We start from the raw sequence: 71848 nt of genomic DNA on the forward strand, positions 1-71848 counted from the left end.
TTTTATTGTCCTGTTGATGTTGTTGTTAATGTGATGTTTTGGGAGAACTGGATTAGCCAGTCTCTCCAATTTTGTGTTGTTCCTGTTAATCATGTGTTGTTCCATCTGTTCTCTCATGTTCTCATTAGCTGAGGCTCAGATGAAGCTTTAGTGGACTGTTAGGTAGTGGAATGTTAGGTTAGAAGCCTTAGTGCACTGAATTGATTGAGCAATGGGAGAAATCAGTGCTCACTAGTGCTTGTGATTGATTGTACTGTCAAAAGACAGTCAATACTAGGAGCACATCAGTTGAGCAAGCTGATTATCTTGCTATTCCCTTTTTGTATGCTTAGGATCTTAAGTTGGCCTTAACTGTCACTTAGTTCCATTAGGGATTCAACCTAGAACTACACTATCTGGCTAGGTCACAAGGTGGATTCATAACCTAGTTGTGTTGTTTCTCTGTTTTGTATATGTAGTTTTGCTCCCCTGCCATTGCCCTTGGCCAAGGCCTTGGTTCTTTCTCTTTGCTTCATTTCCATCACTATCACTCTCCACTGTCACTGTCACCTTTTTTGTGTTTTGTATTTGTATCTGTTTTCTTGTGTTTATTGTTTTATCATCCATTGTCTCATTATTTCACTACCATCTTCATTGCTTTGTAAATATCACAGCTTCACTGCCACTATTTGCTCTTTCTTCTCATTTGTTTCTCCTGTTCTTGTTACTGCATTCATTACCTTGTTTTACAAAAGCCCAGTGTAATCTAGTTCATAGCTCAGAAGCCTAGCTAATCTAAAGGCCCAGCCAACTGAGCCCAAGGCTCAGTTCATTCCAAAAATCAAAGGTCCAGTCCACTGTGGACTTAATCAAAGCCCAAGGCCCAGTGCAATTCAAAAGACCAAAAGCCCATAAGTTCACAGTCAATCCAAAAGCCCACTGAGCCCAAAACCATTTCATTGTTACAAAAACCCACTAAGCCCAAAGCACAATTAGAAGCCCAATAGCAATTTAGAGCCCAAATAGCTAGAAAAACCAAACACCCCAGTCTCTGTGGATCGACCCGTACTTGCACGAGCTACAACTGACGACCGTGCACTTGCGGTATTACTGTAGGCCCGTTTCATTTCGCTTCAATTTTATACGCTTTCCCGGGCCCACCAAGTTTTTGGCGCCGCTGCCGGGGACTCGGGTTTGTTTCTCTAGTAGTTTTATTAGCTATTTTTGCATTTCACTGCATAGCATTTGCATCTGCATCTGCTTCACTTCATTTGCTGTTGGACCTGCTGTTCTGAACCAGTTTTTCCTATGCTGGGACGCCACCAAGGAAAAGAACCAAAGCCCAACTGGGTTTTTGCAACAATATCAGAGCAGCTGGGCTGTGCTAAAAAAGTAAACCCATTCAGAGAACCCGAATTGTGGGCTTCCAATTTTTAATTGTGGGCTTGTAATATTAAAGCCAATTTTTGGGCTTTTTATTTTCTGTTGGGTTTGTAATTAATTTTTGTGGGCTTGTTTGTTTAATTTGTGGGCTTGTATTTAATTTTTGTGAGCTTGTTTAATTTGGACTGGTATTTTGTATTCTGGGTTTTTAAACCCAGCTGAGCTTGTAACCGATCACGCTAGGTTAACTCGTTAGTGGGCCGAGTACCCAAATTCTAGGCCGAGATTTTGGACTCAGTTTCACCAAACGTTTTCAAACCAGCTGAGCCAAAGCAAACACAAAACCAAATTTTTCAAAACCAAACCCAAAAACCAATTTCCAAAACCATTTAAAAACCAAATTCTGAGCTTTGTACATTCTTTACTTAGCTTTTGAGCCAATCATGAATAGATCTTTTTCTACAGTTGGGGAGTGCAACAAATCCCTTAGAGAACTTGCATATGGACAAACTTCACGTTATGAACCTTCCACGGACCATGATGTCAATAGTCATAGGAATTATTATGGACATTTTCAAAGTCCCGAGCCGCAATACATGAACCCTAATGACTATTCATACATGCATCATTCATCGCAACGTGAAAATGAACATTCTGCTAGAGCCTCACTCACACAATCATCACTTATGGATCAATTAGAAGCTCGAATCGCAGCTTTAGAAATGCAATCACATGAGGAATCTGTCACATCTAATTTTCCTAGGCAACCTGAAATCTATGCTTGTCTCGCATGTGGTGGCTTAGACCACATTATTGCGAATTGCTATATTTTCCATGAATTTAGGCGGACTAGAGAAATTCCAAGGTTTGAAGAACCTACAGATTATTATGCTGGTAGTTATTGGGACCATAATCAACCTTTTGTAGGTTGCGATCAATCATTTATAAACCCTAACGACCATCCACCCATGTATCAATCAACACCATGGGAAGACGAACAATTTCAAACTCCCATGAGTTTTAGTGAGCAACTTCTGATGGAAGCTAAAAATCTCCTCAAACGAACCACTGCTAGTTTAGAAATGCACACATTGAATGATCATAGCAGCATTTTTCTCCCTAATGAAGTTAATTATGAAAATAGTGTTTTTAACCCTACTCATGCTAGTAACATTGAACATGAACCTAATCTAGAGGTGAATGAGTGGAATAGAAACACTATGGTTTTTAGGGAAGCACACTCTTGTTTTGTTGAGGATGATAATAATTGTGATGTTATATTAGAAGAACATGTCTATACTGATGATGTTATGGAACCCTTGGGTTCAAATACATTAGGCTTCTCTGCCCCGACCTTAATGAATGATATTTCTTCTAGTATTCCATGTTATGTTTCCACTGATTTGCCGATGCATGAGGATAAATCTGTTGATGATGTTGATGATTCTGATTGTGAACTTGCTAATTTGATTGATGATTGTGAGCATGATGTGACATGTGTAGATGATTTAGGAGATTTTGATTTGATTAATAATGATGTGCCTATCGTCCTACATAAGTCACAATCTGTTGGCCTTCCACCCAACCTAGATTTGGTTTGTACCCATATTGTCAAACCGACTTTTCTGAGAGTCCCTAATCTAGGTTTGGAACTGTGTGCTTCCCAAGTCCTCTTGGACTATTTTGCTTCTAAGTATAATACATTTGAGGAACCACAGTTGGAATTAGCATGTTTGCCCGTCCCTAGCACAGTTCACTTTGAGTTAGACCTTGTACATGATGAACCCCCAAAACTGCGAGATTTTGTTTCCAAAATTTTATCCGTTGAAAAATCCAGGTTTGGGGTAGCTCATTTTGTTTCACAGTTTCACTTGCGTTTCTTTCTTGTTATATTTGTGTGAAGCTGTTGAAACCTCTACACTTTGTCTTTTGGGTTGATCCTCAACTCTTTAGATTGTTAGTGTATGGTGAATTTTTTGTATATAATCCAGTAGATAAAATTTGAAAACCCTTTTTGTTCCTTTTGTATATATTTTGCTAATCCAATATGATCTCGGCTGACATATGTTGGATTCTTGCCTTGAATAACGGAGTTCTAATATTGCTTTCGCCAAAATCGGGTATTCTCTTTCCTTTTTCTCTACTCAACATGATCCTCTTCATATGTTGTATTATAATTTTGTTCATATTTTGAAACATTGAGGACAATGTTTAGTTTAGGTTTGGGGGTGAAAAGTAGATACTTTGATAATATGCTATAATTGAAAACGAACTCCTTCTTCTTTTGAAAAAATCGAAAAAATTCAAAAAAAAAATTAAAAAATGAAAAAACATAAAAATGGAGCTCATTTACCTTGAAATGTTGACTCTTGTGCAAATATGTAATTATTAGGAGTCTTAGTCTAGATATTTAGGCACCCTGATTCTAGCACAATTCACATAGTGATAAGAAATTTGCACGCGCACGATCTACCAATACATGTATAGCCTCGATCTTCAAGGTGTTTGATAGGAAGTCACGATTGCCAATCACTTTAGAATACTGAACGAAACTTGACTAGCTTGTTCTTTGGTTGGTTGGGATAGAAGGTGGAGGTTACATTAAGAAAAACAACCATCGAATTTAACTGGGTGCATCAAAAAGGGCTACCTCTTGCAAAGTGTCATGTAATCTTTTGTTTCCTTTTGTATATGTATCAAAAGTGTCTCCTTAAAAAAAAAAAAAAAAAAAAAAAAAAAAAAAAAAAAAAACGATGTATATATAGAAAAAATATCAGAAAAATACAAAAAAATCAAGTATTTATCAATTCCATCATCTCTTGTTCCAAAAATAAAAGAGAGTAGTCAATGTAAATAAGAGTCATGTAAAGAGTCATCTTTTGTGTTTTATTGTAATAAGCAAGGAAGGGTGTATGCCATTGATGTACAACGCGAGTAATTGTGAAATACCTCCAACTCATTCACAATTCTCGTAAAGTCCGGACAGCTAGCTAGATTTCGACCTTGGTTCTTAGCCTGAGAAACTATCTCTTGGTGATTAGTAGTCATAACTTCAGATCTTTCTTTACACATGTGTAGATACACTTTACACTCTTATCACATGTCTTTTTTTGTTATCAGTGCTAGGATTGTGCCTTTGATAGCTAGATTGACATCTCCATTTTGCTGTGAGCTTAAACTGTCTTGCACATGTCACATTTGATGGAATATGAGCTTATATTTTGACCTAGAACTTTGTAGGTACGTTCTAAGCAAACCTTCACGAGACTTAACTCGTCCACTAGGGACACTTAGTGGTTTAAAAGGCTTAGTGCATACGCTAAATGCATTCGAGAGACCAGCGACAGTGGTATAGGTAGGATTTCCTTAGTTTTGTTTTACTTGAGGACAAGTAAAATTCAGGTTTGGGGGTATTTGATGAGTGCTAAAAAGCGCATATTTCTATATATTTTTCTTGGCATTTAACTCATCTTTTGTGCATTAATTCTACATTTTATCCCATATTCTGTATTTTCATTGTTTTCAAGAATAAATATTTTTCTTAATTAATTTTGCATTTTTAGGTAATAAATAAAGTCGGATGACTTGCGGAGCAGAAAAGTGGTGAAAAGCCAGGAAGAATTACGCAAGGAAGCCGCAAAGAATGGAGCGCACGTCCAAAAAGCTAGGAATGGGCTCAAGAAGGAAGAATTGTTCTTAAAGAAGATATGGGCTTGGCATACCCAAGGCCCAAAACCCTTACCCAAACCCATTTTCTATATCCATACCCGCCTCCATTCTCAGCCGTGAGATCGGATCCATCTCATCATCCAATGGTCGCTTCTTCATCGTTCATCAAAATCTGAAGTCCCTGCAAAACACCATAGTACCTAAATTCCAAGCCTTCAGATTAGATCACATTTAGATCCTACGGTCGCTTCTTTGCCTGCTCATCAAATCTCGATACTTCCGCTTAACACTACAACACCTAACCTCGATCTTCGCCGTCAGTTTTGATGTATCTCGTCATCCAACGGTCTCCCCTCATCCATTTCCATCGCGCCGTTGGATCATTCCATCATCCTATAATCCTACGGTCCAGCTTCGCGAAACATCAAAATCCTCTACACCTGCTCAACACACTAGTATCCTATACCTATACCCTAACCAAACGCCCCCTCCTTCTTCTCCATCGACTTCTTCTCTTCCCCCCCCCCCCCTCTCTGCAACAGAACCACCTTCTCCATCATCACCACTACCCACTCCACTGCCACGCCACCACCTCTACCTGTCTCACATCATCCCTAAACTACCAACCCATCATCACCCCCTAACTATCTAGCCCTCTATTCCCTCAATCTCTCACGTTTCTTCCCTGAAACCCTAAGCGTGAGAGGTTGATGAAGTAGGTGACCTAGAGAAGAAATCAAGGTATGGGAAAGGCACCAGGAGAAGCAGAGAAGACATGGGTCGATGCTAATTGAGGAGATTTGTCACATCAAGGTAAGAAAAAAAACCCAAACCCTAATTTCAGTTAATTTGGGGATTTTCGAGTAAACTCTAATTACTGTTAGGGAGAAGCATGGAGGAGCATTATAGAAGATATGGGTCTGATTTGTACTGTCAAATTAGGTAGAAATAATTTACCTAATTTCTGTTTGATTTTAGGGATTTTTTGGGAAGAACCCTAACTTGTAATTGGGTATAAATATGACTGTGGGTGTGATGTAAAGGCTTATGCTGGAATAGCCAGTGTCCAGAACTTTGATGTTCTGTATATGTTGTTTTCTTGGTATTCACTGTGTAATGTTCATGTTCGGTTTTGTGTAATGTTCATGTGTTTAATTCCTTTCCCTGTTTTATTGTCCTGTTGATGTTGTTGTTAATGTGATGTTTTGGGAGAACTGGATTAGCCAGTCTCTCCAATTTTTGTGTTGTTCCTGTTAATCATGTGTTATTCCATCTGTTCTCTCATGTTCTCATTAGCTGAGGCTCAGATGAAGCTTTAGTGGACTGTTAGGTAGTGGAATGTTAGGTTAGAAGCCTTAGTGCACTAAATTGATTGAGCAATGGGAGAAATCAGTGCTCACTAGTGCTTGTGATTGATTGTATTGTCAAAAGACAGTCAATACTAGGAGCACATCAGTTGAGCAAGCTGATTATCTTGCTATTCCCTTTTTGTATGCTTAGGATCTTAAGTTGGCCTTAACTGTCACTTAGTTCCATTAGGGATTCAACCTAGAACTACACTATCTGGCTAGGTCACAAGGTGGATTCATAACCTAGTTGTGTTGTTTCTCTGTTTTGTATATGTAGTTTTGCTCCCCTGCCATTGCCCTTGGCCAAGGCCTTGGTTCTTTCTCTTTGCTTCATTTCCATTGCCATCTTCACTGCCATTTTCACCATTTCCTTTGCTTTTCTTCACTATCACTCTCCACTGTCACTGTCACCTGTTTTGTGTTTTGTATTTGTATCTGTTTTCTTGTGTTTATTGTTTTATCATCCATTGTCTCATTATTTCACTACCATCTTCATTGCTTTGTAAATATCACAGCTTCACTGCCACTATTTGCTCTTTCTTCTCATTTGTTTCTCCTGTTCTTGTTACTGCATTCATTACCTTGTTTTACAAAAGCCCAGTGTAATCTAGTTCATAGCTCAGAAGCCTAGCTAATCTAAAGGCCCAGCCAACTGAGCCCAAGGCTCAGTTCATTCCAAAAATCAAAGGTCCAGTCCATTGTGGACTTAATCAAAGCCCAAGGCCCAGTGCAATTCAAAAGACCAAAAGCCCATAAGTTCACAGTCAATCCAAAAGCCCACTGAGCCCAAAACCATTTCATTGTTACAAAAACCCACTAAGCCCAAAACACAATTAGAAGCCCAATAGCAATTTAGAGCCCAAATAGCTAGAAAAACCAAACACCCCCAGTCTCTGTGGATCGACCCGTACTTGCACGAGCTACAACTGATGACCGTGCACTTGCGGTATTACTGTAGGCCCGTTTCATTTCGCTTCAATTTTATACGCTTTCCCGGGCCCACCAGTAGCAGGTATACAATCATGCAACAAGAGTGAAAACATAAATGAAGAAAGCAGGGAAATTCAAGAAAAGAAAATGACTAAAAGGGAATTACTATGGTGTAATGCATTTGGTATGCAAATACTAATATCACAGGGAATAATATTCAAAATTGTATCAACAACCAACAGGTTATATATATAGTGGAATATAAGAGGTGCAGATTATAACCCAAAATTCGGCCTGCTATCTGAACCAAATAAGTAGCAAAATCAAATCACAAAGGAGGTTCAGGGTATGTTGTCAACTCACATGTGCGCAGGGGGAGCTACATGATTTCCACCAATGGAATTATAAGGTGTTGGGAAACAATAATCTTAATCCACGTATGTCATCACAAACCAACCTGCAAAAACAAGATGTTTAAGTCAGAAAATGGTAACAATGTATAGTGAAAACAATCTTAATCCACCGTCAGCACAACCATTCAATCAAATACCAAGTCTAAATAATAAAGTCATGATATCTTTTTCTAAGAGGAGCGAAATATGCAATAATGAGTTGACAGACTACTTAATATTGCATGTTTCACATATAGGGCGCATTATAGTATAATTTTATACCAATCCCAAATCGTAGCTAACAGACCACTCTAGTCTCCACAACTAATGCGCTAACCCAAGTTTATTATGATTTCAAGTCTATCACACAATCAAGGGATTCACGAGAACATAAATACAGAGGTATATGAATGAACCGTGAGAAAGTCGAGAGGACTGATAAAAACCAAATAAATTGATAATCTAAAATTTAAAATTCAGAGAGACGAGCTATCCGTAATTATTTGGAAACCACTAATGTGACATGAAGTTACGCTAAAAATACCAACATGCCATGGATTTTACACTAAACTTAGAAAACTCTCTCAAGAAAATATAAGCTATGGCATTCCTTAGAAAACTCTCTCACGAAAATATAATCTATGACATTCTATCTAGAATCACATGGTTAATAGTACATATATGTTGAGATTTCATAGGGTTAGGGGAAAGTTCATAATAAATTTAGTAACTTAGAAACGGACTGCGTGGATAACAAACCTCAAGTGATTAGTGCAGTATATGAGAGAAAGAGAGAAATAAATAGGAAATGTAGTGGGTGCTCAGTCCTAAACATATGATAGATGTGTATAGTGGATCAGTTTGCATACACCCAACATATTAACGGACACACGACCATATGGAGTCATTTAGGTTGGATTTCATGAATAAACTTGTTAATTTCCCTCCAACAAAAACTACCATAGGAACCAACATTCCCACTTAAAGTGAAATGAAAATGAGTGCATGTGTCAACAATCTAAAATTTAAAAGGTTCGACCCATTCTATCAATTATAAACTGTCTAAATTATTGTCAGTCTCAACATGCAAGTCAACATCCAAAAGTTTATTGAGAGAAGATAAAAAAGAGGAGACATGAAAAACAAATATACATATTTCTTCAATATATTGCTCATTCTTGTCAGTACAACCAAACAAAGATGGCGCTTAATGTCTCAAGTCATTAGAAAGATAATATAGTAAATTTCTATTCATCAACACCCCATTTTTACTTAGGAATTTTGTCAAACATGTTGTCGGCATGACTCTGTTGCCAAACACAAGCTCATGAGAACAGAAAAATCAAATCTACCAAAAAAAAAGGAAATGTTTCTCAGTACATGAGACAAACTAGACGTATGCAACTAACACAGGACCAAATATAAAATTTGTCGAAAGACTCAAAAATATTAATCCCTTGAATATGGAAGAATCAATGATTTCAAATGAGTTTAGAAGAGAAATGCAATTAATTGGACAGGGAAATGTTCGGAATCATTATCAACTAGAATCCATAAGTAATAGCACCTTCAACCAGTTCTTGTTAATCAAAACTGGGCCCTTAAGTATTTCAGTAACTGGTTTCTAATAACTTCATCAACAACAAATATATACCCTCATTGATCAAAGCAACAAATCGAGCAATGCATAACTCATAGAAATTAAAGTACAATAAACATAGGCATACGGGCAGATCATAGTATTTACCCTGGCTGCGTAGGGTTTTCCATCTTCAAAACCAAGCACCTGCATCAAGTAGAAAAGCAAATTAACTATTAAAATCAAGCAAACCAAGCACTTTTTCATTTAACATTCTTGAAGCAAACCGAGCACTTTTTCATTAAACATAGCATACCAACAGATCATAATATTTACCCTGGCTGTGTAGGGTCTTCTAGCTTCAAAACCAAGATCCTGCATCAAGTAGAAAAACAAATTAACTATTAAAATCAAGCAAACCAAGCACTTTTCCATTTAACATTCTTGAATCACAATTTTCCAATGAGATTCAAATTGAAATTAAAATTGAGATAAAAAAAACTTACATGTTTCTGCCATAACCCCCAAAAGTTTAATTAGCGATTCAAAATTCAAACAATCCAGAGATCAATGAAAAACAACTAAACAGGGGACATCCAATCAGTGAGATAAAAACAATTTGGAATAAAACCTCCTTGTTAGGAATCCAACATCAGACCCATAACTCCAAACACTCAATGGACATTAAAGGTAAAAAAAATTCAAAAATAAATAAAATATTTTACCAATTTTTTGTGTATAAAATCGAGGGAAAAGGAATACTTCAACTAGATATTGAATCCAACAAAGATCCTAACAACTAGATCTTCTGAGATTGTAGAAAAATTACAAATCCTAGATTATCAAAACAAGTAGAGTTGATAATCGAACCTTGATTCATTAAACCAAAATAAATCGGAAATTGTTGAGACTAATTAAGAAAAATGCCTAAATGGCTACCAATAAAAAGAAGAGACCTTGGATTAAATCACGAGAATACTCTGCATGAAAGGAACAAAAAAAATAACCTTATGAACAAACAAAAGGAACAAGAAAAAAATTGAAGAAAAATCAAAGAGTAAACCCTAATTACTAGAAGAAATTTATAGAAACAAACCCCATGATTTAATCAAACTGGGAAATGGGTGTTTCTTTTAATTTATAGAAACAAACCCAGGGTTTAAGAGCAATGATTTAATTGATTTCTTCTGGGTTTTTTTAAGTTTCGATTTGGTCGATGAAGAAGATGAATACGATACCGGGAGAGCAGATGATTTAATTGATTTCTTCTGGGTTTTCTTTTCAGTTTCGATTTGGTGGGTGAAGAAGATGGCTAAGAGATCGAGAGAGATTTAATTGATTTCTTCTGGGTTTTTTTATCAGTTTGGTGGATGAAATGGATGAAGAAGATATGGATAAGACATAAGAGGCCGAGAAAACAGAAGAAGAAAAAGAGAAAGTGAGAGATTAAAAATGGGGAGAGAGAAATAGGTATTTATATCCTCGGTCAAATAATAAAAATATTATCACATCTCAATCGGTTTTTATGGGTCGTGGGATTGGTAGCAGATTTGGGGCAAAATAGTAACATTTCAGAGACGGCTATTAATCATCTCCGAATTTTTCCGTGTTTTTATTATATCAGAGACCGCTATGTTCGGTCAAAGGTCCAACTACAGTCAATGAGGGTCTCAGATGTGAGTCCTAAAAACCCCATTTTCCACTAGTGTCACTTATAGATTGAAGCAATCAGGCGGATGTGGTATACCCGTATAAGTGACTATTTTATTTGGAGGGGATAGACAAGTAAGTTATTTTTCCTTGCGTATTTACAAGAAAGTTCCTGATTTGGAATTATAGCTATCTATGTCGATGGTACAGACATGATGGGTACTCTTGATGTAATAAGATACCTTAAAAGCTATTTGAAATACGAATTTGAGATGAAAAATATGGGGTATATTATTCCACCAGTTTGCATATGTCTAAAGTTGTCAGGAAATTTAACAAAGACATGCATCCTGATAGCACTCCAATGATTAGTTGAAGTACAGAAAAAATAAGTAAATGACCATTTCGTCTAACGAAAGATGACGAAGATGTGTTGGGATATGAAATTCCCCTATTTAATTTCAATAGACGCATTTTTGTACTTAGCATAATGTATTGGACCAAAAATTTTACATCCTCAGGAAACTTGTTAGCTAGATATAGCTCAGCGCCAATGCAACGTCATTGGAATGGTACAATGAATGTACTCATGTACTTAAAAGTAACCATTGACATGACTTTGTTTTATCCCTCCAAAGACATAAAAAGGAATGCTAAAGGAACTGCAATTCAAATGTTGTTGATTATGAAGGAACTATAATATCTTCTCCAACGAAAGTAATCATGGGGAGATATGGTAGACTATTTTCTAAGTCATTACCGATATTCATTTTCAAAAAGTACATGACTAAAGAAACTGTCTAGAATAATCTCTCAAAGTAATCAGGGGGAGATGCCGACATCAGGGGGGATCCAAGGATATGATGTCGACATATTTTACTTTGAAATTGAAGCTGTGTTGTACTCTTTTTCCCTTCGATCGAGAATAGTTTTTCCCAAAGGGTTTTGTTACTCGACAAGGTTTTAGCGAGACAACACTAAAAACATCAAGTATGTTGAACGTTGAAGACATAGAGATCGCGTTGATATTACTGAAAATATCTGAATCAGAGAAATGAAACGCGATATTCTCTTAAGCAACGTAACTTCCAGAAACAACAACGTGGTCTTGTAAACATCTAAGTCACCAAAGTAATGTGTGATAAACTCCTTTTGACCGCGTTAGACTAATGAAAATTGTCTGGCATCAGGGGAGCACCTAATGGTGTGTTGAACTCTTTTCCTTCACTGAGGTTACTTTCTCCCACAGGGTTTTGTTGCTCGCCAAGATTTTTAATGAGACAACAACAAACACCGGAAATATGATTTCCCATCTAAGGATATTGTCTTTCCCACGAGGATTTTCTTCCTTAAGAGTTGTGAAGCAACTAGTTAACTTCAATGGAGCAAAGTGATCATCTGCAACGGATCACCTTTACTTGCATCTGTCACGTTGTACTCTTTTCCCTTCGTCAAGATTTTGTCCCGCTGGGTTTTCCTTGTCAAGGTTTTAATGAGGCAACATATACACATCCAAGTATGTTCTAAGTTTTCTTAATATTGTATTCTTTTTCTTTAGTTCAGGTTTTGTCCCTATGGGTTTTCCTGACGAAGTTTTAAGGAGAAAATTAACTTAGACTTGGCGGTCCTTGAAGACCGTATTCCATGTGATGAACTACATGTAAAGTACCAGATACAACATGTGAAGTACTACATGTGAGGAGTTGTACCAAGATTTTGTCCCAATGGGCTTTTCCTTGTCAAAGTTTTAATGAGGCAATTGATTACGGCACAAGTCATCAAGGAGAGGACGACATTCGAAGCACTAAATCTGAAGCAGCATATGAAGTTCTATTGGACCACACAAGGGGGAGTGTTGTAGGGCCCACGACCCATAGACGTGCGGCCTAGGTAGATATCTAGGGTTTCCCTTCTGCATGTATATAAAGGATATTGTTCCATGTAACCCTATTATTCTGATCAATAGAAACCTATCTTTGCCTCTTTACTTTCACCATATTTCCACTACAACATAAGTAGTTTTTATTGCTATCATTTTTAGTAAAATAAGGATTATTTGGCGTTTGGTACCCACCAAATGTCCAACACCTAGTTTTTTAATAAGTAGGACAAGGGAAAAGTCTCACTATTTTCGTTTAATTGCAATTTGCATTACAATTATTTCCAGCTTTGTTGTTGTTTCTCTTTTAGTAAATGTTTGGCTTCTTATAGTTATGTGTTATTGTGGAATGGGTTTTTATAATAAAAAAACGTTATTTATGTGTTATTGTGGAATGGTTTTTTACAGTAAAAAAACGTGTAATATGGATATTCTTTTCTTTATGGATTGAGTTTCCCAGCAATGATACCATCTAAATCTGCGAAACAAAGTATCTTTAAAATCCAAGCAAAAATATAGAAATAACATATTTTCTAGATCCTATTATTTTCCAGATCTTATAAACGCGTAAGAATTGAGCCTTATAAACGCGTAAGAATTGAGCAATACATGGTACGGAATTATTTCCATAGCAAAGTGGATCTTTACTGTCACAAATCTTAATTATGGCAGCGTGTGAGAATCGAGTAATAAAATTATGACATCGTGTGAGAATCGAGTAATAATAGTACTATATATTATCAATAGCTATATTTTCGAAATCCTTTCCATGTAAACAGAGATCTTTGTTGTGGTATATACAGATTAGGGAATCATGTTATAATTAGGAGGGAAAAAATGGATATGCAGAGGGAAAAATTTCGGCCAAATTCAAGTCAATACATGGTCAAAGTCAAACACTTATTTTAGTTACACATTACCCAACCTACCCTTTACAGTTAATAAAATTATCGTTCTCAATCCTGTTTCCTAAAGATCCTTCGTACTAATGTTTTATCTTTTCCATCCAGAAAAAGATCAACCCTTCTGGTTTATCTTTTCCGTCCAAAAGCAAAAAAAAAAAACCATTCTTTATCAGGTGCTGATTACTATGATTATTGCTAATGTTTGTTTACGTCGGATGATTAAGAATGTTTATGCTGGTTCATGAAAAATCTATATGAATATAAAATGAATTTTATCGTCTTCTGATTTCGTGTTCTTGTTTGGATTAACATAACACAAAATTTGTTAGAAAGACCAAAATCAACAATTCCTGGATGAAAAAGACATGTAAAATTTGATACTGTTTAAATGGACGAGAATGTAAAAATAGGCAGGATGTAAATAGTTTCATCCAACCCATTTTCAAATACTTTTTATTATTTTTAATTTACATCAGGATGCATCCAGTTTCATCCTCACTCTTTTTTAAGTTTAAGTCAGGATGCATCCAGTTTCATTCTTGCTATTTTTTTGGTGTCCATTTCACCCATAATAATTTTTACTCGTCCATTAGAACCATGTTTTAAATTTTTTTGGACAAATGACCCATTTTCCGTTAAAATAATTAGGTTAAAATTAACAAATGTATTTAATTTAAACAGTTGTTTTTTCAGATACATTTTTCTTTTAATAGTTTTGATATATGGGACGATTAATTCTTATTTCTCAATAATCACTCCTTGCTCGGCGTCTATCTGTTTGGTCATCACGTACAGGAAATTGAGAGCTCGAACTAACAGTCGATAGAGGGAGAAGACAAAGTACTTTCAATCCAGGTATTTCATTTGGGTCTTGTTTGGTCTGTGAACCTAATTATAAATAAGGATATTATAGACATTTTGTCATCATCTTAAAAGAGTCAATCCCTCCTCAAAAGGTTTAGTTTCCTCCCCATAATTTCCCTCCTCAATAGCGACGGAGTCAGGATTTTTACTTGGGTGGGGCATTATGAAAAAAATTCCTTTAACCTAGGTTAATCATTTTTCTTTTGGTAAACAAGTTACGTCCCTTTGCATCATACACTGTAAAATAAAATAAATGACCTTTTTACCTTAAAAAAATCAATTGTTCATAGTACCAAAGTAAAAGGATTTATAATGGTAAAATGAAATTTTAAAAATCAATTGTTCATAGTAATAGTATCAATTGATATAATATACGATATTGGTTAGGTAAATTGGTACAACTACATTATAGAGACTAGAGTACTTACAGCTCTGCAAGGGAAGGCAACCGACTAAGTTCACATAAGAGAGGAGGAGATTATCGATTTGATGAAATTTCCGATGAACACTAAATAGAAATCCTATGGGCCTATGGGCTATGGCCTTATATTGACATTTGTATTGAATTTCTCCTACTCGCATATTCACGTACGAAATGACTCACTACCAAACATGTAACACTAGGTACGAGATTTTAAAATTTTAGGTGGGGCCATGGCACCATCCACCCCACTAACAGCTGCGCCTCTGCCCCTCAAATCGGTTTTCCCCCTCCTATTAACAGTACTCAAATTAGAGTTGCTCACTTTTAGTCCCTATTCTACTCCTCATGGATGTATTTAAGCTTAACAATACCAAACTATTTCTATTCTTTTGCTAAATCCTCATGTTTTGCATGAAATAATGGTACCAAAAAAAAAGATTTTTAAACAAGATACTTAGAAACCAAAAATAAGATAATTTTGGTCGCATATATATGCGAATTTTCTAAATTGCAACACAGCAGACCATTGCGTTGTCATGTGCAGTGATTGTTGGATCGTCAATTAATTATCCATTTGATAGATATTACTACTCAAGATCTCTTATTAGCCCTGGATTTCTAACAAAGCAATTTCTAACTAAGATACGACCCTTTTTTAATGTTGGATATAAAAAGAGCATTCAATATACCATAAGCAATAGATTGCACGGGTGAAAAACTAGTTTATCTAACTTATAGTCCGATTTTGCGCAAATTTCTTAACACGCCTTGTAGTAGAATTATCCATTAACTATTTAACTAATCAAGTGAATATCTTGGAATGCGTGTGCATGAAAATGGATGCTCTCCCGTTGTGATTTAGCAAACAAAATTGCTATGCCATTCTCACATCCGAGGAATAAGATGGTTTTTAACAAAAAGGATGTCTTCTCCAATCCAATTCATCTTATTTTATTAAAATCAATCCAAAATAGAAACGCAATTATTTTACACAAGGGAAACAGATAAAAAGAAATTTTATAAAGTTAAAGAATAGAAGGTTTTCTAGATTGCATTGCCATTATACATGTAGCCAGAGAATAAGGGACCAAATTTAAGGAACGTTGTCTATTTTGCGCCGCGCAATAACTTTCAAATCACTGGGATGGATTTCATTCGACATTCACAATTTTTTGACAACAATATAATTATCGGATCAAGATCCAATGCAGATTTTGATTTTAGTGGCAATTTTAAGGTCATGAGGCATATTCTGGGTTTTTTTTTTTTTTCTGATAAGCACTGCAACACATGCTGCTCGACAAGAAATTTCTAAAATATATTTTGGATCACGCAGATCACAATAGAGAATCTGGATGACGATACCAATTTTAGATAAAAATAACGTTAAAGAAATTGAGTGAATTAGACAAGTTAGAAATCTTAGTATTCAAGAAAGATTAAAAGTGAGTGAGCTGGGTGTCCTATGGATGCGAGAGCAAAGCAACATTAGCAGAACATGATGATAAAAGTCGGGTTGGGTTCCGGGCTTTTGAATAAACTTTGTAACATCAACTCAACCACGGTTTTGGTCCTTTTGGAGTCCATGAGACGGACCTAGTCCAATTGTGCGAATGAGCTTTGGAGACAGGAAAAAACCTGAATAGCCAAAGCCAAAAGCACACCAAAAAAAAAAAAAAAAGTGAACTGAAATCTAGAAGGACCAGTGGGAACGGACACCGGAACCAGTTCATAATGCCAGCATACGAGCATCATTTCTCAGGATCGTGCCAGAAATCCAACATCTTATCACTTATATACATTTACTTATGAGTATCAGGAAGCATATCAGATCTTACAATTGAAAACGAAATCCCCATACAGGTATACATATACCCCTCAATTTGATTATAGTTAAAGATGATCGCTCGAACTTTCGAAATTACAAGGTGCAATAAAAAGGGATGGGGAGAGACCTGCATCTTCACTAAGTCAGGTCTAGAATCGTTCACACTTTGAAAGAACTTGGTTGCATCTTGCCGCTAAGCAATAAATACATTGCTTTAAAGCTTCTAACCTGATGTGCCCTGCATGATTAAGCAATTTATGTCCACAGAAGTCAGAACTTGAGAACCAGCATCACATGGATTTCGAATCTGTTGTCCCAACTGGGGAGGAGTACAAGTGCACATACCTGTATGGTTCTTTGTATACCCTTGCAGCTCAGACCTTCATGGATCAGAGGAGGTTTATCTTTCACCAGGGTTTTGTTCTTTCAATTCAAACTAAACTCACAACGAGAATTCATTAATACAATAAAAGAAAAGAAAAAACAGGAGGGGACATAAAGTCAGAACCTCTTGAAAAGAGAAGCAGGCAAAAAAAAAAAAAAAAAAAAAAAAAAAAAAAAAAGCGATAACAAAGTAGAAGAAATAATACAACAATGAACTCATGTAAAGCATATTATTTCTTAAAACCACGCAGAACAGGCTGAAAACCATCTAATGAGGGAGAGCTTGATGTCACTCTATCCGGAGAATCTTCGATAACCAAACTAGAGTTTTGTTCAGACAAATTTGGGTGTTCCAGATATAACTGCATGTTTAAGGGTTCACTACTCATTGACTTGATGGGAGTTATAAGTGCAGGCTGCTGCCACTGCTTGGTGTGCGTACAAGTCCACAACTTTGCCTCTTCACTTCCTATGGCCTCTTCAGGCAGGGTTGAAAAGTATCCAACTATCTCCCACCTGCAGTCTGTTAGTTATAATCAAAAATCTATCTTCCACTCTTGTGAATGCACATGAAAGCAAAAATAACGAAATGTTCACATACAAACCAAAGAGTAGAGGAAGTAACCAAGCTAACAATAACCTAGCCAGTAATAAACATACCCATCGAGGTAACTTTAGTGAGGGGCTCAGAAGCCGACAGCTTGACAAGGAATGACCTTAGATAAGACTCCATGCTACCTTCTTCAACACTAGAGCTACAGAGATTGCTGACAGTAAACTTGAACACGAATCTCTCTGACGGGATATTATCATTGTTAAAGAAAATGACTGCCACCCTTTCGACTAAGCCCTGTTTTGGTAACAGAAAAGTATCATCTTTAGCAGCATATCAAGACAGTTCCACTGGGGAAAAAAAAAGTCACGTCATAAATTTATACTATTTGCAACTACCCAAATTTCCATCACTTCTGTTATCATACAAGTCCTGATATGTAAAGTCCATAAGTTGATGAGCAAATCAACAATGTGGATTTATCGTCTTATTATAAATGATTTCAATTTGATGACCGTAATTTTAACACTAACATTGTCCTGCATTTTTGTGCAGTTCCATCAAACATCATCACTTACCTACACCTGAATGAATAATAGAGTTTAAGAGAAATAGAGCAATCAAACTCCGAAAAATCAACTTCATCAAATAAACCAGCATCGACGACATTAACAGTCTCTGAAACACAACAAAAACCTTCTAAAGTTTTTATAAAGGCAATAGGATTACAACTGCCACATCCTCCTAAGTTTCACCTCTTCTAATACTATTTCCACTTGGGAACAGTCGATGCTCTAGTTAAACACCGATTATGAAACATGATCCCTTTATTTATTTTTTCCCCTTCTTTTTTCAGTTTCGATTTTATCAGTATGCTCAAGTAAATTCAACGCTTATGAACAAATTAACCTTACACCAAACGTAACCAAGCACTTCAAAACAGAAAAAGTGCAGAAACTGCTGATAGAATGATCACTTGATACAACCAATGTCCATACTATGACAGTCAAATGTATGAAATAATCCCTTCATACTCAGACAACAACTTAATAAAATTGATCAAAGCTCATATATTCTCGGAAATTTCAACTATTCACTAATCAAATTCAGTATCTTTCACATAATTACAGAATCAAAATGAAACAAATTGGTCTAATAATCACAATTAACTGGCTAACCTTTTGAATAAAGGGTCGAAGGTTGTGGACAGTGGAATGGATGTAATCTCTGAGTTGGGGATGCCGAGATTTCTGAACCACAACATTCATATAACGACATCTCTTGAAAGCACCTGCAAAACAATAATGATATCATCACATACAATCGAATTTTAATCTGAGTCTTGTAAGGAATAATCAAAGTTGAGAACCCTTTACCAGATGGGTAAACCCCTTTAAGGAAAACGATTGTATTAATGGCAACTTCAAGGAATTCGACTGTAATCCTTGCTGTTTCACCATCACTACTACCAGTAGCACCTACAAACAAATATTTGGCGGACTGTAAAAACAATGAAAATTAGATTAGAAGGAAGGAGGTATTCAAAGAAAGTAGAAACCTTGATTACCTCTCTGATTCATTGATTTTGTCCTCGTTTTTCACTTCTGACTTTTTGCGGATTCCATTAAGAAACTTTAGAAACCCGAAGCAGTAATTTCGGGTAGAAGTGAATTGGGCCGTGCCAGCACGAGCACAGACAGCACGACACGCTAAAATTTGAGCCAAGTCCAGGATGTGACTTAGCTTAGCACGACACAATACGTTAGTTTCGTGGGTTGGACAGGACTAGACTAATTGGCACGCGGTATGGATAAACACGTGGCACAGCACAGTACGCTGCATGGATAAGCAGTAACACAACACAGCACGTTAAGAAAGCACGTTGTAATAATAAGCATAAAACACTACATAACATGACATAGTACAGTATATTGCAAAAGAGTCTTTTTTTTGCCATTTTTGACATTTTATCGTCGTTATGTGAACTTATTTTCGCATTAACATATATAATACCTAAATAGTTTGGAAAACATTTATATTAGGAAACATAAAATAAATGTGCCCGACATAGCACAACACGTTTATTTTTCTGATATAGCACAACATGTTGTCTAGCACGGCACAGGATGGCAGGATTTAATCTCCGGCACAGCAGAAACACAACACGCTATTTAAGCACGTAACTTCGTGAGATGGGTTGTGTTGTTTTACACCTCTAGTTTCGGGTCATATATTTTAGTTAATTTAGGAGAAGAGATTACCAGTTTTGCCGAACACCCACACACTTTCAAGTACGGATAAGATGGTTTTATATTATTTCAGTATTTCATAACTCATATAAAGCTTTATCTTATCTTTAGAGTTTTATCTTATCCTCTGGGTATAACAAGCAGAGAGGATGACCTACCCCCACAAGTTAGCAGGTAATTCTGAAATGATCAACATGACATTCATCATATCCTTAACGAAAAGGTTCTTACGTTTAGATACACCATTATATTAAGGTGAACAAGGAGTTGTTGTCTCATGTATTATGCCATGTTTTAAATAAAATTCTCCAATAGGAATTTCATATTCACCGCCGTGCTCAAAATTAACGGTTCAAATGGTAGCATCCAATTAGTTTTGAACTACAAAGTTTATCCATCTTAAAGACATCCAAAACATCGTCCTTACCTCTAAGTAATAAGTATACATGATAGTACCTACTATAATCATCTATAAAAGTCACAAACCACTTTTTGGCACCACTAGATTGAACTTACTTCGTATCAATTAGCTCTGAATGAATTAATTTTAACGATTTAGAATCTTTCTGGACATTAATTCTTACTAAATGATTTCTTATCATGCTTAAATTCTACATTTATGTTCTTTATTCATACTGAAAATTTGGGTGTTCAATCTACGCTAGCCATTTACGGATTGATTTAAAATCACCAACTCTACCATGAAAAACATTCGATGATACATATATATAAGTGGAATAATCATTAATTTCATTTCAGAAAAATTTACATTAAGTTCGTATGGATCTTTAGTCTTATACTTGTTACCCACATAAAACAGAACATGAGACAAGTTTCTTGCAGAGTTCTGGAACATGAAGAACTTCATTCAATGTAAGAGTATTTTCATATGTGTGCTTCATCAAAACTTTTCCTTTCTTGCAACCTCTGATGCAGATGAGTTACACATATAGAGTTTATTATCATGCCCTACCTTTTGATAGGAGGCAAACATATCTTTGATTCCAAAAACATCCTTGGTGCCTCTAGATTCCACCCACCAGTCCCTCACATTGGATAACAGAGACACCATGCCACTGAATTCATTCTTGTCCTTGCTCTTTTCAACCAAATTAACATTCTTCATATTATTATTTAGATTGGTACTTTTTAATTGTCCACCGACCAAGAAGATGGTAACTTCTCAGTTATCGCAAATACTTGAAACGTCTCAGAAGTCACCATAACTTTAGTAAGTATCTCGTTAATGATTTTTTGAAGTTCAAAGAATTGATCCACGATAAAATTATCATTTGTCATCTTGAAATTCATGAACTTAGCTACCAAAAATTTCTTGCTCTCAGCAGTCTCAGCATGATGCTTTTCTTCTAATGAAATCCACAAAACAAAGACATTGAAGTTCTCATTAGCGTTATAAAAATCATACATTGCGTCTTCGAAACAATTCATAATGTGATTTTTTTCCATATATAGTTATATTTGTTTCATTCCGCAATTTTAGCTTCACATCCTTCTTCATTCATGTATTCATCGAAAGTACTTGATACATAAACATCTAGCTCATGATAACTTAAGAAAAATATCATGAGGTTGAAATCTTTTTCGTTGAACTTTTGTCTCTTTCAATGTCATTATTTCCCATTGTTACAAAGAACTAGAACTAAAGTAGAACTTCGATAAATTAATAAATTCGCTAAATTTATTATTGTTCTCAGGTCTTAACTAGGCTTGCATAAGCTAAATTTTTAGTCGATAAAATTAATAACTTCGCTAAAATAATAATTTTCTTCAATCCCAAGGTTTTATTATTTTATCGAAGTTTTACTATAATGTGTTAAGAATATTGTTGGAATCTTGCAACAATGAACAACAAAGTTAGATATATCAGGAGATACATAAAATACTGAAGAACTACAGTTTCAACAAGTTGTCCTTGACAAATTATTTCGTGGGTACACTCAAGAATAAGTAATAATATACCCCCCAACGACGAAGATGTATCCAAGATAAGACTACCTAATATAGCTTGTATCAGGATAACACAAGTTACCCACTCTTTGAACTTAGATACAAAGACTGGAAGGATAATAAAATAAATAAGGAATATGCAAAACAAAGATACAATAGGAAAAAAGAAGACATGATACTAGTTGCTTTCAGGATGAATTGAAAAGAGAATTTCTACTGGTACTTACAGGAGAAAAGGAACCAAAAAGGAAGCAAATTAGTGTTACAAATTTCTTATAAAGCAACTTATAGATTTCTTGTAAAATAAATCAAGATAAAAACAAATAAGGAATCCTAGCTAGTGTTACAGATTTCTTATAAAACAACTTATGGATTTCTTGTAAAACAAATCAAGATAAAAATAAAAAGGAATCCTCCCATAAATAAAGGGAAAATTGGGCGCATGCCCAAAAAAATAATATTCTCATTGTCAGACCCACAATTAATTTTTATTTCTCTGACACCCATAATTATATGAAATTATTAAAAATGTCTGCATGACGGATTATGCATCCGCATGACGGGTTATCCATCAGGGGTATAATTGGCAACACAACTTGGATATAACATATCTAAAAATCCGCGCCTTGAAATTTTACAAATTTGATATCGTTGGAAATATTTTTAAGAGAGCTACGCAACAAGTACAAACAAGAATATCAAATTTTTGTTTTTCACGAAAAGTATCGGAGGTGAGCATCATTTTAGGCAAAATTTTCGAAAACTTGATACATATCCATTACACAACCACCAAAAAAGTTGCACAACACATTTTGCAGACGCATAACGAACTACGCAACCATTTTCTCCATTGCATAACAAATTATGCATTTGGATAACAAAGTTATGCATCTATAACAAGTTATGTAACCATTGTTTTGGTTGATTTTAGTGCGTACATAAAAAAATTGATGCATAATACAGTATGCATCTATATTTACAGATGCATATCAGGTTATGCATCTATTTTCTCGATGCATAAAAGATTGTGCAACAATTTTATCGATGCATAATTCATTATGCAGTCATATTTTCGTGACAATTTTTTTTGTTGGTTTCAATACTAACGTGTTATGCAACCATTCTCTGTACTGCATAACAAGTTATGAAATTTATGCGGATATTGTTGGAGGTGCATGACAAGTAATGCAACCTTTTTTTTTGTTATGCAAAATTTGGACTGCATAACAAGTTATGCAAAAAGAAAAAAAAACTGCATAACTTGTCATCCACCTACAATAATAGCCGCATTACGTGTTATGCAATCATTTTCGGGACATCATAACAAGTTATGCAACTAATTTTATAGATGCATAATAGGTTATGCAACCTCAACAATAACACTATCTTCCCCATATCGATTCGGCGACATACATTCACTTTCTCTATCTGTTGATTTGAATCACTCAAACCCTAATCCGCAGTTTCTGAACCCAAAAACTCATAACAAACAAAAACTACACAATCCATCTTCTTGCGATTCAACTTCATACCCTAAACCCTAAGCATTCATCTATTTAGGATCTTTGTGCCTCTATCCTTGTAAGGTCTCCACTATTGATTCTCGTATAAAAGAACAGTAAAAGCAACTCTGTTAATAGAAAATAATGTGTTAACAGCATCACTTCGTTTGTAGATACAAAATCATTAACGCGACACATATACAAAATCATACCCATTAAACTAATGGAAACGTCACCTGCGTAGTGTTTAACTTCAATAAAAAAATGAGCATGTTTTTGATATGTGACAAAACACGAATACCAACAGACTCAGAGATGTTCTTAGACTTATTGAGTGGATCAGTAGATGGATTCACCATCTTTAATCCTCCAGATAAGAACAAAAAACGGTGAAACCAAAAAAGTTTCCTCAAACCCCTGAAAAACCGTGAAAACCGGAGCTACGAGGAGAACAATAAAAGAAATTCACAGTAGAGAAGAAATTGAATAAGAAATCGTGAAGAAAGATAATTTTAGAAACTATGAGTTTGGGAGGAGTTTAAACTTTTTTTGCCCGTGAGCTTCATGGTGTAGAAAATTTGGAGAATGGCCTGATGGTAGTTTTCACATAAATAAAACACTTCGAGGAAAAATCTTGGTAGACACGGACACAAGCGCAAACACAAGATATAAGCCCAAGGCATAAGCTACCACAAGTATAATCGAATTTCCCTCCCCTGTATACCCAATATGGGTATCTAGTTATAAATGAAGACGTTCATGTTTAGTCTAACCAACAAGGGACTAAAAATGACCTTTCATTTACAGTAGAACTTCGATAATTAATAGTTTTGGGACCGGAGAAAATTATTATTTTAGCGAAGTTATTAATTTATCGAGTTAAAATCTGTCTTGTAGAAACCTAGTTGGGACCGAAGAATTTTTTTATTTTAGCGAAGTAATTAATTTATCGAAGTTCTACTGTACTTAAACTAGTGAGAACACATGTGCGATGCTTTTCTGAAAAATTTCCATGTGTATTTTGAAAAATGTTAAGTTTAAAAAAAAAATAGTTTTAAAGCAATGCCTTTTCTGTAAATACGATGCACCGAGTACTTCTTGAAGAAGGGATAGAGTACTACGTACGGTCATCAATTCAGGCACCACCGGCGGGGTTTACCTTTGGATATAAATATTTTACAATCATAGATAATTACTTTCTTTCAATTCTAGGATATCTTTTATGTATGTGCCTTGATGCATGTGAAGTAACTTGATTTCACATGTGTGTACGCGCCATATTCCAACAAATACATCATTCGAACACTATTTAGATGTAGAGATAACAAATTAGGATTACATGTACTATAAGTCTTAAAAGACATGTGCCACCCCTTATAACCACCAGCAGTACCCCTGGAGCAAACTGGAAATCTATTTCAAATATAAATCAACTGAGACTTACAGACACCACTTCAGACAAACAAGATTAGCAGCAAACAAGCTGACCAACTTAGAGAGACCAACGAAACAAAGCGTGAACCAGCAAAAAAAAAGAAAAGGAAATGAAACAACAAAAGACAAAACTAAAGCCAACCGGATCCAATAAACTACCATAAATTGAATCTATAGAGAAACAAAAATAAGAAAACAAATAAACCACAAATAAATAAGATCACTTTTCCCACATCTCGTACGTCAAAGCTGAAAGCCATTTTAAGGTATTTTTCTAACTCCAACAATAAGGTAACTCCGGATCTTAAGTATGTTGGAAATCAGTGACCAGATGAAGAAGCCAGTTCCAAATATACACCATAGCCCAAGGAATATATAAAGTGATATTAATGTTGGATTCTTTAAATAGTCTGGAGTAAGGGCTATGAAAACAGATTTATAACCAAAGAGGATGCATCCCATCGATATGCACATTAGCCCAACAAGAAGCCGAACTTGAGCAACAGATGTATCATTCATAACCCCTGATATGACCAAAAGGATTATGGTCACGGAAACTAGAAATGCCACTACGTTAGTAACCATGTAAAGGATGTAATTAGTTGGATTGAAATAAGCCATTATTGGGGTTCCAGCGTAAAACATCAGATAAGGAAAAAAATCATCTCCACTACTATGATTGTAATCCGAAATAATGTTCCTGAAAGCATTCTCTTCTAAAATCACACCGGAATATGTACTGACGCTGTTGTTTCTGTATGAAGATTGTAATAGATGCCAAACAAAACGAGCACTATCAAAGGCGTTAGTTGTTGTATAATTACTTTTGGTATTATTTACCGCAGCAACGCTATTGACGGAATAACTTTTTCTTTCCCAATAAACCATGTCTTGTAGATAAGATGTCAAATCAACGGACATACGGGTGTCAAGCATGCCGCCTAGATAATAAGTAAAAGTATTAGGATCTGTACTAGAACTGACCTTAGTGTCCTGTTGCCACAAACCTCCTGGTGGATTGTTAGCAGCTTGAAATGCGATTCCTGCTATTAATGTGGCTACTACCATCAACGTATTCACCCTCTCCTTCCGCCCTTTATGATCATTTTTTGTCTTCTTATTTTCTGGGGGTGCATAATAATAAAAACAGCCAATCTCTAGTTCATTTTTAACAGTTTGAGGTAACATGTCGAAGGCTTTGAGGTTTTTATTATTCACGGCATTTATTTCAACTCTCACAATTCCGCTGTCCACCAAAAACTTTACAACCTGCAAACACAAGTTAATAAGTTTTAGGATGCATTTATTAGGCTACTATTAATTTCCCGAGAGGACTTCAAAAATGTTATGATCAGTTAATATCAATCCAAGTTATATATATATATATATATACACACCTTCATATTCCGCGTTTCTGCAGCAAGGTGCAAGATTGTATTCCCATCAACATCTTTGGAGTTGACGGAAATAAAATAATCTCGATTTACAGGTTGTTCACCGGTTAAATTCTCAACTGACAATCTAAGGGTCTCCACAGTACCATTGTTTTTAATACAAAAGTGTAGTATGGTCTCATTGCGTTCATTCCTTAAATGAATTGCTTCGGGTCTTTCTTGTAGTAACACCTTAATTGTCTTAACTCGATCATTCATAACTGCTAGATGTAGAGGGGTTCTTCCATCTTGATCTTGAGCCATACAAGCATCAGGATTGGCATTTACCAACACTTTTACCATATTGAGATGCCATCTCGCTGAAGCTTGGTGAAGAGGAGTAAATCCTTGTGAGTCTACTTTCAACGCAAGTTCTGGTTTAATTGCTAGAATCTCTTTTACCATATCAACACGACCACACATAACTGCTATGTTTAATGGAGTTCTGCAAAAACTAGTAAATACTTCGTCTAAAGTAAGAGATGGGACTTCCTCGAGTAATTTTCTTAACGAATGAACATTACCTTTCTGTGATATTTCAAGTAGCCTCTCCATTATTTAATTGTTTTCTCTGGCTTTCTAGTTCCCTCCTTTCTGTATTACACATATATATTTCAAGTAGCCTCTCCATTATTTAATTGTTTTCTCTGGCTTTCTAGTTCCCTCCTTTCTGTATTACATATATATATATTGTAATTAGAAACTTTTGGAAGACACTACCAATTAGCTATTGTAGAGCTGGGTAGCACTCATACGGACACTGTGACGCGACACTGCTACGGACACAGATATGAACAAATTCCAAAAAAAAAACAGTGATATTTCCCCCTAAAATATATATAAATAATCATTGATAGTTGATAAATACTAACAAATTTGTGTAATCATTTTAGGCGTGCCCGGGCTACATAGGTGTAGCGTATAGGGAGATGAGTTTTCTATCCACTTTGTTAAGTGAGCAAGAAGTCTTGATGTCCTCATTTGATTCCAAGCAGTTAACACATGTATTCTTCTCATCATTTTCTTTATTTCTTATTCTTTTTTCTCTTTTCTTTATTCGTTTTTTTCCCTGTCTATATTCTGAATGATCAGTCCGTCGTTATGTGTCTAATAACTCAAATCCAACTAGAAAAAAGAATTAATTCTTTACTTTAACTTTACATGGTATTACTTTCAGCTTAGGGAAGACATGTCATCTTTAATAAAATGACAAGAATGTTATATGTTCTGCTTGTCAGTTCTGGTGTATTTGTAGCTTCATAAATTTTTAGAATGAGAAAAAATCTTATGGTACACTACACCTTGTCTCAGGATCAGGGCACAGACAGTATTTCTACTTTAGCCTCTGTGCAAGATATGGCGTTTACATTTTGAGAGAATCAGACCAAAATCACGGGCGATAACTCTTTCAAAAGACTTTGGACAGCATTGATTGATTTTTAAAATCCTAATTACAATAATGGAAATGACATTTGGAGATAGGTAAAAGACTGACAGCCCGAGCCAAAATCCCACCAAAACCCGAAGTTCCCCAAAATGGCAGAACCAGAAATAGTGCAATTATCGTGCGGATCGTGATACAAATTCTCTTAAAACAAAAATAGACTTTGACTACAATCTTATTATTTATATACGTTGTATTCATGAGTATCACAAAGGATCAGTGCTTATAACAAAAATAAATAAACATAATCCTCATAATCATCGTACAAGTGTGTACATATATATATATATATACCTCTCAAGTTGATTAGAGTCTAGAGGCGAAGCCTACTTTCAAAACTCTGGACAACAAAAAGGAATTCCGGGGGATACCATCCTCACAGAAAGTCAGGTTTGGAATCGTTCACGCTTTGAAAGAATTTGGTTACATCTTGCCGCTAAACTAGAAATAACATTGCTTTAAAGCTAGCTTCTAACCTAACGTGCCCCTATATGTCCACAGACGTCAGTACGTACGAATTAGCATCATATGGATTTAGATTATGTTGTCACAGCTGGGAAAAAGTACACGTGTGCATACCTGTATGGTTCTATATATACCCTGGCAGCTCAGACACCCCTGGAGTGAAGGAGGTCCATTTTTCACGAAGGTTTTATTGACAAATTTGGGTGTTCCAGATAGAACTGCATGTTTACGGGTTCATTGCTCATTGACTTGATGGGAGTTACAAGTGCAGGCTGCTGCCACTGCTTGGTGCGCATAGAAGTCCACAACTTAGTCTCTTCATTCCTTATGGACTCTTGAGGCAGGGTCGAAAAGTAGCCAACTATCTCCCACGCGCCTGCGTGTACCAAAAAAAAAAAAAAAATCTCCCACCTGCATTCTGCTAGTTGTTATCAAAATATACCTTTACTTTTGTCAATGCACATGAAAGCAAAAATAACGAAATCTTCACCGTATTAACCAGACAAATCAATAATGATATAACAATGGTTGAAAAACAGAGGGAACTCAGGGAAGTATTCAAGCTAACAATAACCTAGCCAGTAATGAACATACCTCTCGAGATAACAATGTATGGTGTAATCCCTTAGTGCTCAGACAATCACTTAAAAAATTGATCAAAGCTCATACATTCCTGACATTTCAAATATTTACTAATCAAATTCTGCATCTTCACATAATTATAGAATCAAAATGAAAGCACAGTAATTAACAAACAGGAATAAAGGGTTGAAGTTTTTGGACTGTGGAATGGACGTAATTTCTGAGTTGGGGATGCCGTGATTTCTGAACCACAACATTCAATATAACGACAACTCACGAAAGCACCCACAAAAAGATAATACCATTACAGATAATAATCAAAGTTGAGAACCCCTTACCAGATGGGTAAACCCTTTTAAGGAAAGGGAAAATTGGGAATATGTCCTATTTTCACTAATTCGAATCCCATAACAGAAATAGTTAAGGGATATATCTCGGAGAGAGAAAAAAGCAGTTAAATTCTTAATATTCCACATATGCATTGGATCAATCATCACTTTTTTTCTTTCAGTTAAAAATAAATTTTGTCCTGTGAGATTCGATACCATTTCACCATACTACTGGTATACGATTAACATCCATGGTTTGATGGCCGCAGAAGTTCCTAGAGACGGTCGATAAAATTCAATAAAATGTTGTGCGTCGTCTGTCCAACTTATGTAATCTGAAAATCCAAATATTTTAGATTACGAAAATAGGTTTTATAAAAATCTTTTACCCTTTATTATATTCCCACTAGAAACACGGAGTTTATTGAAGTGATTACCATGCATCGTAAAGATGGTTATATCTGGAAAACCTTCATAGAAAATAGAGTTCTTCCTATCTGGTTGGTAAAAGTCTCTTCTCCCGTTCTCCGCGCCTAGGGCTGCAATGGGACGGGACGATATGGGGTTTTCTTAGCTCAGTACCTGTATCTCCTTATGACCGGTACCTGTACTTTGTACCTGCACGGTACGGTACGGGACATGTATCTATTTAACTCGGTACGGGACGGGACCGGTTATTTACCTGTAGCATATCTGCATACTGATTACTGCTTATGTAAAAAAAACAAGAAAGCAAAGCAAAAAATCTTGAAAGTTCTAAGTTTAAAAACTTTATCTATTAAGACTTAAGCGTCTTAAGACCTGAATTCATACATACTTTAAGAAAAATCTTTAAACATCTAAGTTCAACAACATCAAATGTTTAAGAGTTCAAGTTGAAAAAACAGAAAGCAAAGCAAAAAAAAACAGCATTTCGGCTTTGGAAATTGACCACTTTCATAAGTTCGGTGCGACAAAAAACAAATTCCATCTCCAAGCATCAAGCATCCAAGACATCTGACAGTTGAACCACACCCACGATGTCTGCAACAAAAATTTATATTTCAGTTTATGCATAAAAGGCATGAGTTGAAATCTAACAACAAGCACAGATAACCAGCAATCTCTGTTAAAGGACAATAATAAAAAAAATACATTGACATTCTAAGCTTTATCAGGTGTGAATGTGGGTCTTTGATTGTCAGCGAATAACATAAGGCATGGAGAGTAAGACTTAAAACCCAATGGTAATATTCTTGTTCAGAAAGAATAGGGAGTAATCAGCAAGGTATTATCGAACAAACACATGAATACCGAAATAGTAATCAAACAAAGAAAAGTTTATATTACCTTCCTCATCCTTGGAGTTATCATCTGGTACATAATCAGCTAAAAGATCAAGATCAATGGGTTTGCTTACCAGTTTGACAACAGAGCAAAGCCTCAACTGTCCTTGGAGATAAAGAACTTCTCCATGGACTAAGCACACGCTTTCCGGTGCTAAAATATGATTCAGAGGCAACCGAAGACACTGGCATGGCTAATATACCCTTTGCAATACATGAAAGTATCTTATACCTGCTACTGTTAGCCTGCCACCAAGCCACAATATCAAAACTAGACTTTCCTGTATTGTTCCCATCCGATTCAGACTCATCAAACACTTCAATTAAATACATATCCAACTTTGTTATTGTTTCCTCAGCAGCTGATTGGTTCTTCTTGTGCCTTTTCTTCCTTGACAGAAGAGTAGCAAGTCGACCACCATTTGGAGCAATAACTGAGTTCTCAACTACAACACTAGTAGATGAACTTGCCACCTCCTCATTAATTGAATGAAAAGACTTGTATTCTTCAAAGAGTATCTTAAAGCCCCTCTTGACCTGTCTCATAACTGTATTAACCCTAACAAGGTCTTGCTCATATAAACACTGAAGAGAAAATTCTAAACCCTTCTCCTTCTCTCTTGGGTCCAACAGTTGAGCGAAAAACAAGACAGAATTCATCTTTTCATAAGCACCCCAATAAAAATTGTACTTTCTAAACATAATATCAGCCGTACGAGCAATAAATGGATCATTAGTTGCATTATCTCTAAACTCAACTAACTGTTCATGGATGAGTACTACTTCCCACAAAAAAACAAGGAGTGGTAACAGTTGTGGAGGCAGAAAATCTAACAGTAGCATCAAAAAATTTCTTTAAGCACTTCAGAAGACCTCTAGCATATTTCCAATCCTCTTCATATGGAGCATGTTGACGAGGCTTTTGTTCTTGTTGTTAGTATTTTTCTTCCCCTTTTTATTACAATCATCCTCAACTTCCCCCTCATATTCAGAACTAGAGTAATCCTCAAAAACATTATCAATTTCCATGTCATAATTATCAGTATCAGGTAAAGCATCTTTCCTTGATTCTTCAAATATGTACTTCTGTCTAAAGTCCCTATCATGCTTTTCTAACCTTTTGAAAACCTTTTCATACTTTTCAGCAGCTTCTAACATTAAATAAGTACTATTCCATCTACTTTTCACATCCAAGAACAAACCTTGCTTATATTCAATCTTTTCTAATTCACAACAAATTTTAAACCTATTCAACCTAGCAGGAGATCTAGTTACATATTTGATAACTGACCTGATCCTACATATCGACTTATTGTAGAGTGTGACTTCATCTCTTGTCACAATGGCAAGAACATGAGCTGCACATCTGACCTGGTAAGAGTGAAGTGAACAAATCAGAAATGAAATGTACACATACATTGAATTAAACACATGCATTGAAAAGTTACAGAGTCACATGAAAATATTAGAATTTAGAAATGAACAAATCAGAAAAACTAACTTACGTGCAAATATTCGGCTCTAACTTGAGATGAAGTCCAACCAATCACACTTTTCTTCAAATATTCAATTGCCTTCGTATTAGCACTACCGTTGTCTAGAGTAACCCCAAACACATCCTCAAGACCCCAATCCAATAAACATCTTTCTAACATTTGGCCAATATCACTGCTTGTGTGACCTTCAATTTGACAAAACAAGATGATCCTCTTTTGTAACGTCTTGAACAATTCCGAACTTGTTTTCGTTTGTACCTCATGGTTAACTCTTTAAATCTCCCATGAGAGGCCTCCGCTATACTAGTTGCTTCATTGTCGTAGTGTCTATACCGGTTTGTCCATGCACGCACAAATTTTTCCTTGAACTTATCCAACCATTGAGTCCGAAAATACCAGACGGCAGTCGGATAAACTTCATTCCAACCGACAATAAACTTGTCCAAACTCTTTTCATACATGTACTCGGTAAGATACCAATAAACTTTCTCGCAATGTCTTAGAAATTCCAACCACTTTTTATGATTTTCCTCGTGTTCTTCGTCCACTCGCTCTTTGATCTTGCCTCTCACATCTTCTTCTTCTTCAGGTGATAGTTTGTTCTTGCGAACATCTTCCTCTAGTTGAACAATCATTCTCTTCTTGATATCCGCCTTTGTGGGTTCAAACAAGGCATGACAAGTTTTTATCACATTTTGACGTATATGGTATGTACATAGGAAATTTTGTGCATCCGGGAAGACGTCGGATACTGCGTTCGTTAATGCGTCATCTTGATCGGTTATGATGACCCTCGGAAGTTGATTTTCCCGAAAGAACCTTTTCAATTGTAGTAATGCCCAATGATAATTATAGTCCCTCTCTTTTTTCATTAAACACCAAGCCAATGTGAATGTTACCTTGTCCGATGTGTGCCCCATGATGTTGAACAACGGCATGTTGTATTTGTTTGTCTTGTAGGTACAATCTATCATAAGAACACCACAACATGTATGAGCCAATTGTGAAAGCAAAGGATGTGAAATGAATATTTGAAGGGGCTTGTTGTCCGGCCCTCTTTTAATGATACGCGTGTAGTTATGATCCCAAACTATCTTCTCAAATTCTTGCATAACGCTCCTCCCTTCCCATTCCACCCTTCTAATACTTGCTTGTGCGCTATAAGTTGTACTTAGAGAAGACACGTTCGTCTTATCCTTTTCCTTGAAGCCTCTGAGAATTTTTCTCGGTTTGAAAAATGCTTTGGTCAATCTCTTTACATCCTCCATTTCATTAGGTTTTAGCTTCGCAACTAGGGAATGACCAACAAAATCTTTCGGATCCCGGTGGTTATGACGGCCGAACGAAACCTCACAATCCCATTCATTGTTCTTGTCATTTAAATGGAATATAAGCTTAAAGGGGAAATTATCCTTCCTCGTATGAGTCTTGTATACCCTATTAGTCTTCTTTGGATATACATAATCCTTTCTCTTGTGGATGTTCTTCTCTTTGTATTTCCCACTTGTCTCGCAAACCATCTCAAAACAGCTTTTTGAACCTTGGGTATTTCTCACCAACACACACATGTTCAAGAGCAGTCTCTTTATCCCAAACAATTTCTTCCTTTGAATCTTTTATTCCCTACATAAGGACAACAATGGGAGATTATAAGGTTCGTTACAAGCAATCCATTAGTAATATTCAAGATACTAGGTGAAAATAAATCTTTGGTAACATACCGGAGGCATTTTATAGTATTCTGACGTATCCTGACCGAGCGGTTTTGCATTTTTTGGATCGAACGAAAATAAAATGTATTAGTTCCAAAAAAGAAAAATTTAATACTATGCCGGTATGCAGTTCCGGCATGCTCGATCACAGTCCCAGCATAGTCTAACTGCACCGGAACTGAAGACCAATTTTGAGATGCTTCCGGCATTCTCAATATATTAAAAGCAACTCCAGAAATAATGGTTCCGGAATGCTCTTAATCTAAGTGACCACGCCGTTAGGAGGTTCCGGCATAACACATACTTACTATACCATGCCGGTATTTGGCTTTGGAAAACACTCATTCATGTATGTTTTTTTGTAGGTACCGACATGGTGCGTTAAAAATTTTAACTGCGCCGGCATGTGTTCCGGCATTCTTGTTATCTATAGTTCCACACCGGTACAAAGTTCCGGCTTGAAACTATAGATAATTTTACATGCCGGTATTTAGCTTCGGAAGACACTACTTCCTGTATGTTTTTCATGCAGTACCGGCATGGTAACCTTAGAATTCAACCATGCCGGTAGGATATTCCGTAGAATATTCTCTGATAAGTAAAAAGTAACTTTTGTACCGGCATAGTAATTTGGTTGCGTACTATGCCGGTTTTAGTTTCAAAATGGGGGATATCAAGGTTCCGGCATGGTCGTAGTATGAATAATATGCCGGTATTTGTGGTTCCGGCATGGTATTCATACTTTGACCATGCCGGTACAGAGCTTTTACAACAGCAACAATTGTGGATTCAAAGAAAAAAATAAAATTTTCAACATGTTCGCAGCTTTACCTGAGTATTGGGAGTGCTTATATGTTGAGCTAGTTTACGCTCTTGGGTTGGTTCTTCACGAAACACTTCATGCTCATAAAATTCGTGTTCCAAAGGTGTTGGTTCCACAAAAACTTGCAATTGTGAGTTGTTGTCATTAGCTGAAGATTCAAGATAAGCTCCTTGTTGTAGTTGAGCTAAATATTCAGTAGCAACAATTTTCTCTTCACAATCATCTTCCATTTTCACCAAAAAAAAGTTCCCTCTCAAATATTTTTTCCCTCCTTCTACTCTCACCTCACTCACCTAAATTCAAATAAAAATACATACTAATCATTTAACAAATACTTAAGATTTTTCCTAGTTTTAATTGACCACTAAACCTGATTAGTGAGGGGTAGATTAGGAATTAAAAAAATAATTAGATAAGGGGTGACCCTGATTTGATATTTGGATCCAGTTTTTGACTTTTTCCTCTATTCCCAATTATTTTTTATATCCCCCAATCGCGTGTTCTTCAATAATTGTGGTGTTATAAAAATTGAGTAAATATATATTAAGAGAAAAAATAGTTGCTATAAAGGCCGTTGGAATACCACCTGTTAGGGTGTAAGGTAAGCCGCCAACGGCCAAAACCTATGTCTCTAACGTCCTTGGTTAAATTGTGCGGTCTAGGCTTTGTCACTCGCTTCTTGTGCCGCTGCCTATTATATTTCCCCGCAATGGAAAATCATGTTTTCCCATCCATCTGGAAGAACTAATTTTTCCTATTTGCACATCGACATAAGGGTTACTTTAATCCTCCAAATTTTAACTCGGTCTTTCGAGTATTTTCGAAAGATCCATAGCTCTGGGATATTTCAATTTAAACTGTGTTTAATGGGTCCTTGGCATATAAGAAATAAAATTAAGTTGAAAAGCTAAAAGTTAACTTAGAAATCAATTCCCAGTTTAAAAGAAAAAAACGATCATTTTTCTATTTCTAATTTTTTGAAAACTAATTTGACTCCAACCAAACTTTTATAGCCTGCTTGGGTATAAATCCTGAAATAACTTTTCGACTTCTAAAGTTAAAAAATAATGAATAAGTTTGGGTATAAAATTTTCAAAACAACTTCTCGAAGCAAAAATGTAAATGTCTTGTGAAGCAAAATATTTTTGTTTCCGATTCCTGTTTGTGATTTCTACTTTTAATATCCAAACGTACTGTGATACATGAATTTTCTAGGTTAAAAGAAAAAATGAAAAGCGAAAAATAGGGTATAAATTGGAAAGAATTATGAGTTGTTCCAGTTTATTACTTATCTCTCTTTTCAAATGTCAATCTCAGTGGTGAAGCAGTTGGAAAGAATTATGAGGCATTTTCTGTGGGGTTCTTCTAGTGTGAAGACTACGAGAAGTTGGGTTGGATGAAAATATGTGAGTTTGCCTAAAGAAGGTGGTGGAGTGGGTATAAAGAAGCTAAGGAAAATGAATCAGGCATTGCATGCCAAATGGATCTGGAGAGATGGGACTGAAAAGAAGGCATTGTGGAGGAAGATTGCGAACCAAAAATTTGGAGGAAACACAGAAGCATTTTATCCTAGTGACACTAATAAATTTGTGGGAAAAAGTTTATGGGTTGGTATTCTGAAAAGTAAAGCTCATGTAGAAGACAGTACAAACTTGCAGGTATTTGATAGATACATTTTTGTGTCTGATTTGTCTCGATTCTGTATATTGTTAGGGCTCATTTTTGTATTTATTATGGTGTTTTATTTATTTGTAGGTATTTTTGGCTAATAAACATTTTTGGAAAAAATTGGCTCGAGAAGTTGTCGGAAAGCACTAGGAGGACACTTGCTATTCGGATCCCCGGTTTAGATAAGGGGCACCCCCAGGACACCCCTTAAAGCAGCTACTAAAGGCACCCCTACTCTGGTTAGGGGGCATCCCTGTTCTTCCCTATTTGAACAGAAAATTAGCGGGAAATATTTGGCAGTTTTGGCAATCGTGATTTGGAGGAGTTTGAGGTCGATTAAACCTCTGATTTTCATAGGATAGACTCCTTATGGGTCTAGGAATCTGATATGGGTATTGAAATCGATTAGACTGGGCTCAATCAACGGATTTTTATCACAACAGAAAATATGGAAAGTCACGTGTGTGGCCTGTTTTAGGGAATTTTAGAGAGATTAAAGTGTTGTAAACCTTCCCAAAGATTTGTATCTATCTAAGGAAGAGTTTAGAATAAAAAGGAAAGCTCAAAAACGCGTAGAAATTCTAAAACAAGAAATTGTCGCAACTTTGCCGTGAAGAGAAGGAAAGAGATTTTGAAAGATTTGGGAGAGATTTAATCGGTATTTTTGATATAAATAGATTGCTTGGGTCATATAGAAGGGGTGTCGAGAGTTTGGGGACTGGAGGAGAGCCAGAGAAGAAGAAATCAGAGTTTTATCGAACTTTGTTTCTGCTGCTGCTGCTGCTGAAGAGGAAGAACACGAAGAACATTGACGCACAAGCAACTGTCGCAGAAAACTGTCGTTGTTCAACAACAGAAGATAAGTAACGTTTATATACAACAGTAATCATTGTTGCTCTTTGTACCAGAGATCTGTAACACTTATACACTGTTGCAAATCAGCTGCTTTACACCTTTCACTCTTTTAATCAACTTTTGAGCAACAAACATGTATTTTGAGCAAGTGATTAATATGAGGAGCTAAACCCCATTGCTGAGGCGATAGAGGAAGCTATTTTCCAACAAAAAGTGGTATATTCTTATTTATTTATTTATCGCAATTATTTTTATGATTGTTTTGCCTTGAGTGAAAATTGTTTGAATGATTCTTGTTAAGCAATTGTTATTTTTTTTGATAGAGCATGCTTGGACCTAGGTTTTTGATGTTCTATGCTTCATATTTACACTTGTTATTTTGAGAATCTACTTGTTGCAATAGTTTAGAATCAAATTGAACGAAAAAAATTGCATGAATATAAATATTGGATTAAATCACTTTGAATTTGGAAAATAGTGGAATCTTAGCCTTAGTGTTCTTTTAATATTGATATCAACTTTAATTGAGTTTGCTATAATTTTTAGTGAGTTTTCTATTTTAATATTAAAATTTAAGTCTAATTAATATCCTTCAGAAGTCTGAGAATCGAACCACTTTTACCACTATCTACAAATCACATCAGTTAACAGTGGAAATAAGATTCTTTTATGGCAGGACAAATGGGAAAATGGGTATGCTTTAAAAATTCTTTTTGCTACATTATACAAAATCAATAGGATGAAAACAACTACTATTAAGGAGTGTATCTCAGAAGATGGGGGTTGGAATTTGGGTGTTTGTAGAGTTTTGAATGATGCTGAAGTGGATGCAGTGGCACAATTGATGACAGTTTTTCCTATCATTGATTCAGAGCTTGAGGATAAAAGAGTATGGCAATATGGTGATAAATTCTCTGTTGCAGGTTATTATTCTTCACTTGAGAATGAGGGTTTAATTTCTTTCCCACATAAAAGTCTTTGGAATCCTAAGATTCCACAAAAAGTGATTTTCTTTGTTTGAAGTTTGTGCTACAATGCTGCTCCAACAATGGATACTTTGAGGAATTCTTTTCTATTGAAAGGGTGTTTGCTTTGCAAGAAGAGTGCAGAATCTAATCAACACATCTTCCTTCATTGTGAAACTACAACTGCCATATGGAATCACTTTCTGAAAGGTTATAACCTGCAATGGGTGTTCCAAGGTCAGTTATACAGACTTTATGGGAGTGGAATATGAAGAAAGGGAGTAATTTGTCAATTAGAAGGAAGGTTTGAGATTTAATCCCTTTTGTTATTTGGTGGACAGTCTGGGTGGAGAGAAATGGTAGGCATTTCGATGGTACTTATAATGATTTGCTTCTAATCATTGAGAAGGTGAAGATTCAGATTTTCAATTGGTGTGTGGGTATAAATGTTTTTGAGGGAATTTCTTTAAACCAAGTGATTAACAATTAGGAGGGGGTTTTAGGGCCTGTGTAGTGTTTTTATTTTTTACTTTTGCTTGTTTTTACAACAAGTTCTGGTACGGTGTCTCTATTCGTGAGCACACTTTGTAACCTGTAGCTTCCCAGTTCCCACCATCTTGGTGGCTAAGCTATTTTTTCTAAATACATTTGCCTTTTGAGTCAAAAAAAAAAAAAAAAAAGAAAGAAAAAAAAAAAAGGTAGTAAAAGTGAATATTCCCTTTCTCCTTAGAGCAACTGCAGTGGTGCGACCAAAACCAAAGACCAAAGACTAAAAAAAAAGATCAAAATTTGGGTTTAATCCGTCGTGTGGCGTAGAAGGAGAAGAGTAAATTTGGTCGCGCGTTGATATAAAGTTCGCCTGGACATCGAGCGTTGGTAAAGATAACGCCTGAAATGGGGCGTTTGTAAAGATTACGCCTGAAATCAGGCGTTAATAAAGATTACGCTCCGAGGAATTCAAACAGAAAATAAAAAATAAAAAATAAATAAATAAATAATGGGGCGGAGGTATAAAGCCCGCCCCATGTGATGGTGGTCTTAATTATAAGCTTGGGGCGTAATGTATATCAACGCCCACTAAAGGCGTTAAGTTTATCCCCGCCTGGTAGTCAGGCGTAATGTATATCAACGCCCAGTGGGGCGTACATTTAACCTCCGCCCGTTCCAGGCGAATTCTTTATGAACGCCCCTACATCAGGCGTTAACTTTACAAACGCTCAATGAATTGCGGACATTATATCAACGCCCGTTGTGTAGGCGGACATTATATAAACTCCCGACTATATTTGAGTTTGGTCTTGGTCGCAGACCAAATTTGGTCTGATTTTTAATCTTTGATCAAATTTTGATCGATAGTCCGTCCCACTACGCCTATACACTGGACCTAATATTTGGGTTTGGTCGTCCATTGTGGACGCTATTAGCATCTCAATTAACCCTTTATGGGAACTGGGAAAACAAGTTTGTTGCGTCACTTAAAAAGAGAACATCTGTTTGCCGACCAGACCATCACCTGCTCAGTCCAAAAACAATCCAACGCTCATAAAACCAAACCATTTCCCCTAAACACGAACACAGAAAACTCAATTTCATAGCTCGCAGCACCAGAAGAAGAAGTAGCTGCTGCACCTTCAGCACCGCCGCTTCGCCCTCGCCCTCCTCAGTGCTCTCTATTCTCGTTCTCAGTTGTTCTTGTTGACTCCTCCTAGTGGTTTCTACCTTCAGAATGTCTGGGCGGAGGAAGAAGTTTAGTAATTATAAAATCCCTAATATCAATGAAGCCACACGTATTCGTATTACTCAAGCTCTTGAAGATTTCACCCACTCTGATGATTCCCCAGGTACTATTTTTACTCACTCTAGGGTTTTTCAAATTTTTTTTATTTCTGGGAGCTTTGAAAGATTCAAAATTGAAAGAAAATGCTTAGTCTTGAACAAAAAAAAAAATCAAATTTTTTGACCTAATTTTGAGAAATTTTGGCCTTTTTTATGTGATTGCAGTACTTACATTCGATGCCGGTATGACGAATTTCGAAAGGGCGGAAGTTCATAAATTATGTAGGAAATATGGGTTAAAATCTAAAAGTTCAGGGTGAGTTGAAAGAAAAGAATGGAAATTTATCTCATTTTTGTGAATTTTTTGGTGTTCTTTTACTGATATTGAGTTGAATAGGGTTGCGGAAACTCGGCAAGTATCGGTGTATAAACCGACGGGTGGGAAGGAGGGAATGTTTAGCAAGAAGGGAAAGAAAAACATTAGCTTGGAATTTTCGGATGAGTCGAAAGCTTATTTAAGGGATTTATTTTCAAGATATCCTCCTAAAGAGGATGAATTGAACTCTGTTCAACCTATGAAGCATAATGCAAGTGCTGATAATAGATTTAGGAAGAATGACGATTCTTTGTGTAGACCGTCTATGGATAAAGCTAAATTTGAAGAGAAGGTGAAAGCAGCTTTTGAATTGAAAAACCATCCGAAACATAAGCAGGTTTGTGTAGACGGGGTTTACTTTCTGGTTTGTATAGTTTTTTGGTGATTGTGATTACTGAAATTTTGTTTTGGGTTGTGTAGATACAGGAAGCGAGGTCTAAACTTCCAATTGCGGTTTTCCAGGAGAGCATTGTGTCTACTGTAGAGTCTAACCAGGTTTATATATCTTTTGCATTGTTCTCTTCAACCTTTGTTGCGTTGCAAGTTGCTCATAAATGCTTAATTGGTTGAGATTTGCATGCGTTTAATCTCTGTGTGAATTATTCCGCAAGTGCAACAAGCATGCTTGGTATTTGCATTTTGTGATACGACTTCGTTTAGTTTTCTTAAATTTGTCTGTTTATGTTTCAAATCAGGTTGTGCTCATATCCGGTGAGACAGGGTGCGGAAAAACCACACAGGTTAGCAAGTCTTAGCTTTACTACTACAAATGCGTTGTTCTCGGTCACATGTATCTTTGGGTTGACTCTGTTCAGCATGGTTTTTATGAAGTCACTCTATTTAATAGCAGAGCCTATGGACTAGTTCTTTATCAAGTCTAGAAACATTTTGCACTATCTTGACACCTGTGCAGTTTTGGTCTTAGTGATGTGTGCAGAACCTATTTTCTAGTTTTGAATATAATGCAGTTAGCTTGCTGCAGTTCTGTATTTTCATCTTCAGGTTGTCCAACCTCTTTTTGGCAATCAGAGAAACACGTTTAAGCAATAACATTCCGAGAATGTGATTTAAAAATTGCAGCCATGCTATATACCATGTATTTGTTATGTTTCATAAGTGTATTGATTTAATGGGTTACCAATATGTTGTTATGAATTGATGTCAACTCTTGTAGCCTAGATCAGTTCATGCCTGTGGCTTACTTTTTGCCATAAGCTTATCTTGATAATTATTATTGTACAATAGATCCAAAAATATGAGACCTGGATTAGAAGCTTGGAAGTATACTGATAGAGTAGCATATCAACTTTCAAATATTTTTTCTAAATTTGTATTTGATTATGTTTCTCGATGATACTCATCCAGGTCCCACAATATTTATTGGACTACATGTGGGGTAAGGGCGAGCAGTGTAAAATTCTGTGTACTCAACCTCGACGTATATCAGCCATATCAGGTGCTAATTTGATCATTTAAGACTCATTTATGGTTCCCTTTCCTTCTCATCTTCTTTAATGTCTTATCTACTAATCTTGCGTTCTTAATTGTAGTTGCTGAGAGAATCTCTTGGGAAAGAGGGGAAAATGTAGGGGAGACTGCTGGTTACAAGGTGCCTTTTTTTTTTTCCTTTCTTTCTTGTTTAATTGATAATGGGCTTTTTCTTTGGCACTTCTTTGGCACTAGGATAGAGTGGTGCTACAACCTTCGATAGAGATCGATTCACCGTTGATGCCTTCTTAGGATCTTGGTCAATCCCTTTGTATCTGAGTTTGCTTCCTTAATTGACAAGAATGTCTTACAAGAACGGGTGGGACTCCTCCCCCGACCTTAAAGAGACGGGGCATGCAACCCGTCGTTTGGAATATTTGTGACACTCCTTTCCTGATGTCTGTCCCATGTTGTCTCTCTTTGGAGTAGGCTCATGGTACGGGGTTCTGTGGAAAATCACCAAACGCAACACATGGATTTAGTTGGATGCCCACCTGACACTTTAGTTTGCGGGTGTGATACATTCATTTCTTATTTGTACCGGTGATTTGCTACACTAACACGTCATCCTAATTTTATGTGTCAATATAGCTCTTTCTAGAAGCCTATACAAATATTTGTTACACCAGCACAATCTCCAAGCATTTAGCTTATCTGGCAGGAACACTGATATTGCTTGTGAACATGGGTGTTATTTGGCAGATATATGTACATGCCGAATCTCCTTTTTAGATGTCACTATTGAACTTTTGTGGTGTGTTTAATTCTTCTTATTGACTCCATTGTTTGTTTCATTTCAGATACGGATGGAGACTAAAGGAGGGAAGAATTCATCTGTTATGTTTTGCACAAACGGCATTCTTTTGAGGGTGCTGGTTGAGAGAGGTAATGGTACGGGAGCTAAGAATCAAAACTGGAAGAGTAGGGTTTCCGAATTTACTCACATTGTTGTGGTAATTACTCTCTTAAATGACTGTTGTGTCTTACTCTTAATGATATCCAATTTGACTAATTTTTTTGATGTAAGTGTCTTCTTTCTGTTTGCTCTTTGCTCTATATATCTTGACTTTGATGTTCTGTCTGCCGGACGGCCCCTTTGTAGGATGAAATACATGAAAGGGATCACCATTCTGATTTTATTCTGACGATTCTAAGGTACTTAGCATGTTATGTGTATAATATTTTTACCGTATTTCACTGTCATGGAATTGTATTAGGAGCTTGATGTACATTTTTGTGACTATAACCATTCTCAGTGTGTTCCCAAACTCATGAATTGCGGAACCATTAGTGATTAGTGTTTTAGCCTATAGCTTGTCTAATATTAGGCATAGATCTACGACTATATGTGTGTCTGGGAAATTTTGGTTTCTCTGTTCCAGCATCTTTTTGTTTTGTATGTCATCTCCTCCATTGATTTTAGAAGCCGACTGGGCACGTGTTTTTGGTCAATGCCTGTAGGAATTGGAAATAGGATAAGGTTAATGATTGTTAAATCTTTCATTCTGATCGTTAATTTTTGTACTTGGTTCTGGATTTCTTACTGTTTTGTCATTGTTGTCTTACTTTTCATTGCAGAGACTTGCTCCCTTCTTGTCCTCACTTGCGCCTGGTCAGTACTTATGTTACACTGTTAAACTTGCTGTTGTTTTATCTTTTAAAGTAATCTTTTTAGCACTGTCAAATCCTAATAATAGCTCCTACAATCTTTATGAGTCAACAGATACTTATGAGTGCAACTCTCGATGCTGAACGGTTTTCACAATACTTCGGGGGCTGCCCAGTTGTCAGTGTACCTGGTTTTACATATCCGGTAATAAAAAAGCACCCCTTTCTCTTGCTATTCCAGGTTTCTACTTGTGTTGTCTTTTTAATCTGTATCCTTTGTCGATTTCAGGTCAGAACTTTCTATTTGGAGGACGTTCTTTCTATAATAAAACCAGTAGAGGGGAATCATCTTGATCCAGGTTCAACTGCTGGAGGCATGCGAGATTCTGAGGTACGAGAGGATCATAAAGCTGCACTTGATGAAGCAATTGACTTGGCATGGTCTAGTGATGAGTTTGATCCTCTCCTAGAACTACTGCTTTCTACTGAGGCTACTCCGAGATTGTATAATTATCAACACACTTTGACTGGAGCCTCACCATTAATGGTTTTTGCTGGGAAAGGTAGAACTAGTGATGTTTGCACGCTCCTCTCATTTGGTGTGGATTGCAATCTACGCGCCAAAGATGGAACTACAGCTTTGGAATGGGCCGAGAGGGCAAACCAGGGGGAAGTTGCTGAAATAATCAAGCAACATATGAGTAATGTCCTTGCAAAATCAGCAGGAGAACAGGAGTTGCTTGAGAAGTATTATTCCAATATCAATCCAGATTTTGTCGACATTGTTCTTGTGCAGCGTTTGTTAAAGAAAATTTGTTCTGATTCTGAAGAAGGTGCTATCCTTGTATTTGTTCCAGGATGGGATGATATCAATAAAATTCGAGCCGACTTACTTTCTTCTCCATTTTTCAAGGATAGTTCCAAATTTATAATATTATCGCTTCACTCTATGATTCCATCTTCTGAACAGAAGAAGGTTTTCCAGCATCCACCTAAAGGTTCACGCAAGATTATTCTCTCGACCAACATTGCTGAGACTGCTATTACGATTGACGATGTAGTTTATGTTATAGACAGTGGCAGGATGAAAGAGAAAAATTATGATCCTTACAATAATGTCTCTACACTCCAGTCCTCGTGGGTTTCGAAGGCTAGTGCCAGGCAGCGGGAGGGGCGTGCAGGGCGTTGTCGTCCAGGAATTTGTTACCATCTCTACTCGAGGACTCGAGCCTCATCTTTGATAGAGTTCCAAGTTCCAGAAATCAAAAGGATGCCAATTGAGGAACTCTGTTTGAAGGTAATGACTATCTGTCTTGCGTATGGACCAGTTACTATAAGTTAATAATTCCTTAAATTTACTTTGAAGAGGAAACTTGCAGATGTTTCTTCACCGATTTTTATCGGGTTATACTTTTGAAAGTTCGTAAGGAGACCTAGATAACGATTCAATTTTTCGTATTCGCATCAAGTATTTACATTTAGTTGCTTAATGTGGAATTGGAGTTAACCAGTAGACCATAAACATGCAAGTCGGTTTATTATACCTTTTCAAGTGTTTAGAAACTTTATAGACAGCAGGAAAGACAATCTTTGTTGTTTATCAGATCTTTTTGGTATATTGGCAGGTGAAGATGATTGATCCAAATTGCAGTATATCAGACTTTTTACAAAAGACTTTGGACCCTCCAGTTTATGAGAGCGTACGCAATGCAATTGTGGCTCTTCAACAAATAGGAGCCTTGACAGCTGATGACAATCTTACCGACCTTGGGCAAAAACTCGGCTCTCTGCCAGTGCATCCAACAACGAGCAGGATGCTCTTTTTTGCCATATTGATGAGCTGCCTTGATCCAGCTCTGACTCTAGCATGTGCGACCGAGTACAGGGATCCATTTGTTCTGCCAATAGACCCTTTTGAAAAGCAAAAAGCCTTGGAAGCTAAAGCAAAGTTTTCATCTTTATATGGTGGGGTAAGTGATCACCTGATGACCGTTGCAGCATATGAGTGTTGGGAACATGCAAGAAACAAGGGTCAAGAACGTCAGTTCTGTTCTCAGTATTATATCTCCTCAAACACCATGAATATGCTGTCTAACTTGCGTAAGCAGCTTATCAAGGAGCTGATGCAGAATGGGTTTATTTCAGAGGATATATCTATATATAGCCAGAATGCGCGTGAGCCTGGTGTACTTCATGCAGTTCTTGTGGCAGCAATGTATCCTATGGTTGGAAAATTAATCCGACAAACTAGAGGTGGAACCAAAACTAGGGCGGTGACTGCAAGTGGTAATAACTTTTCATTGCTCACTCATCCTTATAATATCAAATCACTCAACAAGCAGAAGTCTCAAATATTGCTCGTATATGATGATATTACCCGTGGTGATCGAGGTATGTATGTAAGGGACTGTACTGTTGTGGGTCCATACCCATTGTTGTTACTTGGAACAGAGATGGTTGTTGCACCGTCAACAGCTGATAGTTATGAGGATGATGAGGATAGTAGTGAAGAAGAAGAGAACAGTGATGCGTCAGGAAGTGATGAGGAGACGAACGTTACAGTTGCACAAAAACGTGCTGAGCGGATCATGGCCTCCCCTGAAAATGCAGTTTCTGTTGTTATTGACCGTTGGCTTACTTTTGAGTCCACAGCTATTGATGTTGCTCAGATTTACTGCTTGAGGGAGCGACTGAAGGCAGCAATCCTTTTTAAAGTAAGTTCTTACCCTCTGTTCACGTGAGGTGTTGCCTTTTTATGGGGAGTGTTAATAATATGTAGAGATCACTGTGAAGTTAAGAGCAACTCAGAAAATTGATATTGCAGTTCACTCCTTTTTTATCAAGTCTCTTTGATCGATCTGTTAACTTATTTTGACTTTGTTTGTGGCATGATGCTATTGCTCTCCATCGTTATCACTGTTCCATCTGCTCTGTGCTGTGGTTCTACATATTTAAAGATTTTCTTCTGTGTTTTTTACAGGTGAAATACCCACAAAAAGATCTTCCTGCAGATCTCAAGTCTTCTGTTGATGCAATAGCTTCTATCCTTTCTCATGACGGCTTATCAGGGATTCCTGAATCCTTGAGAGGTCCCATAAAGTCATCTAATCCAGAGGAAGGTCAACCAGACGATAGCAGCAGTTCCTCAGACAATTATCTGAAATTTCTGTGGAACTATAGTGCTGATTCCCACAATCAAAGCCAGTTATTTCAAGGTGGTGATAGTGGTGGACGAGGTAGACAGGGTTTCTTCGCAAATAGTCGTGGACGAGGTAGAAGGGGTGGTTCCTTTGCTAATGGTCGTGGACGCGGTAGACAGGGTTTCATTGCTAATAACAAATTTGCTCTTAAACGACATGGTGGTGGTGGTGGTGATGGTGTGACTAATCAAGAAAAACGATAAAGCCACTTCAATGTGTTTTGATGCCACAGCGTAAGCAAGTTCGATGCAGCTAAGCTAAGCCAATTGTGATGTAGGCAGTTTTTTTGTTTTTTGTAAAAGGTTTAGGTTTTTATTGATCAAGAAAAAAGAAGATATTACAAATACACCTGGACCCAAAAACCAGGTAAGTTACAACAGCCTCTGTATAATTACTAGCAATCAGTTCTTCCCTGTTAGTAATTAATGTAAGATTTTGCCAGTGAACTCCACTGATAAATGAATCTTTTCACCTCGATGATGATATTCTGTTCATCCCCATATTTTTTCACTCTGTTGATTTTTTCACCCAAGGTGTGACCAGAGTACTGTTTTTGGCTGAATAGGCAAAATTTTGCTGTCTAGCTGCAAATTGGTACGAGTTTTATCTTATAGGCCCATTTTTTTTCTTGATCACTAAAGAATTTAGTGCCGTTGAGTTTCGAGCTTAGGTCACTGCTACCATCACCACCGGTTAATGACTTTACCACTGCAGTATAGATGTTTGCATTAGGCTCCCAAGTTCCATTTTTGACCAAAGCATCAGCAACCCATCGGATATACTTTTAGACTGATTCTCTTTTAGAAAAAGATCTTAATTCTATTGAAGAACAAAAGAAAATCACCTTCAATATCCTATAATTTCTGGACAACGATGACAAAATCTCAGTTCACTATTGCTAATGGGAATTAGCAAAACTTGCTTGTCCTATTTCTCACTAGACACTGTTCGATGTACATTCTCAACATATCCGCGGCCGGTGTAATATTTGAGTTGGAGTAGATATGGGTGTTTGTCGAATGGGTCACGCTTCGCATTACTTAGGTGGATGCACAATTAAGTTAATTTGGTCATTGTTTAAAGATATATATATAATAAGAGACTAATATGTCACTTGGCAAAATGGCCATACCATAAACCAAACAAACTAGTGAACTCATACGTAGAATGGTTTAGTGGATGAAGCAATATTCAAAAAGTAAAACACATGTTCCTAATTAGTCTTGTGTTGATTCATTCATACAAAATGTACATCACTATTTTGATGATTTTCCTCTATAAATAGAGATTTTTTCATTCACAAAATTCACAAATCTAGTTAAGTACATTAAACAAGTTTTGGTTGCTTTCTACCACCAAGATACAAAATGAAAAATATCATTAGTTATCTCTTTCTTAGTGAAGTTCTTGTGTTCTTGGCTTTGTTTTCTTCTTTCGTGGTGGCTTCTGATCCTGGTCCGGTCCAAGACTTCTGCGTTGCTCTCGCTAACGCTAATGATGGGGGTAAACTTCTATACTTAATTACTATTTTTTCTTAACTACTGAGGTTATTTAGTTAGTTTTCTATGTTTCGAACGTTATATATTAACAAGGATAAAAAAGTACCCACCTAATTCAATCTATGTGCACAATGCAGTTTTCGTCAATGGTCTGTTTTGCAAAGATCCCAACCTTGCTACAGCCAACGATTTCTTCCTCTCGGGATTAAACATACCAGGGTATACAGATAATCAAGTGGGGTCGAATGTTACACAAGCTAATGTAGCCCAAATTCCTGGACTTAACACCCTCGGAATTTCCATGGCTCGTATAGACTTTGCACCATACGGTCTGAACGCACCACACACACATCCAAGAGCCACAGAGATCTTGGTAGTGATGGAAGGTACACTGTATGTTGGATTTGTCACATCAAACATTGGCAATGTGAACAAACTCTTTACTAAGGTCCTTAACAAAGGTGATGTCTTTGTATTTCCCGTTGGCCTTATACACTTCCAATTCAACGTGGGGAGGACAAATGCGGTGGCATTTGCAGCTCTTAGCAGCCAAAACCCTGGTACTATCACAATCGGTAAAGCTGTTTTCGGATCAACACCCCCTATCAATGATGATGTTCTTGCCAAAGCGTTTCGAATTGACAATAGATTGGTTGATATTATCCAGTCACGATTTCAGATGCCGGGCTACTAAAAAGATTTGATACTTAATAATTCATGAAACTCGAAGGAAACAATATTAATATATGTACTTACTGTTGTTCACTAGAACCATAAATAAAAAGTAAGGAATTGATGATTTTTTTTTTTGAAGCATGATATTTATTGGACTATTATCGGACCATTACAAGAGGGTTAATACCGGAAGATTCAAAAACAAAAATTACAATAACATGATAGAGAAGCAAAATATGAGAATCAATCTCAGGATTAGGCTTGCATCGTGGATAGGTGTTGCAAATGGAGGGGTGGAGTTGGACGAGGTTGTCAAGGGTCCATAGGCCTTTGACGAATGCTTTCCACAAAAAAAAACTGTACTGTTGATGGACATGTCTGAGTCCATAGAAACTTGGATGTTGGTGATGGGTGTCGATGCAGGTGATCCGAGATAATAAACAATCTGACTTCTTGTTCTCCAACATTAGTCATATTTTCAACTTGAGTTTATAGCCGAGAATGTGCTGGAGGTAGTATTCAATCTTCTGATTCCGAGGATTTAGTAAAAGCTAATAGTTCTATTACAATTGATACTAGACTAAAACCAGAAAAAAACAGAGATACAACTAATAAGCTACTAACAAACTACTACTGCTAAGTAGTTACTAAGTTATTAAACTGAAAAAAGCAGCGAAAGGAAATACATACCCGACCTATACTTTTTTTTTTTTGGATCAAACTCGACCTAGAGTTGAACTATGATGAAAGGTAAAGTACACTTGAACTATGCTGAGAGGTAAAGTACAAAGAAACTGACAGAAAATAACAACAAAAGGTGATTGATTCATCGGCCCATTTGCATATCAAAAAATTGGGTTTGTGCTTGTTGTTGTGATATATAAAGTAGACATGGTGTTGCAATACATTCATTGGTTTTCTACTAGTTCAAAAGTTATGCACCAATACTAACAATTATCCAAACTTGAGATAAGTGAAATTGGGAGGCTGCATGCTGAAATGCCAATCTATCTAAGGATGGGAGATGGAATGCTTTGGCTGCGAATCTCGAAATAAGGTGCATAAACTGTAAAATGATGAGCATGAAAGACAATGATGCTAGATTGATGTTTCAAAGGTTGAGGTGCAACAATGTTATCCCAGAGACTAGAAAACATAAACCCCATTAAAAAACTTCCAAAGAACCTACACTAGATCAGAAAAAACACCTACCAAGAAAGGACCAATTAAAAGATACAAGGCATTGTGATTAAAACAAAATTAAATTAAAGGAAACCACCAACACAACTAATCAAGTAAGACTGAACTTAATCTGATGGTGAGACATACATGCCTTTCAACAATCAAACAAGAAAATTAGGAGAAAATAGGACACAAACAGGGTGTTTCACTAGCCCAATAAAACTAAGTAAAAATTCAAACACAAAAGCTAAGATTGATTAGAACCTAAACCAAAGGAAAAACAGGGCATTGAAAATCAAGTTTTAAAGAAATAAAAATGAGATTTTTGGTTCAGTCTGATATATGTACGCAAAGTTTAAAGAAAACATCAATAAATATCAGTTGTTTCTGGACATAACATGGCAAAACTAAAGCTTAATGATTATATATAGCATCAAGGTATGAGATTAACCGAATATGGATAGAAGCCACAATTAAATCTTGGACTTCTTTAATCAGGAGATTAAGAGGTTATGGATCTGAAAGGGTACCTCTCAAAATCAGATATGAAACCTATGCGGGGTAGGTTATTGAAGAATACTCAAGCCTTGGAATCTCCGACGAAATCTAAAACCCCTAAAACAGCAGAAAAATTAGATCTTTAAGAATGAAGGAGGTATTGCAAAATCGGCAAGCAGGCAACCCAATTGAATTCAAAGAACCGACGAATCGAGGATTTAGTCGATGGGCTAAATCCATGGCGGTTGATTTAGGGTTTTGATGGGGAAGATGAGTTATGGTTTAGGTTTTTGAATTTCTTTCTCTGATTTCTTTTCAACACAAATCTAATATATATCAAAACTAATATATGTGGATTAGTACTGGTACTGCTCAGATCTGAGAAGATCTAAGCAGTTAAGCTTGTCGGAAAAAGTTTTCTCCCCTGCCGGAAATCGCCTGTCTAGAGGAGAAAAGAAAGAGAAAAACAAAATTCTTTTGCTAGGTCTTTTGATTGTTTTGTTGATGATTTTTTTTGTTTCCGCTTCCTAATAATATACTGCATTTATATTAAAGTACCTAGTTACGAGGGAGGGTTCATGAACAATCTCATTTGGATACTACCTTACAAGCTTTGCGCCAAATTTTCCTCAAAGTCAGGCAACAATGAATTTGAAGCAAATAATTCGGTGATACATTCTTCATATGATCATGAAAATCGGCAATTCTACAAAAGATGAGCTCAATTTGATCGAAGAATTTTGTTTGTGTTTGTATAACTTGATTTTCTCATCACGTGGTGATTACTAGGTTAAATATGAATTCACCCAAAAAATAGATGCACCTAAGTGCATAATGTATATTGTAACAGAAAATATGTTTTGGCAATATATAGATACACCTGAATCTCTTTATAGTTCATCCATATAGAACCCTTTTTATCTCCATCTCCTACCTGCCAGATTATCACTTCCTTGATGATTTTTAAATCATTCCAATGTCTATTCCAGAACTAGGAGCAATTACTTTTTTGTTGAGTGATGATTAGAGAGGAAACATTTCTCAAGTATTTCATTTCTAGGATTTCAGACCACAAAGCTTTCGGGTGTTTTATCATTCTCCATGCTAGCTTGTATAACCTAGTTTGGTATTGTTTTGAATTTTACAAAAGCGCTTTTCTGTTGTGCTGTGTGCTGTGCGTTGCTGTGCTTTAAAAATAAAGTAGTCAGACGTTTGGTAAACTATACTAATATATAAAGTGTTGTGGAATCAAATTGTAAATTCTGTTTAGTAAATTATCATGTTGAAGTGCTTATGATGTGGCTAATGACGAAAACAGACATGCTTAATTTTTTAATAAATTACGTCTATTAATAATAAAATATTTTTTTTTATTTTGAATAATATTTAAATAAAGATGAAAAATAATAATAATTCTTAATCATATTTGAATTTAACTTTATTTTCAATGTTTACCTTTCAATACCTAATGAGACAAAACCCAAGACATTTTGAAATAAAAGAAGCCACCCCTTAACCTTGTATTTTCTAAATGGCTAATCGTCCTTGTTTAATTAACACTAAAAATTCTGATTAGATTAATCAATTGAGTTTAGATTAAAATTTTTAAAATGAGAATTCAGTAGATTAAACCTTTTATATGTCTTATGAGTTAGGTTTCGATCAAAAAATTTAGTTTTGAAAATATGAAAGGTCGGCAAGGTCCAGGTTTGAATAAGGTGCCGACCAAGATCCGCTGGCTTGGACGACGTTTGAATAGGATGCCGACTAAGTATAGACGGCATGGTCCTCCGATGAATAACACGCCAACCATTTTTAGGACGGAAGGGTCTTTGAATGACGAATGTGCCGACTATCTTGGGCCAGCAATCTTACGGTCGGCATGTAAATATTTCCTACCACGCCGGCTATCATATAGTCGGCATGCACATAATTTAAAACACTGTCGGTTGGCCTATAGTCGTCATGCTAATGATTTCTAACATTACTGCCCTGTAGTTTATACCCAACTGAAAACAGAATATGTGTAATTCACTTTATTCATGCAATTTTTGTTACTACATTGATTGAAACATAAAATCTAACTCCTTGTCGACGGAAAAACGAATGCACTTAGCATGTGCATCAAGCCTTTGAAACCCTAGGAGACCCTAGTGGACGAGTTATAGTCTTGTGAGGGTTTACATAGAGATCTACCCACAAAACCTACACTAAAACCATCAATCTTCATTGGAGGAATCCCATTCATCTCCGGCCTGCATGAAGTCCGGGGCATAATCCGGGATTTTGGAGACCATGAATTCATATCTTGGATCGAATGCGAATGCTTCCCCCTTTTCTTCCAAGTAGCGCGCTTTGACAACTTCATGTTACAAAAACAAAACACAAACTTACTTTGTTAATGATGTTTAGTAGGAAGACCAAACAACATGGATCACGTAAAATAAACCACAAACATACTTACAAATTGTTTAGTGGATAAATTGAAGTTCGTAGCGTTGAAAATCCGGGGTTGGAGAGCTAAAAAAGCGATTATAGCTTTTTCGATGACTAGGTTCCTATCATGGACTTGTTGAACACTTCTTCCATTAGGATTCCCAAACTTTTGCCTAAATTTGTTGTGTACCCTAGCCCAAAAGGTTAAGGCATCCAGCCTTGTGGAGGACCCGTGTCTAACCCGCGTTTCCGCGTACCACGCCTTGGTGATTGCCAAATCTTCATTTGAATCAAATGATGCCATTATTGTATGTAGAGAGCTATTGGGTGAGTTAGATGGAGTGTACGATGATATGGGCTTAGGAGAGTATATGCAAATAGTTTTGTCTTGTTTTGTAGAGAGAATTAGTGCATTTATAGGATGGTGCCCAAATTTGGCCGTTATAGTGCCTAAGTACAAGTCAATCAATGCAGTTGTACTTCCCAAAATCTGAATTTTGAATTCGCCGCCGAGGTTTTTGTTTCCCCAGTAGGCCGACTAAGTCTGGCCGGCCTGGTCGAAATTTGTTTCCATGCCGACGACCTTATGATGATTTTAGGCATCAGGAATTGATTTTCTTCTGAATAACCGTCGGAAAGGTATTTGGTTATTAGGGTGCCGGCTAAGGTAAAGTCGGAAAGGTCATATTTTATAACCATGATGACCTTATACTAATTTTAGGCATCAGGAGTTAAATTTCTTCTGTGTAACGGCCGGAATGGTATTTGGTCATTAACATGCCGGCTATTATATATTCGTCAAGATCGGAATTTTGTTACCATGCCGACCTTATGATGATTTTAGGCATCAGGAGTAGGTATTTTATGTAACACATAGTCGGCAGGGTCGATAACATAATACCCTGCCATCTTCATAGCACCCGGCTTGGTATTGATCTGCTTACCTTGCCGACCCTAGTATGCAAATAATTTCTGCTGTCAGGGCCGACAGTCTGACAGTTCACAACCTTGCCGGCCCTGGTATAGTCGGCAATGTAACTTAAAAAAAGGATGCCGGCATAAGTATTGAAACTTTACGTAGCTAAGCAAACCATTCATTCAACAACTAGAAATCCAACACTTTTTGTCCAAAATACGAAAACATGTCCCATAAACCTTAAAAAAACATTTGTCCAACCGTTAACCTTAACATTTTTCTACCACAACATAAAGAAATAAACTAGGAATGCATTCATTCACCACCACGCCCACGACCACGACCACGGCCCCGTTTAGGAACACCACCACTACTACTACCTTCACCACCACCACCACGGGAACGTCCCCTCTTTTTGTCAGCATTTATCCTGTCTTGTGCTTCCCTCCTGGATTTTTCTTCTCTCTCTTGTTCAGCATCAGCTTGCTTGAACAATTCATAGGCATCCTCATTGTCAACATTGGTAGAAAAGTCAATGTGCTTTCTTTGCTCTTTAATCGGCAAAGGATCTCCTCTTTATCTCGCGAAACACATCACCCTAACAAGGCTCTTCAAATGCTCCTTCTATTTTCAATTAAACAACAAAAAATTAATAAAATGATTCGATAATGCAATCTTAAAACTGTAAGAGAAACTCTAAAATACTTACAAAGAACTTAAGACTTGTTTCCGGGTATTTCGCTGCCATCTTCCTCTTACGAGCCAAATCTTCAGAAGTCATTTCCCTAATCACAGTAGGACGAGCCCCACCCATGTACCACAACATGTATCTCTTACTATCTTCATGACCTTTGGTCACCTCGTCCAAAAGACTCACATCGATGTTACGACCACGTCTATCGTCCCAATATTCTAGAGCTGGCGCTGGAACGTAAGCGACGACAATACTTTTTTGGGACATGATGCAGTCTTTCCTTAACACATTAAAGAACGGCCGATCTTCATCGAATTGAGGTTCTTCTTGGACATAACCCAACTGTCGCATTACCCGATGTGGATCGTACATAGAATATCCATGGGTGATCATCAAAGGACCGTAGTATAATGTAACATCATCTCTCCTTTGGATTAAACCTTGATTTATAGCATATCGATACGGATCAAATGTTACCTTATCCGCAGTCAAATTATCAATGGAGATTTGGAGTTTGGTAAGCTGTTGCGGCATTTCTTTATCTTGACCACCCTTAAAACTGTATCTCTGTCCTCTTGGCCTATTAATCGCTACATTCTCATTCACTTTTATGTAGTAGTTTGCTTTCACCAAATAAGGGAAGTGCTCATATATCCAAACCTATGCAAACACAAATTTTAGTAAGGATCTTATCTTACAATCATTTTCTGATTATAAACGATTTACACAATAAAATTACCTGGAAGAGACATATATTTCCGTTGACTTGCGCAGTGAGTGCCCTTGAAGCCTTTTTCAACTCATTGTTCAAGAAGGAGACCACCGCAGTACCCCAAGAATACTCATGCATCTCGTTTAAGGGATGCAATAGTTGAACATATCTGGCGTCGACCGAGCTTCCGGAACTGTAGGGGAAGATACATTTGCCCAGGACGTATAGCAAATAACCTGCTGGGGTAGCATTGATTCACACCAAGTCCAACCGAACAAATCTCTGGTCAATCCAAAGATGTTCTCCCAAGAAATTTTACTATCGAACCCGTCACTGACTGTTTTTCCCGCAACCTCGAGACCTAGAATTTGATGAGCATCATCGGGAGTTATCGCCATCTCACCGAATGGGAATAACATAGTATCAGTCTCTCCGTAGAACCTCTCACAAAATGCAGATATGGTAACTCTGTCATACGCAATATTCGAACTCTCCACCGCAGGCCACAAACCAAAGTTCTTGACAATCACTTGCACCTCCTCACATTCCTCGTCAAGTGACCAAGTTTTAGTCATTGGACATGAAGTTTGCCGCCTCAAGAGACGGATATCATGCTTGTGATCCTAAATACCAAAATCACAAAATGAAACGAAATTCAAACATTTAAATCAAATCTAAGATAAATACACTTACATAAAAAACAAAGACGGATTGAGATTACTTACGATGGTATTTTGGACTTCACATGCCCAGGAGTCTTTGTATCCAAAAAGAACATTTCCACCATCTTTAGAGGTTCCTTTTTTAGCCTCACTTGGTCTCAGTTTAACCTTCAAGTGAGTGGGAGGCATGTGTGAATCAACTGGTTTAGTGATGTTCCTCTTCGGTATTTCGACGAGGGCAGTTGCATCTTGGGTTTGTTCTCCACCTTCTTCTTCTTCTTCTTCTTCTTCTTCTTCTTCTTCTTCTTCTTATTCTTGTTCCTCTTCCTGTTGATGTTCCTCTTCAAAAATTTCATCTTCTCAATCCTTATCTTTATCTCCATTACCATCATCATCATCATTACCTCCTCCAACATGTGGCATGTCTTGATCACCATCATCATCCTCCACCAGCCGAAGTTATTTCAACATAATAATCATCATTACCTCTTCTACCAGATGGAATTGATTTGTCTTCATCTGGAGTCTGGTATGAATCAGCGAGTTCCGATGATGGTTCAGAATCATTCGGTACACGGATCTTGAGCGATACCGGCACAACGTATGCCCCTCGATGTGTTGAAGTCAAGAGTTTTTCACCAACACAAGGAGGTCTTGAAGGAGGACTAAGAGCTTTCAGAGCTTTCTTCTTTGCCTTTTGCAACCTGAACAAGAACAATTACGAAAAAAAAAATTGGCAGGGTCGACATATAAAACTTATCCGACGGACAAAGGTCGTAAGGGTCGATATCAAACAATATGCCGGCTAAATCATGTCCGTAAGGGTTTTATTCCAATAACCTGCTGGATTTTAACAACTATGAAGACAGGTTTTCAACATCAATAGTTGGCAGGCTCTATAATAAAAACAACATCGGGCTAACATAACGCCGACAAGGTGATATTTACATACCATTCCGACTTTAAAAGTTTAAGGCATCCGGAGAACAAAAAATTTTCAACTACAGCCGGCATGGTATTTGAATTATAACACACCGACAAAAAAAAAACCTACCGCCGACAAGCTCTTATGTTGAATAACTCGCCGACCCCGTAAAATCAGTTACAAATACTAAACAGCCGGCAAGATCTTCAACCTAAGAGCTTTCCGGCGGAACCCTAAACATGAAAGGTCGGCAAATTCGTGGAACAAACACCTTGCCAGCTAAATAACTGCAAATTCAAACATTCGATTTTTCTGACGTAATTTGACATGCAAACATGAAATTGAAGTACTGGAGTGAGTTTAAGTAGGCCCTTACTTTCTTAATAGCACCGTTTCTCCTTTTTCAGTGGCTACGAATTCATCTTCTTCAACCGTTTTTTCTTCTCTTTTTGTTGAACTAATTTTGCAAATTCAGGGTTGTATTCATTGGGTTTTCTATTAGATTCTTTTCTACGAGTTACCTTCCGCCGTGGTGGTTCTATTATTGAAGATTAATCGGCATTTTTGAATGAAGGAGTTTTGATGGTGGTGGTGGGGGAGGTTGGTATGGTTGTGGTGGAGAAGAAGACGAGAAGAAGGAAGATGAAATGAAAATAAAAAAACTGATTAAGGTAATAGAATTATAAAGGGAAAGGGTAGTATCGTAACTTTTCCCATTAGGACTCCCCCTTAGCTCTTAAAAAGAGTCTACTTAAAATTGGGTATACCCCAATTAATCTGGGTATACCCCAATCAAGCCAGAATTATTATTGTAGTTCTAATTATTATTTTATAACAAAAATTAATAAAATTTGATTAGTGAAATAATTGTACATAAATAAATAAATATTTAAGGGTAGATTTTGTCTTTTTAATATAATAACAAGGTTAAAATAGAGAATCAATCAAATAAAATTGAGTGAGTCTACAACTTCTGCTTTTACTGCTTTTAAAAGCTACTCCTAGGTAGCTTTTAAAAGTTGGCCTAAAACAGAAGTGCTTTTGGAGAAAAGCGCTTTGAAAAAGTTTACCAAACATTATTTTCCTAAAAGGTTTGTCACAAGTTGGTTACAAAGTGCTTTTGTAGAAAAAAAATAGCAATCCCAAACGCGGCTATAGCCTGACTGAACTGTTCGTATTTCTTGAAACCAAGCCCACCATTGATAGTGGGCTTACAAATACCACCCCATGCCATAGGATACCAGCCACGGTTACTGTCCTAAGCATGAGTAACCAGGGTTCCATATGAACCGTTTTTTGGGACTACTCAAAAAAGGTGGGGGACTACTTTGTGATAGAAATGTCCACCCTACATTATAAGGGGTGTCCTAAAATATTAGGGAAGACTAATCTGCCCTCACTCTAATTAAAGTTATAACTAATCTTAATAACCCCCTAATCTAACCCACTACCCACTAATCTAACCCACTAATTAAAACCTAAATTAAAACTTAAAAGAAGTTTTAAAACTGATTATTTTTTTTTTCTTCTTCTTCATCTTCTTCATCTTCTGTTCTTTTCCTTTTCTTCTTCTTCGTAGACATCGACGTTAATCGTCGATTCGAAAAAAATTGATCATCGACTAATCAATCTTTATAAACAATGCGTTCTAAGAATACATCAAGAGTTCTAGGATTGAGTCATGGACTTGCAAGTATAGAGAATCTCCCAATTGATAAACAACTTCAAGCAAACTTGAGAGACCAAATCAAGCATCCAACAGGAAAAAGAAATCCGATTCGAGTGAAATGCAAATCCGCGGGTAATTTCCTTCATACCCATTCTTTTTAATTCGTTATTTGTTGAAGAAATCGATTAGAAAACATGAAAACTCATTGAAAATGATAGTTACAGTTGACAGTCCGGCTAGGAGAATTTTTGTCAAACCCTAGATTTTCTAACCGAACTTCCAAAAATAAGAACAGTTCGTTTCGGTGTGCTCGCAAAAAAAACTTCCGTAACCGAACCAAGTTTTTCATTTGAAAGAATGGGTTCGGTTTTGTCGATAAATTTTTTGGCTAACCGAACTTTTGAAATAAGTAGTTCGGTTACTTCTCTATTTTTATCAGGTTACCGATCTTGTGAAATATGTAGTTCGGTTACCTCGCAATTTTTATCCGATAACCGAACTATACTCTGTTAATTCCAAATGTTGTATTTACTTCATTCTTTAGTTCTATTTGATTTGATAACACAATATTCTATTATGTGTAGCTAATACTTTGGTTTTTGTTCTTTAGGAACAAAGGAAAAAGATTGAAACTACACCTAGATATTAATCATTACACTACACTTTAGCTAATCCTATTAATAACTCACTAATAACTCACTAATCAGTTATTAATCATTACACTAACACTAATTAATCATCACACTAACTAAACTAATCATTAAGGGTAAAGTAGGTATTTTAAAAAAATCAGATAAGGGGTGACCGAAAATTATTACCAATATCCACCCCAAAAACTTTTGAGTAATCCCCTGTTTTTTGAGTAGTCCCCAAAAAAGAATTCTTTCATATCTAGGTTAATCATTGTGGCAGTGGTTAACTGGTTATAGTCACAAAAATTATTAACATATTTAACCATGCTATAGTTACTGTGTCAACAACTTTTAAACTGCTTTCTAAAGAAACTATAACGTTAGTATTAGTTGCCCAGCAAAGTTTCTCTGTTCCCATAAAGCTCAGGTAGCTCTATAGGACCAACGCAATCTCTTTTCAGTTTTTTTTCCTAGCTACCTGGGCTTGTAGATAGTAAATCTCTTTAAGGTTTAAACTTTAATATAATCTTTGGGCTTTAAATCCAATTTTAAAAAAAAAAACCACTTGATCTATTAGTTTGATAACCCTCAAATAATTTGATACCACCTGTAGCAGTGATGCATAACTAGGCAATGTAAAAGAAATAGTTAGAACGAAAAGCAGACGACTCCTTATGATCAAAGTTTGAAATCCGTTGGTATTATTACACACTGATGAAGAAAATTAGTTATCGTCCTTGGAAGTAGTGGGTTGAAGATAAAAAGGGGCAAAAATTACGACAACAACAAACATGAACCATTTGTTGTCTTCTTTCTTGTGTGTGTCATCTTGGTTAAGTGGCTCAAAATTCATAATAAGTGCTTCTTGTAGATAAATGTTAATATTTCTAGTGCATTTTAAGTGGGAAATCCCGATTTATCGCCCATTTAAATAAAAAGAAATTAAGTTGGATTAGGTTAGATAGACCACAGTTGTTTGTTTCATAGTATGCGAAAGAAAAAAGTATCAGAAAAAGAAAAAAAAACTAGTTAATGAGTACATGCACTTGTAATAAATATATATTGAACAAAGATAACATATGACAAAACGAAAGCAAGTGGATTGATTACTTACATTGCATATTCTAGAAATACATATGTTGTTGATATATTGGTCATTGTTTATAAGTATTTGACATATATACCACCATTATCACTTTCTAGAGTAAGTAAGATAAGCATCAAAATAAAACAAAGTAATCTCATTGGAAGAGTTATAGTAGTGGGTATAGAAACAATTAATTTTTAGTAACCTTAGATAGGCGATATTTATTACCTGGTCTTGCATTGATTTGGTTTTCAATTTGGGGAGAAAAATTCAGTCGAACATGGTGAAAGCTTCAGTCAAGTTTTGATTCAGTCAGACACTAATCAATTGTCAACCAACTCTTAACTGCTGCGAGAAAGAAAGAGCTACGTGTACAACTTTTACTGTTGTCTTTCGTTGAAAATATTTATGACAGCATTGAATTCTGTGGAATTTTCTGAGATTTTTTTTTTTTTTGATGGGGAGCACTTTTTGATGGGTGCGTGAGGGATGAATAGGAAGACGTCATCTATCTTAAATCTGTCGATGGAATTCAACTGCTGAGTATTTAAAGGAAGGGTACTTTTGGTGTTTATCTACATCTGCTTCTCTTGATCTTCCCCATTTTCATTTGTGGTTATCAGATTAAATCCTCAAATTCTAACACATGTTACTGACCGGGGCAATTTTTGATGTTGATTCACCACTCAACTCTCACCATTCAAGTCTTGTCCTATTTTAAACGGTTAGAAATCTAAAATGACCTAATAATACAATCTCAACTGTGGATAGAAATGCAGCAGCGCATTTAAATCAAAATTTATTAGGATCATTAATTTTTAGAGTTTTGATTTGTGAAGCATGTTTGCTGTTTATGTGATCAATCGATCGTGAACCAACTTTGCAAAAAAGAATATTCATGGGTTTTGGATTTCAGGTGAAGACTTGATTGATGTAGGTTAATTAATGTTGTTGTTCCAATTCTTTTAGGTTAGAATCTGTAATGGGGTTGAGTTTAAATGAAATTTTGATCCCTGATTTAATGTAAGAATCTGTGTTTATTTTTAGCAGTAAAAAACTATCAAGTAATCTTTTGTTTTGGGGAGGAACTGCAAAACCGATGGCTAAAACATGGTTTTTGAGTGAATTATGGTGTTTTTGAATTACTGATCAAAGATCTCATCTTGTTTGGTTGGTATTGATACCATTTGTCTTAAACCCTAGTATTTGAACACCCGAAATACCCTTTTCTTTTAAAAATCGGAAGTTGATTCACTTTGCAAACTGCTAATTTTTTAACACAAATGACGCCTCCCTATTCGTCCCTCAGGCCCTCATCCAAAAGTGTTCCCATCAAAAAATTTCTCGAATTTTTAAGACATATTTTTTTGAAGGGGAAAGGGCTCAAAAGAGCCCAACTTTTATTGAACTACCTCAAAATTGAGGTTTGATGAGATACAATGAGGTGGAGAATTAATATTCCACAAATTATTTACATTATTATTAAAAGCATGCTTGCCTAAATCGTGTGCCAGATGATTTGCACTCTTGCGAACATGCTCAAATTTGATATCCTCAAATAAATCTGCATAGTCTTTGATTTTTAGGACCTCATAGAGGATTGACCAAGGGATATCTCTAGACTCTCCAAGGACTGCATTAGTCACATTAATTGCATCTTGCTCAATGATGACCTTTAGAAAATTATATCTCAAACCTAGTTCCAAACCCAGCCTACATGCTATTGTTTCAGCCAACAAAGAAGATGTTCAACCAAAAGTTATCGTCACACAATCTAAGAATCTTCCATTGCAATCCTGAGCTATAGCCCTTTCCGTTCCATTGTTTGGGATGAATGCAGCATCTACGTTGATCTTAATAAATGGCTGACTTGGAGGAGACCACGTCTGCAGTGCAGTTTCCTGAGAACCATAATCTTCTTTGAAATTTTCCAAACATAGATTGAAATCTTTGTTTATATTCTTCAATGTATGGACAATCGAAAAGTTTCCCTGAGAAAAAGAGACATCATTCCTAGTTTTCCAGATATTCCACAAAGTACACATTCTTTTCACACAATCTTCCATTGAATTTCCTTCAATCCAAATCTTGACTATTTCCAAAAAAGTATTATCTTGATCTGATAAATTATAATCTAGACCTGCAGCATCAAAAAACAGTCTTGCTCTTGCACAGAAAAACAATAAATGAGATACAGATTCATCATCTTGGCCTCGTAATGTACATGCTGTATCGGTGTTAGGAACAAATCTGGCTATATTTTCTTTCACAGCTATACCGTTGTTCAGGATCTTCCATATGAAAATTAATATCTTGGGTAAGATGAAACCAAACGACCATAGTTTCTTCCACGGAAAAGCCCTAAACTCAGAAGAAATAGGTATATTTCGCATAAGTTGCTTGTAACAAGAGTTTGTTGAGAATTTACCTGAGGGGGTACATCTCCAAACCAAAATATCCTTAGAATTATCATCAATACTGAGATAGATAGAGGTTATGTTTCCGACCATCTCCGGAGAAAAGATATTCTCTAATAACTCCATGTTCCATTCTCCAGTACTGGATAAGATTAAATCAGATACCTTCTGGATATCAACCGAAATATCTGCAGGTTTAGAAACAATATGATCCCTTATTTGAGGAACCCAAGGGTTATCCCAAATTTGAACACCCATCCCATTTGAGATCTGCCAAATTACATTATCCAGTAAATACTCCATAACTTCCAATAAACTGCTCCATATTGATGAACAATTATTTGGTTCTGACGTTGTCCAAAAAGACTCATCATGAATGTATTTCACATCCATCAACTTCACCCACATTGCATCTTCATTCTCCAAAAATCTCCAGGCTAATTTGCACACTAAGGCTATATTCATCAATTCCATGTTTCGAATTCCCAATCCACCGTCTTCTTTACTTAAGAAAACTTTCGCCCAATTGAAGAAATGTAATTTCTTTTCATCAGTGCTATGCCCCCACCAAAAACATCTCATTATCTTATCAATTTCCTGTGTAACACATTTGGGAAGAAGGCAAATACCCATGCAGTATATAGGAATCGATGATAGACTAGTTTTTAACAACACGGTTCTGCCTGCCATATTTGTAAAAGGAAACCTCCATCCTGGCAACCTTGTATTGAATTTATCCACAAGATAATCGAAGCTTGCAATTCTATAATCTGATGTTAAAGGATAAATGCCAAGATAATTATCATCAGAAACCATCTCTCTCACACCCAAATCTTGACTTGTCGTTTGTCTTCTTAAGTCGGATATTCCTTTACTGAAGTATATTGCAGATTTGTTGTAGTTTGTCATTTGACCAGACAATGAAGCATAACGATCCAACAATTTCTTCAGATTAAGTACATTAATTTTGGAATGCTCACCAAAGAAAAACAAATCGTCAGCGAACATGAGATGTGTAATTGTAGGTGCCCATCTATTGATTTTATAACCCTGATAAAGTCCCTTGCGATTCAAACTGATTCATCAGAATAGAGAGACCCTGAGAGAAGATAATGAATAAGGTTGGTGATAAGGGACATCCTTGTCGTATTCCTCTTTCACTTTTGAAAAATCCTCGAGGAGAGTCGTTGATGTTGATCGAGAAGGAAGTAGTTACCACACAGGCCATGATTAAGGAATGATCTTTTCCAATAACTCCCATAATATGTAACATATCACCAAGAAATCCCCAGTTTACACAATCATATGCCTCAACTATATCTACTTTTAGTGCAAAGTGTCCATTGAGTGCTCTTGAATTATTCATGGAATGAAGTAATTCCTTTGCAATAAGGATGTTATCCAATATCTGACGACCAGGGACAAAAGCACTTTGCGACCAAGATATAAATTCATCCAAATAATGCTTGATTTTATTTGACAGAATTTTGGCCACAATCTTGTATAATACATTGCACAGAGATATTGAGCCATAATCTGACGGAGTTGCTGGATTCTTGATCTTAGGAATTAATGTAATATTAGTGTGATTCAATAATTCAGGGAAAACAACATACTGAAATATTTCTTTTACTAATTTGAAAACATCATTACATACTGTACCCCAACATTTTTTGTAGAATACTGGTGAGTATCCATCTTCCCCTGGAGATGTATAAGATCCCATTTTTGAAACTACAGACCATATTTCTTCCATTGTTGGTATTCTACATATTGCATAGTTATCCAAATTAGATACTGCCTGACCTTGGATGCTGACTTGAGGAGGATCCACCATAGTTTGCTCTTGAAATATGGACTTGAAGTGTTGTATTAATTCACGAGAAATTTCACTTTGATATTAACTCCATGTTTGATCATTTTTCAATAAATGACTTATAGTATTCTTCCTCCATCTCTGTTGAACTGAAAGATGAAAGTGTCTCGTGTTCCTATCACCACTTTTCGCCCATTGTTGTTTTATCCTTTGATCCCAGTATGTAGCTTCCATGATTAAGTATTCATTAAGATGGGCCATCACCAATTTTTCCTTTTGAATGTTAGCAGCAGAAGGACGCCAAGATTGAATACGAAGAATCTTTGTTTTTAGAACTGCTATCTTGTGTTTAATGCAGCCAATTCTTCTGCCACTCCATTCAGTAAGAAAAGAACCAAGCTTTCTTAATTTAGATTGAATATCTTCCGACATGTATTTAATAAAATTGGAGCGTGATCACTTGCAATTCTAGGGAGAAGCTTTGTCCACGTATATGCAGGACCCTTATAACCAAGATCGATCAAATGGTTCATTTGAATGAAATCATTAAAGGAAGAGATATTTGAATTCAAAACCGGTAGACCACCAAATTTTTCTTCATTTGAAACAGATGCATTGAAATCGCTTATGAAGCATTTTGGACCATCGAATTGTTGCGCATATGTAGTCATATTTTGCCAGAAAACAGATCTTTGATAAGCAATCGGAGGTCAGTAAGTACAAACAAATGCCATGAACCCCTTCCATCTGCACCTTGAACAGTGGCATGAATAAGATTAGAAGACTGAGAAACAATTGTAATGTTTACATCATCCTTCCAAAGTAGCCAAAGTCCTCCGTTTCTGCCTATCGATGCAACAATCAATGATTTTGAAAGCCAAATTGGGGTATACGCTGTAATGTCACTTGCTTAGCCATCTTTGTTTCGGATAAAAATAAATTGATGAATCAGTACCTCTGAGGAATGTTTTCGGAGCTCTTATTGTTGGGGGATACCCTTTTAATTTTTAAGACATTACAAATTAAAAAGTTACATGGCTTGATTGGGATATACCCAAATTAATTGGTGTATACCAAATGAGACAAAATAAAGTCATTTTGATGTAAAACAGAAAACCCTTATCCACATACTTATAAAAATGACTAATTTACCCTTGATTAATTAAATAAAATTAGGTGTTTCCACGCACAACATTTTGCAAATTGCTGTCTACACAAAGAAATATTTAAAATATGTGTTTGCCCACTTTTCAGGATAATATCGGTATTTAATACTAAAATACAGGGTATTTAAGGTATTTTTCATTATTTAATCTTCCAATTTTTCCCTTTCTCACGTTTTCATTAATAATTATGATTAATTTAAATGATTTCTGTTTTGTAGGCAACCCAGTCAGGATTCTTCCTACTATTAAGGGTTTAACAACAAATAGATACCAACTCTTATCATTTATATTTATCATTTATATATTGCAGTTTTATCATTTTGATATGAGGATCACATAAAGAAACAAATGTACTGCTTCGTTCTTAGTTTTGCTTCCGTTTCTTCGCAAACGTGGTATTTTACCGTGATACTACTCAAACTCTTTCCATACATCCACTTTTTTTCGCCAGTAGCAAAAACTCCTTCTACATCGTCTGTTCTTTCCTCCTCACCTCCACCTTTACGAGATTATAATTTCACCGATCCATATTATTACAGACCTCAACAACAACACCACCGTAGCCATTAACTTCACGACCTCAACCACCATCGACACTTTGAACCTTCTCCATTCAATTTATTAGCGTAAAGTTAAGAGTCAATACAAAAACACGAAAGATCTAGCCATTCTACTGATCTAAAATTACTGGTTTAATTTAAATTTTAAAACGAGACGGATTAAGGAGTTCAATTACAAAAACAACAAGGTTTGACTGAAAAGTCCTCGATTTTTAACTCATTAGATGACCTTCTTGGAACAATTCATACTCCAACGTAATCTTAAGTCATTAATTATAAAAACATGAATTTCAGAATAATTCTTAATTCTGACATATGTTTATGCAAAAAAAAGATAAAAAATGACTCACAAATATGTTTATGTTTTAATATAAAGATAACCTGATATTTTTCCATTGCTGAAGCAAATCCGTGTATGCGGGAACAAAATAAATTACAAATACAAAATAAATTGCAAATACAATTTCGTTTTTGCATAAAGAAAACAAACCACAAAAGTAAATCTGTGTTCGCATATAGACCACAAGCCACAAAAGTGAATTCGTTTTTTCCTTAATACAAAGAAAAAGCCGCAACTATTCACCTAGATTTCAACCACCTTTATCCAAACTTCCCGGGAAAACTAGGTCAAATTGAATACCTAAAACAAATAACCTAGAAAAACCTAGTGGCATATTTTCATTAAAATAACCTAGTGGCATATTTTCATTAACTAGGTATTTTTTGGAAATAAATATTTTGGAAAATTCGGCTAGAAAAGTTGATTTTGGCACCCGGAGGACAAGTGTTATTCGGACTCTCGTTTTTGGATAAGGGGTAACCTAATTGCTAAGGGGCACCTCCAGGTCACCCCAAGACAGCTGCTATTCGCACCCCAGTTCAGGATAGGGGGACACCCTTTCTTCTTCGTTTGAAAACTGAAAATTGGCGGGAAACGAAGAACAGTTCTGCATGATTTTTGATCGAGAAAATGAAGAAGTTGGAATGCGGTTCAATCGCTGAAAATTGGCATAAAGATGTGATATGACATAGGGAAGACATTTTGGGCATCGAATTTGATCGACATTGGCTGGAAAGCTCGTTTTAATTCACGAGCTCAAAACAGAGCAACGTGAACTGAACACGAGCTCAATCGTGTTTCTGCTATGCATGGAGTGATGTAGAGGCGCGGGAAATCTTCTGAGGTGTGGAGAAGCTGATTAGGAGCGTACAGGGAGTGAGTTAACGTGTGGAGAATCTAAATTTGGTAATTATTCCTATTTCTGGGAAGCGAGCAATTAGAGGATTAATGGGAAATTATACGCATTGATGTTAGTATTTTTGGGATCCAAAACACTATAAATACTAGCCTAATTCGTCGAAAAGAGGTTAGCAAGTCATTGGGAGAGAGTTAGAGCCGAGAGAATCGAAAGAAGAGGTCGACATCAAAAGAAGTTCTGTTGCTGCTCATCCAAGAACACGAAGAACATTTACAGTCCAGGAAAGTCGTTGATTAGTGTCGCATATTTGCGACAATTCTCAGTTCCTTTCCCGCGTCTTCACAACAGTGCTTACAACACTTCAGTTGTGCCGTTCTTCCTTGACGCTTCTTGTGTGTCGCAACGGACGGTCTTAAAATCGGTTTTCCTATTATTTCATCATTTGTAATCAACTTGTGAGCATCAATAAAATCTTTTGAGTATTTTTCCAACATGATGAGAGGCTAAATTCTTGGTGACTGAGGCAATGGAGGATCTATTCACTCATGTTTGATTGGTAATATTTTTATTTATAATCTCGTTAATTATTTATCTTGTTTAATTCACTTGGATAAATATATAAAAAAAGATAAAATGGTTTTCCTTATTATTTGTGAATCAGTTTGATGTTTTATGCTTAGAATAATCCTTTGATAAATCATGCTTAAGGATTACAACTTAATATTTGGACACCTTTTAAATCAAAAAGTGATTTAATAAGAAAAAGAGTTTAATAATAATTTCTGAAATATTATTTATAACCAATCAACTTGAAGTGGTAGTGAATCCTGAGCCTTAATCCTTCTAAAATCTTGACATTACTATTAAAATAAATTAATTTCCTTCATTTATTTATTTATTTAAATCTAAAAAAAAGTTACCTTCACAAGTTCGAAAAGAACCCCTTTTACCACTATCTACAACAACTTTTGAAAATACATCAAATTTTTGGCGCCGCCGACGCGGACCTGTGCTTAGGTAGAATTGTTTTAGGTTTATTATTTTTTTTTTCCTTTTTACGTTTCTTTTTGTCTTTGATTTGCAGGTTCGAAGTGGAGTACTAAGGACCTTGGAAGGAAAAGCTTAAAGCGAAAGGAGCGAAAGAGGAATTTTTTTTTGTTTTATATATAGAAAAGAGAAAAAAAAAAGAGAGATTTTTATATATATATATATATTTTTTTTAGGTTATTTTTCTTTTTCTTTTGCACTTTACTTTATTTGGACTTTGGACTGGACTCTTGGACTTTATTATTTTTTTTTAAACCCCACGGAAGGGTAGTTAAATACAAACTGTGTGCAGGGAAGGACAGTGATTACAATATCACCTCGGCCCCTCGGGTTCGCACACGGCATAGGAGTCGTGGCCCGAGTCGACGACAACGGTTCATCCCCCGTCTGGTACGGGAGGTAAGTCCAACCGAAACACTCGCGAATCTCCTGTAAGCGAGTTACTGTATTCCTTAAGGTGATCATTGATTGAGGACGAATTTGGACTGTCTTTATTTTCCTAGTAAAGGGAAAGGCCTGGCCTAAACAAGATAAGGGTTCGGATTTCATCACCGCTCCCTTCTTGCCCGCTTTAGGAGAACAAAACCTAACGCGAACCCAAGCTTTAAAATCTGATTAGAAAGAGACCTATATGGTATCGAGCTTGTTAGGAAAAAATTTCGAAGGATATTGGTTATTCTTTTAGCATACTTCGAAGTTCATGTTCTGTGAGTTGAATGCGTGACTGCGCCGCCTTGTACTGCGGTGAGGCCTTGGGTATCAAAGCTCCACTAAGCTTTCCTCGCCTCGATTCAACTTACTTTTACTCGGATTGATTCCATAGGGGTTTGCTTAAATTGTAACGAATTCCCCTTCGAGAGATAGAAGTTGGTCTAGAAACAATCTAAGTGAGCCATCATGCTTGTTGTTTGCTAGAAATCTCTAGGTTTGCTGTGGTAAAGTCGAGTCAGCCTGCTGTGTGATTGCTAGAACCTTCCTTTTAGGATTTTTTTTTCTTTTTGATTTTTTTAGTGTATGCCCGATTTTGTTAATAGGGCTTGGAAAAGAGATACTCTAGGTCGATTGATTAGCGAAAAACCTAGTAGTTCTTCTGATTTCAGCAGGGAGCTCGAAGATTGTTCTTTTGAGAGCCCTGTTTTTGGAAACTTCAGTTTTGAGAATCTGTCTCTTCGTGAAAATCTCATAACCCCTAGTACTTCTGTTGTTCCAGCGATGGCAACTTTGAAAGATTACATGTTCCCAACTAGGACCAACCGAGCTTCGTGCATCAAATTGCCAGCCACTACGACTAATTTCGATATAAAACCTATTATTCTTCAGATGATCCCTATATTCTTAGGAAAATATGATGAGAACCCTTATTTCCATATTAGGGACTTTGAGGAAATTTGTGGGACAATTAGAATAAAAGACCTTACTCATGAAGTCTTGAAACTTAAGATGTTTCCCTATTCCTTGAGAGATAAAGCCAAGACCTGGCTGAAAAACCTACCATCTGAATCCATTGAAACATGGAAGGAACTTATTGCCGCTTTCTATATGAAATTCTACCCTAAGCATAAAACTGCAGCTGTTAGGCAGACAATTAGTGCTAGTGTGCAACAAGAGGGAGAGTCTCTTTATAGATTTTTAGAGAGATTCAATGATCTCCTATCTCAGTGTCCTCACCATGGATTTGATAAGATGAAACTCGTACAAATTATTTATGATGGTTTAGACTATTCGACCAAAGCCATGGTTGAGTCTATGTGCGCCGGTGAGTTCACTAGTAAAAGTGCTGATGATGCTTTTACCTTCTTAGAAGTTATCGCTGAAAAATCCCAACAGTGGGAATCTTGTGTTGAACACCCTAAAAGACTCTTGGTCAATAGAAGTAGCACCAATGTGGTAGATACGAGTTTTGTGTCTGATGCTAAGTTTGCTGCTTTGTCTAGAAGGTTAGAAGCTTTGGAAATGGGTCAGTCTAAAAATAGGTCCCTTGTTGAACCTAATAAAGCCTCTCAAGTCTCTAATTATGGAATAGAGCCCGATAATTCATTTTGGGAAGGTCAGGTTAGTGAAGAGCAAGCTCATGCTGTCTATAATAATGCTAGGTTTGAGAACCGTCAGAAGATTGACCTATACTCAGAGACCTACAATCCTGGTTGGAGAAACCATCCTAATTTTTCTTGGTCTAAGGGTCAGAATCAAGGACAGTCTAGTAATTCTCATCCTCCCCCGGGATTTGGTTTTAATAACTTTTCGGGTCAAACTCAGTTTCAGAACACTTCCGAGAAAAACATCTCTGCCTACGAGGAAAATCTCATAATTCTATCAAAGAACCACATGAGCTTTCAACAAGAAACTAGGCAAGAATTGAAGAATACTTCCCAAAGTCTTGCCGAATTAAAACTTCAAGTAGGACAAATAGCTAAGTTTATAAGTGAGAGAGAAGATGGAAAGTTCCCTAGTCATACTGAACCTAATCCAAAAGGGGAGAAATCATACCATCATGTGAATGCTGTCACAACCCTTAGGAGTGGAAAGAAAGTAGACAACAAGGTTGCCATGCCTGATAGTGAACATGCTGTAGTTCACCCATCTGAACCAGAGACTGAAGAGACTGATAGAGTCTCTAAAGAGACCAATGAGGGTCATGTTGAGTCTGATTTTGTTCCCAAAGCCCCATTCCCACAACTGCTAGTTCCGACTAAGAGGGAGTCCAACTTTAATGATATATTGGAGGTTTTTAAGAAGGTTAATATCAACCTTCCATTATTAGATGCAATTAGGCAGATTCCCTCTTATGCCAAGTTCCTTAAGGACTTGTGTACGCGAAAGCGTAAGCTCAGTGTCCAGAAGAAAGCCTTCATAGCTAGTCACGTGAGTTCTATTATTCAGAATACCACTACTCCTAAGTATAAAGACCCAGGGTCCCCTACCATTGCTTGTACAATAGGTAAGTACCGTGTTGAGAAAGCATTGCTTGACTTAGGAGCCAGTGTGAACTTACTGCCATACCATGTGTACCTTAAGATAGGACTTGGTGAGATGAAACCTACCCAGATGACACTTCAGTTAGCTGATAGGTCCGTAAAAATTCCTCGTGGTGTGACCGAGGATGTTCTCATAGAGGTTGAAAAGTTTATTTATCCAGTGGATTTTATTATCCTAGATACTCAACCTGTCCCTGACCCAGAGAACCAAATACCAGTGATTTTAGGTCGCCCGTTTTTAGCCACATCTAATGCGATCATAAATTGTCGAAATGGTATTATGAATCTATCTTTTGGTAATATGACTATTGAGTTGAATATTTTTAATGTCAATAAGCTACATTCTGAGCTAGATGACACGTGCATTGAAGAGGTCAACATGATAGGAACCTTAGTTCCGAAGTCTGTACCAAACACCAAATCGGAAGATCCATTAGAGAGTTGTCTAGCCCGTTTTAGCATGGATTTTGACGATGATAACAACATTGAACAAGTAAATGCTCTGTTCCTATGTTAGATACCGATAGATGGAAATCTAGGTTTGAACCATTACTAGCTACCGAATCTACCTTAAGCCCTTATTTCGAAGAGCCTAAAGATCCTCCTAAGTTGGAC

The 71848-nt window shown here is 36.4% G+C and overlaps 6 protein-coding genes across 6 annotated transcripts; 2 read left to right on the forward strand and 4 right to left on the reverse strand.

Moving 5' to 3' along the window:
- Positions 1-16770: 16770 nt before the first annotated feature.
- Positions 16771-19358, reverse strand: LOC113341803 (DNA polymerase zeta processivity subunit-like). Its single transcript, XM_026586551.1, has 6 exons — positions 19336-19358; positions 19145-19246; positions 18947-19059; positions 17876-18065; positions 17177-17738; positions 16771-17069 (listed from the first exon to the last, which is right to left on the reverse strand). The coding sequence occupies exons 1-5, from the start codon at positions 19346-19348 to the stop codon at positions 17446-17448; spliced, it is 711 nt and encodes a 236-aa protein (XP_026442336.1). The 5' UTR covers positions 19349-19358; the 3' UTR covers positions 16771-17069; positions 17177-17445.
- A 5531-nt stretch (positions 19359-24889) lies between these two features.
- On the reverse strand, positions 24890-27037 carry LOC113341724. Its single transcript, XM_026586481.1, has 2 exons — positions 26319-27037; positions 24890-26190 (listed from the first exon to the last, which is right to left on the reverse strand). The coding sequence occupies exons 1-2, from the start codon at positions 26907-26909 to the stop codon at positions 25183-25185; spliced, it is 1599 nt and encodes a 532-aa protein (XP_026442266.1). The 5' UTR covers positions 26910-27037; the 3' UTR covers positions 24890-25182.
- A 3519-nt stretch (positions 27038-30556) lies between these two features.
- LOC113341765 (zinc finger BED domain-containing protein RICESLEEPER 3-like) lies at positions 30557-32154 on the reverse strand. Its single transcript, XM_026586519.1, has 4 exons — positions 32005-32154; positions 31791-31870; positions 31462-31676; positions 30557-31329 (listed from the first exon to the last, which is right to left on the reverse strand). The coding sequence occupies exons 1-4, from the start codon at positions 32152-32154 to the stop codon at positions 30557-30559; spliced, it is 1218 nt and encodes a 405-aa protein (XP_026442304.1).
- Positions 32155-39530: 7376 nt separating this feature from the next.
- On the forward strand, positions 39531-46960 carry LOC113341787 (DExH-box ATP-dependent RNA helicase DExH6-like). The gene is made up of 14 exons (XM_026586531.1): positions 39531-39859; positions 40020-40110; positions 40192-40507; positions 40591-40665; positions 40866-40910; positions 41536-41626; positions 41721-41779; positions 42459-42611; positions 42761-42813; positions 43237-43270; positions 43382-43471; positions 43556-44563; positions 44892-45980; positions 46247-46960. Exons 1-14 carry the CDS (start codon positions 39745-39747, stop codon positions 46667-46669), a joined length of 3642 nt encoding a protein of 1213 aa, XP_026442316.1. The 5' UTR covers positions 39531-39744; the 3' UTR covers positions 46670-46960.
- Positions 46961-47759: 799 nt separating this feature from the next.
- On the forward strand, positions 47760-48778 carry LOC113341788 (germin-like protein subfamily 1 member 14). Its single transcript, XM_026586532.1, has 2 exons — positions 47760-47969; positions 48103-48778. The coding sequence occupies exons 1-2, from the start codon at positions 47834-47836 to the stop codon at positions 48657-48659; spliced, it is 693 nt and encodes a 230-aa protein (XP_026442317.1). The 5' UTR covers positions 47760-47833; the 3' UTR covers positions 48660-48778.
- A 13023-nt stretch (positions 48779-61801) lies between these two features.
- Positions 61802-64307, reverse strand: LOC113341766. The gene is made up of 2 exons (XM_026586520.1): positions 63687-64307; positions 61802-63520 (listed from the first exon to the last, which is right to left on the reverse strand). The coding sequence occupies exons 1-2, from the start codon at positions 64305-64307 to the stop codon at positions 61802-61804; spliced, it is 2340 nt and encodes a 779-aa protein (XP_026442305.1).
- Positions 64308-71848: the final 7541 nt, after the last annotated feature.

The sequence above is a fragment of the Papaver somniferum genome, unplaced genomic scaffold, assembly GCF_003573695.1.
Source record: "Papaver somniferum cultivar HN1 unplaced genomic scaffold, ASM357369v1 unplaced-scaffold_31, whole genome shotgun sequence".
NCBI classification, from domain to species: Eukaryota; Viridiplantae; Streptophyta; class Magnoliopsida; order Ranunculales; family Papaveraceae; genus Papaver; species Papaver somniferum.

Bases quoted from the DNA above. Each gene is read 5' to 3' on its own strand.
- LOC113341803 (XM_026586551.1), bottom strand. The intron at 18,066-18,946 runs GTTAGCCAGTTA...TTACCAAAACAG, and splicing joins TTCGACCCTTTATTCAAAAG to GGCTTAGTCGAAAGGGTGGC. The intron at 17,739-17,875 runs GTATGTTTATTA...TATAACTAACAG, and splicing joins CACTAAAGTTACCTCGATGG to ACTGCAGGTGGGAGATAGTT.
- LOC113341788 (XM_026586532.1), top strand. From the start codon at position 47,834: ATGAAAAATATCATTAGTTATCTCTTTCTTAGTGAAGTTCTTGTGTTC. The intron at 47,970-48,102 runs GTAAACTTCTAT...TGCACAATGCAG, and splicing joins CGCTAACGCTAATGATGGGG to TTTTCGTCAATGGTCTGTTT.
- LOC113341765 (XM_026586519.1), bottom strand. From the start codon at position 32,154: ATGTTAGAAAGATGTTTATTGGATTGGGGTCTTGAGGATGTGTTTGGG. The intron at 31,871-32,004 runs GTAAGTTAGTTT...CACTCTTACCAG, and splicing joins TTAGAGCCGAATATTTGCAC to GTCAGATGTGCAGCTCATGT. The intron at 31,677-31,790 runs GTCAGTTATCAA...TGTGAAAAGTAG, and splicing joins AAGTCGATATGTAGGATCAG to ATGGAATAGTACTTATTTAA.
- LOC113341766 (XM_026586520.1), bottom strand. From the start codon at position 64,307: ATGGTGGATCCTCCTCAAGTCAGCATCCAAGGTCAGGCAGTATCTAAT. The intron at 63,521-63,686 runs GTAACTACTTCC...GGACTTTATCAG, and splicing joins CCTTAATCATGGCCTGTGTG to GGTTATAAAATCAATAGATG.
- LOC113341724 (XM_026586481.1), bottom strand. From the start codon at position 26,909: ATGGAGAGGCTACTTGAAATATCACAGAAAGGTAATGTTCATTCGTTA. The intron at 26,191-26,318 runs GTGTGTATATAT...TTGTGTTTGCAG, and splicing joins CAGAAACGCGGAATATGAAG to GTTGTAAAGTTTTTGGTGGA.
- LOC113341787 (XM_026586531.1), top strand. From the start codon at position 39,745: ATGTCTGGGCGGAGGAAGAAGTTTAGTAATTATAAAATCCCTAATATC. The intron at 40,911-41,535 runs GTTAGCAAGTCT...ATACTCATCCAG, and splicing joins GGTGCGGAAAAACCACACAG to GTCCCACAATATTTATTGGA. The intron at 41,780-42,458 runs GTGCCTTTTTTT...GTTTCATTTCAG, and splicing joins GGGAGACTGCTGGTTACAAG to ATACGGATGGAGACTAAAGG.